The sequence below is a fragment of the Hyperolius riggenbachi genome, chromosome 3, assembly GCF_040937935.1.
Source record: "Hyperolius riggenbachi isolate aHypRig1 chromosome 3, aHypRig1.pri, whole genome shotgun sequence".
Taxonomy (NCBI): domain Eukaryota; kingdom Metazoa; phylum Chordata; class Amphibia; order Anura; family Hyperoliidae; genus Hyperolius; species Hyperolius riggenbachi.
The window spans coordinates 146717267-146789355 of record NC_090648.1 but is presented as its reverse complement, the minus strand read 5'-3'; the positions used below and the strand labels follow the sequence as shown (position 1 = coordinate 146789355).

The window sequence follows — 72089 nt, the reverse complement described above, 5'->3', positions numbered from 1 at the left end:
GTCCCTGGCTTTTTGGGGACTGAGATCATTGGGGATTTTTTAAGGCAGAAGGGTACTTTGCCCTCTGCCACTGACCATCCAATTCTATGGGGATGTTCACATCTCTGCGTTGTAACGGATCATGTAATTCTAACTCACTTCATGCAGGCTTTGACTTATTGTTCTTTGTCAAGTCTCCATTGCTATTCACACATATTATAATGCATGCAGTATGCAGCGGACCACTGTGAATCCAGTCTAATAATAGTTACCGGTACTTTCAGGATGGATTATGGTACCTGATCAGCTCAACATCACACAACTGTGGTTTTGTTTCCTCGTGATATTTAGCACTACTATAGCCCGAATTTCAGTAAATTGAATGTTTCTTCAAGAGACACAGAGAAGCCTTTAAAGGGAGCAGTAAACGCTGTACCTTAAAATGTACCCGAGGCGATATGTGACATGATGATATAAATATGTGTCTATAGAGTACAAAACATCTTAATAACCAGGCTGTTTTAATAGTTTTATTTTGCTGCTTGAAAGAGTTAATTTCTAGGCATGGAAATGACAGCATCTGTCATGTCTGTACCTTGTCAGGAATATAGTACACATCATTGATGAGCAAATTACAGCCATAAAAGTTTTCCTGGCAAAATACAACTTCTGAGGGCAGGGAGAGATAAAATACATGAACTATTGACCTTTTTCTAACTCAAGGACTCTTAATAAGTTGCCACTAATTAGAGACAGTAAAACATTCAACTTACTTTGGAAATGTTTAAATATAAAACCATAGAATACTTAAAAAAGTCAATGTTAGGAGTAGGAGGATAAATATAATTGTTTATCTCATTAGATTATTTTAACTCTGGGTCACTTTAACAGAGACATTAGTACCAAAGGTAAACTGTGCACTATATAGATTTACAGAAGTGATATATGGATAGTCTCCCACTTACAAACTTGTATTACAAAGGTCTCATACATACATTGTTATCCTCATGTACAGAATGTACTGTACTGTTTTTGTAATTATTTATGTTTGCTATTGCATGTTACAGTATTGTATGAACTGTCAATTTCCAATTCCGCGGTAATTCCGCATTCCGCCATTGCCAAATACCGATCCCGCTTTCCGCTACCAATTTCCGCATTCCAATGCGGAATTTCCGCCGGAAATCGTGGAAATTCCGCCCGACTTTAACATCGATTTTCTCAAAAACTATAAGGTCTTTTTGAAAACTTTTTTTTTCATCTTGTTCAGAAGATTCTATTTAATAAACCCTAAAAAATTGGTGTTTCTAGGCTGTACGGGGGCTTTGCTATTAACCGTTAAAGTCGGCAGATTTTTCCTGTAATGTAAATGCAGAAAATAGGCAGAAGCAGATTTTCTGTATTTTACATTACAGTAAAAATCCGCCAACTTTAGCGGTTAATAGCAAAGCCCCTTTAAGTCCTAGAAACACCAAATTTTCAGGGGTTATTAAACTGAATCTTGTGAACAAGATGCAAAAAAAGTTTTCAAAAAGACCTTATAGTTTTTGAGAAAATCAATGTTAAAGTCGGGCGGAATTTCCGTGATTTCCGGCGGAAATTTCCGCGATTTCCGGCGGAAATCCGCCTAACGCACTTGCATTACCGAGTTTCGCATTCCGATGCGGAAATGCAATTTCCGATCGGAATTTCGGAAATTGCATTTCCGTGGAATCCGAATGAGCATCCCTAGTTATGAGTTGTTTAAAGCATATTGAAAACAACCAAACACAATGTTTATACAACTATACTATAAATCCAGACTTGTCTGATAGTGATGGCAGAACCGCTCACCTGGCAAAAGGTTCCCGGCGGACATCAGCCGTTCACCAGCTTGCCTAACCGGTGAACATTATGTGCCGCTGGCACCTGCCCTATTCTTTCTCATAAGGTAATTTTTTTGACCCTTCATCCTGAAGTCAGGGGGGGGGGCAGAACAGCCAATTGACCTGACCACCACCTGGGCCACACCTGACCCTGCATAAAAGTTCAGCTCCTGTCGGCCATGTTACAGTCTGCCTTAGTCAGTATAGGAAGTTGACATGCTGCTGCCAATACAGGACAGGGGCGGTTAAGGTTTTTGTGGCTCCAAGTTTTTGTGCCCCCCTAAACTGCGGAAAAATGGTCATAGCCCCCCACTACCCACCGAAGGGACAGGCGCTCTCCAGTTCTTTCATACATCAGCTATGAATTGTTGCTGTGAATTATTGCTCTATACCAGTATATGGTCCTGAAACATGGTCACACTTGATAGTATTCTTTTTTCAATTTACACGATGACAAGGTGAGGCTAGTTTTCTATGGGAAAAAAAAGAGAGCACAAGAGAGAGAAAAAAAAAACCAAGAGAATACTATCAAGTTTGACCATGTTTTAGGACCATATACTGGTACAGAGCAATAATTCATAGCAAAACGTCAAAGCTGATGAATGAAAGAACTGGAGAACTATCTCCACTTTGTCATTAAATAAGTTGCGACACCAGCTTACTATCAAGTGTGACCATTTTTCTAGTCCATATACGAGTATTGTTCTACAATATTTTATGACAGCAATTCATGATGATGATTTTTTAAAAACAGAGAATTATGCCCACCCCTTTATCCTATAAGTTGACACCAGATTTCTATCAAGTGTAACCATGTTTCAGGACCATATACTGCTACAGAGAAATAATTCACAGCAGCAATTCATAGCTGATGTATGCAAGAACTGGAGAATCATCCCCACTCTGTCATCCTATTAGTTGTGACTAGAGTTGGGCCGAACGGTTCGCCGGCGAACGTGGTTCGCGCGAACGGTTCGCCCCATAATGCACCTGAGGGTCAACTTTGACCCTCTACATCACAGTCAGCAGGCCCAGTGTAGCCAATTAGGCTACACTAGCCCCTGGAGCCCCACCCCCCCTTATATAAGGCAGGCAGCGGCGGCCGTTATGGCCACTCGTGTGCCTGCATTAGTGAGAGTAGGGCGAGCTGCTGCAGTCTCTCATAGGGAAAGATTAGTTAGGCTTAACTTCTTCCTGGCTGCATACCTGTTCTGTTCAGTGAGCCCTCAGCCCACTGCATACCTGTACTGTGATCCTGCCACTGCATACCTGTTCATTGATCCTGCCACTGCATACCTGTTCAGTGATCCTGCCAGTGCATACCTGTTCATTGATCCTGCCAGTGCATACCTGTTCAGTGATCCTGCCAGTGCATACCTGTTCATTGATCCTGCCACTGCATACCTGTTCAGTGATCCTGCCAGTGCATACCTGTTCATTGATCCTGCCACTGCATACCTGTTCAGTGATCCTGCCAGTGCATACCTGTTCATTGATCCTGCCACTGCATACCTGTTCAGTGATCCTGCCAGTGCATACCTGTTCATTGATCCTGCCACTGCATACCTGTTCAGTGATCCTGCCAGTGCATACCTGTTCATTGATCCTGCCACTGCATACCTGTTCAGTGATCCTGCCAGTGCATACCTGTTCATTGATCCTGCCACTGCATACCTGTTCAGTGATCCTGCCAGTGCATACCTGTTCATTGATCCTGCCACTGCATACCTGTTCAGTGATCCTGCCAGTGCATACCTGTTCATTGATCCTGCCACTGCATACCTGTTCAGTGATCCTGCCAGTGCATACCTGTTCATTGATCCTGCCACTGCATACCTGTTCAGTGATCCTGCCAGTGCATACCTGTTCATTGATCCTGCCACTGCATACCTGTTCAGTGATCCTGCCAGTGCATACCTGTTCATTGATCCTGCCACTGCATACCTGTTCAGTGATCCTGCCAGTGCATACCTGTTCATTGATCCTGCCACTGCATACCTGTTCAGTGAACCCGCCACTGCATACCTGTTCTGTTCAGTGAACAGTTTGGTGTGTCAGTGTGAAGCAGTACCTTAATTACACTACCTGATTGATGTATACACATGCAAGATGTTTTAAAGCACTTTAGGCCTGTCATTTAGCATTCAATGTGATTTCTGCCCTTAAAACGCTGCTTTGCGTCAAATCCAGATTTTTCCCGGGGACTTTTGGCATCTATCCCACTCCGCCATGCCCCCCTCCAGGTGTTAGACCCCTTGAAACATCTTTTCCATCACTTTTGTGGCCAGCATAATTTTTTTTTTTTTTCAAAGTTCGCATCCCCATTGAAGTCTATTGCGGTTCGCGAACTTTAACGCGAACCGAACCTTCCGCGAAAGTTCGCGAACCCGGTTCGCGAACCTAAAATCGGAGGTTCGGCCCAACTCTAGTTGTGACACCAGATTACTATCAAGTGTGACCGTTTTTCAGGTCCATGTATGATTATTGCTTTACAATAATTCATAGCAGCAATTCATTGTGGTTTTATGAAAAAAAAATGGAGACAACCCTACCATTTCAACATACTGTATGATTTGACACCGGATAACTATCAAGTGTGAATATTTTTCAGGTCTTGGCTGCATGACTACAGTTTTTTCCTACTGTCTTAATGACTCCTCTCTCTCCCTCATTTATTCTTCACATTCGCTCCCTAACCAATTTCTGTCATCTCCAACTCAAAAACATATTTCGCATCCAACCTTTTTCTCACTCAGGACACTATTGGTCTAGACCATTGTAACATACTACTTTGTGGACTACCAACTAACAGACTGGCAACGCTCCAATCTGTACTGAACTCGGCTGCTCATCTCATTCATCTTTCTTCCTGCTCTTCCTCTGCTGCATCTCTCTGTCAAGCATTTCATTGGCTACCAATTAACCAGAGGGATCCAGTTCAAACTCTTAACTCTAATTTACAAAGCTCTCCACAATCTCTCTCCTACGTACATCTCCTCACTAGTTTCCAGATACCAACCCAACCTCAATCTTAGATCTGCACATGCCATTCTATTGTCCTCCTCTAGAATCACCTCCTCACATTTTCGTACACAAAATTTTGCATGTACGTCACCACTCTTCTGGAATTCTCTACCACAACAGATCTGTCACTCCCCAACCGTTGATATCTTTAAACGTGCCCTCAAAACTCATGTTTTCCGTCAAGCATACGCCAGTTCACCTTTTGACCTCTGGCCAAGTTGTACTTACTACCAGATAGCCTAAAACACACTGCTTCTAGGTAGGAATATTGTATACTACCCCACCTCTTATTCCTTCCCCATTCCTTTGGATCAGTGGTCCTCAAACTAAACCCCGCAGGCCAAATGCGGCCCCTTGAGGCTTTTTCACCGGCCCCCCACTAACAAAATGTATTACTTATAGATGCGGTCCACTGCATCTTTAAAGCTAATGTAACCCCGCCTAAAATAAAAAAAGTTAGATATTCACCTAAGGAGAGGGATGGCTCTGAGTCCTAATGAGCCTATCCTCTGCTCTCCCGGTGCCCGGTGGATCCTTCGTTCAATTCCGCCGCCGCGAGGACTTTGGAAGTCTTCGGGAGCACTCGGGCTCCCGAAGACCAGCAGCTCCATACTGCGCACACTCGAGTGCGTCATAGACACGCGCGAGTGCGACATAAAGGGCATGCGCAGTATGCAACGGCCCGTCTTCGGGAGCAAAAGTGCTCCTGAAGACTTCCGAAACCTCTCTTTGGCGGCGGAAGTGGCAGTATTTGACCCAAACGGTCGAATACTGCTACGGGGGATCGTGAGCGGGACTGGGCTCCGGGAGAGGAGAGGGAAGTCTCATTAGGACAGAGCCTTCCTTCTCCTTAGGTGAGTATCTGACTTTTTTAAATATTTTTAGGTCGGTTCCCATTAGCTTTAAATATTGGTGTCTCACATATTGAATGGCAGTACTGACACCACCCTTCCACATACTGTGGAAATACCAATCCAATTCCGCATCAGGTGACAACGCTGTCCAATTGGACAACAGGTTGCTCCCTGAGTATGCTTCATTGTCTGGCGAAAAAGAGTTTTTTTTACTATCTGCACATGCTGTATTGGGGCATAATATCTGCTTTGGTTAAATGGGAAAAGGGCTGCGTGTGTTAACAGGTAATAGTTTACACTACCTAGGTTCAATGTAATGTTTTCTACATCATATTAAGTATATTCCGGCCCCCCATTAGTTTGAAGTATGTTGACCCGGCCCTTGACCGAAAAAGTTTGGGGACCCTGCTTTAGATTGTTAACATGAAAGGGCAGGGCTCTCTCTCCTCAATGTGTCTTGGAATTTGTTACACATTTATTCATATTAATTCTGTCACTCTTATTATTACCAATTCTGTACTTTTTAATGATTCTGTATTTTGTACTGTTACAGAACAGCCGTGAGAAACGAGAACGCAATCGGTTTATTGCGCCGATTGCCATTTATTGTAGTCGGGCAAGCAATCAGAGACTGACATTCCTGGTTTTTAAAAAGGCAGTCCCCCCCCCCCCCCCCCTTTACCAGCTGGCAGGAAACCTGGCCCTGTGACTTGCTAATTAAGACAGAGGTGTAACACTAAGATGTTAATTAACAAACCAGGAGTCTTTTCAGAGCCAAGGAAGCTAATCCCAGCAGGGGGCTATTCAAAACCTGCTTTCACTCCAGACTATCCGGCACCGACCACGGGCCATCTGAATACATATGATGTATGGTTTCTTGTCGATTATATGGCAACCGTACATCGCACAGCTATGAAATTCATATAGTCTTATCGGTAAAATCTGGCCATCAGACTGATATGAAATTCATTGCGATAGCCCGTCCGGTTATTGAGGTATGACCCTTCTCAAGAACTGGGTCCGCTGCACTAGCCATGTCTGATGTCATATTAATCTGTATTTTCCGACAAGTATGAATCTGTTATCCCCCTAAATATGACTTGTATCATTTGTGAGTTACGGCAGTTTATAAGTTTAAAACCTAAAATCTCTCAGAGGAAATGAACTGTCATTAGTTGGTAATTCAGAGGGGGCCGGCACTGCCACACCCCCAAACCAGCTTCATCAAAATAATCTGCGAGGGGCTCTTCCCTCAGTCCTCCAAATTCCATCTATACGAGACTGGTCTGCTGCCAGCCAGAGGACACATGGTTGGCGGCCATCTTGCTGAACTTTGAATTTTGCTCTGAAACAAAGAACTTTGCGGAACTTGAAACCATTTTGCTTGGACTTTATGATTCTTCCCACAAAAGGACATCTTTCCATGAAACTAAGTATTTTTTTCCTTTTCTTTTCATACTGCGCTATTAATGTCTCAATAATTGTTGATTTTAATGATTGTCTGTATATATTAATTATTTATATTGCCCGTGAATAAAAGACTTTATCAAAGTCATTCACTGTTCCGCTACCCTATTATTCAGCATACACAAAAACTGAACTCAGACTTCTGAAGAGACGCTACTGTTGTTACTAGCCAGACAGAATAGAGTGTGTTTAACCGTTTTTATTTGCAGGTCGAGGAATAGCCAGTTAGTGAGTTCCTCTGTCTCAGGAAACAGAGGTGGTGGCAGTTATACCCTGAATTAGTGTGTAAAGTTGTAATTACCATACCTCACAGGCTCCCTTCTGGTCGGGCTGCTGCCCACATTTCTGTCTGTTTCTGCGCAAAGATCGCGACCAAAGCTTGGATGGTCTGTGTGCTGAAACCGATTGGAAGACAATTTGCGGTCTGACCATTAGGGCTCCTGTGACATGTACCAACTCTATTTTGTATATTGGTATAAACCATTGTGTGTATTATTTTGTACTCCATGTTTGTTTCTTACTTTGTACAGTGCTATGGAATATGTTGTCGCTTTATAAATCAATAATAATAATAATAATAATAATAATGTGCTTCCCAGCAACCATTTAAGTGAATTGAGCTGTGAACTTGCACTTAATTTATTAATAATAATAATCCTAAAATTTCTGTAGCGCTTTTCTCCTGTTGCACTCAAAGTGTTCAAGAGCTGCAGCTACTAAGGGTGCACTCAAGGGGCCACCCTGTAGTGTTAGGAAGTCTTGCCCAAGTACTTCTTACTGAATAGGTACTGACCCTAGCCAGGATTCAAACCCTGGTCTCCCATGTCAAAGGCAGAGCCCTTAAAGTGACTCTGAAGCGAGAATAAAACTTGCTTTTCCCCTTATATTCAGCAGGGGCATGTTTGCCGATATCCCGTGGCAGAACGGGGGTCCTTTACCCCCCAAATCCCCCCCTGCAAAATCCACGACCAACTTGGTTGTAGACTTTGCTGCTCATGGAGGCAGAGCTATGAGCTGTAGCTCTGCCCCATGCGCATCTATCAGCGGCGGATCTCCGCCTCTCCCCGCCCCTCTTAGGTTTTAAATTGTGACTCCAGATTACTATCAAGTGTGACCATTTTCCAGATCCATATACGAATATTGCTCTACAATAATTCATAGCAGAAATTCATTGCAGTTTTATGAAAAAATTGGAGACCTATCACCTTTTCATCCTATAAATTGACACCAGATTACTATCAAGATGACCATGTTTCTGGATCATATACTGCTACAAAGAAATAATTTACAGCAGCAATTCATAGCTGATGTATGAAAGAACAAGAGGAATACTCCCCACTCTGTCAGTGTATAAATTGTGGCACCAGATTACTGTCGCTACCTCTGCACCCCCTATTGCTGTCCCGGAAGGAAGTTTAAACAGTAGAGCGCCCTCTACTGTTTAAACTTCCCCAGCAGGAAGTTCAGTGAAGCCAGCCGGACTCGGAGCCCAGAGAAGAAGACAGTGGAGACCGGGGATACGCGCCGGCGGAGCAGGTAATGTATAGCTGGCGGGAGCTTCACAGATTGTGAACGGTTTCATACTGAAATCGATTCACAATCTGTTTGCAGTAAAGGCAGCCATACGATCCCTCTCTGATCAGATTCGATCAGATAGGGATCTATCTGTTGGTCGATCTGATGGCAAATCGACCAGTGTATGGCCACCTTTAGAATGGTACATTCCGATTGCATGTAAATTGTATAGTGTGTGGACACCTTTAGAGGTCTTATGGAGTCCATCCCTCAACAGATCAGAGCTTTTTTGATAGGTTTTTTGGCTTACCTCTCTTGAAATACACACCAGTGGTTAACAGTGGAAATATCAGTTTTATTACATAAGAAACTTAATGTGGCTAGAAAAAAATAATTAAGTGACAGGCAGCCTACAGGGCCAATCAAAGTGCAGGAATCTTGTACTATGAAGCTACTGGACCTGCCGGTCTCCGGGCGGGTTCAGTGGAGCGCAGCGTAATTTCACTGCGCATGCTCCATAGTGTGTGCAGGGCATTATAACCAGGGCCGGCGCTATCATAGAGGCAAAGGAGGCAGCTGCCCCAGGGCCCCAGAGCTTGTAGGGGCCCCCGGTGGCTATAAGAGGGAAAAAAAATTCAAATCGGCCTTATAGTTTTTGAGAAAATCGATTTTAAAGTTTCAAAGGAAAAAAAAATACACATTTAAAAACCTGCCGACTTTAATGGTTAATAGCAAATCCACCTTAAATGCTAGAAGCCCTAAATTTGCAGGATATGTTAAGGAGATCATTAGGAATAAGAGGAAAAAACATTTTTTCAAAAAGACTTTATAGTTTTTGAGAAAACCGATTTTAAAGTTTCGAAGGAAAAAAGTATACTTTTAAATGCGGTAAATGTCACTTTTACCTAACGGTAGAGTAATTTTACAAGCATCAAACGAAAGCGCAATAAATTTCCTGACGGGGTTTCCAGGGGGTCTATACGCAGCCAGGGATCGCTATACAGCCGCAATATGGCTGTATGAAGATCCCTGGCATTTTTTCCTATTGTCCCAATTTTTTTTTTTTTATATTTAGAGTGTGGGAATTAAAAAAAAAAAAAAAATTATGTGGGGTCCCCCCTCCTGAAACTTTTTAACCCCTTGTCCCCCATGCAGGCTGGGATAGCCAGAATGTGAAGCTCCGACCGTTTGGGACTTCACACTCTGACTATACCAGCTGCAAAAAAGGTCCCCTAATGCCGATTTTTGTTCCGGGGTATATGTTGGGGGGGGGGCCCCCCAGGTTTATTTTGCCCTAGGGCCCCATTGTTGCTTAAACCGGCCCTGATTATAACATTCTCTGCTCTCATTAGCAGCGCAGCTTAGTGAATCAAGCCCAATGTGGGGTTGTAAAGACCCAATTGTATTGCTGGCTGACCTCCTCCCCTCACTTTCTGAAGATGCCAAAAAATGTTTTGTACCGATACCAGAGTGAATATGAAGGAGTACCTAGCTGTGTTGATATGCGTATGTATGGGAGCACTTCGCAGTTAGGCCATTGATTTTAATGCTGTTTTTACACAGTCCTAGTATTTGACTGTTGAATCAATAAAACTGCCTTTTGATACGTGTACCCTAGAGTGGCGTCACTGCTTATGTGGTGTAATGCTCATTTGGATTTAGTGCGGCGGTCCTGTCAGATTGACAGTATCAGGTCATATACTATCATTGTAAAGTTAGGCATAATCTGCTTGTTGAATTCCAAAGGCATCCTTCCATATTAGGTAATGCAATAGAATATTCTAGGCCATTCCAGAATAGAAAATAATTTTCCAGAATATAATAGAATATTCTTGGCTATTCTAAAAAAAAAAAAAGCCTAGTCTACAATATAATAAAATGTTCCAGAGTCGAGCTTCCTTGGTAGGTGAAACCTTGTATGATCTGTTTCCACTATATGCAGATTTACAGTTTCCTCATATGCGAGTAGGGGAAATGCTGCCTATTTCTTCAATGGCTTGACTTCCAGATCGCACAGCAGTGCAAATCTGGACAGCATGCTGCAGCATGCCTCCGAATCCCTAAAGCCGTGCTTAGCGATTCAAGCTGTGTCTTTTCAGCAGAACGGGAGCCACGGCTGAATCGGAAACACCTTGGCTCTTAGTTGAAATAAGCCCTTACTGTTCTCATGTTACATGTACACTAACAGATATCCTGTACTATTCAGGTTAGTATTTAATATTGTCTGTGTATGATGAACCTTTTAGGGGTAGACCAGTAATTCTGGCACACACTTATGCCTAGTAATTTTGATGCCTCATAGAGAATCATTACATGGCGGCACAAGCTGTATAATTATGTTGCACAGACCAAATTAGCGGTTTCAGTTAGCAGCGCGTATAGTGGCTACAAACCTAGTAGCGGCAGCAGCATGCTTTTTTTTTAAAGCGGAATATAAACCTGCATTTCAACTTTGCTCTAAAACATTATTTACAGTATATTATATGCAACCAGCATTTTTTTTTTTTACTAGACCAGCATTGGAAGGGTTACACAGGGCTTTAAAGTTCCTTTAGATTTCTGCAGACGCATCCGAAGCTGAAATAGATACATTTTGTTTACATAATGTATCTAAGTGTTGAATATGACTCATCTCTCTCACTGAGAAGGAGCTTGGACGACAACAAAAGAGTGTGTAACTGTTTATCAATAGATACATGTAACTAAATAGAATGTATCTATCTGAACTTCTGCATATCTCTCCAGGACCTTTAAACCTCTGTGTTTAACCCTTCCAATGCTGGTCTAGTAAAAAAAAAATGCTTTTTGCATATAATATGCTGTAAATAATATTTTAGAGCAAAGTTGAAATGCAGGGTTATATTCCGCTTTAATCACCGATAAATGCCAATGTATATGGAGGCACCATTTTAAATGGTACCAAGGGACACTATATTCATTTTCAGCACCACTGAACACCAGTTCTCATAGGACACTGTTATAAGAGGAGTGGGGAGGGGCGATAGAGGATACATAATTTTTAGCACCACAGAACACCTATGTGTATGGGGGCTCTATTTTAAAGTGGGGGCAAGAAAACTGCATTAATTTAAAAGGGGGCCAAATTTATAAAAAGTAAACATATAAAAAAGAATACTAATTATAGGGGAGGCGTGGTTACCCAGAGAGCAAGATGGACGCATAAAGACAGAGCTCCGCTCCAGACTCCTCGTGTTGCCCAGATAACAGCTACCTTCCGCGATGTCGGGGAAAAACTCCAAGGCGCATCCCACCCAGACAACCCAAGGAGACAGCGGGAACCTCCAAAACAAACATATCCCGGCGATCTTTCGCTCTAAACCAGCCGACAAGACAGGCCCTGCACAAATCAATATGGCGCTGGCCTCCTCCCAGAACATGGCGGCGGACCAAAATGCGACACAGGCTGAAGATCCGGTAAGCACCTCTGCTATGTTTAACTACATGAAGCAATTACCCACCATGGAATATATGCAGTCATTCGCATTAGACATTAAGAACAGTCTTATGGGAGCGGTGCAGGGTCTCAAAGAGGACATACAGGGATTGCTATACGGGGCTGAGGAGGCTGAGAGGGCTGGGGACAGACGAGATGCCGCCATTGAAGAGCTCCAGCAGGCTGCTGTGCCTGTGACACATAATATACATCTTATAAACATGAATCGCCATTTAGAGGACATGGATAACAGAGGCAGACGCCATAATATCCGAGTCAAAGGAGTTTCAGAATCGGTGTCTAGTGAAGATATACAGTCAGCTCTTTCGACCATCTTTAACGGCCTCTTGGAAAGGCCTAAAGAAAGCACCATTCTGTTTGAACGAGCGCACCGCGCTCTGAAACCAAAGGGAAAGGAAGGAGATTTTCCCCGTGATATTAAATGCTGTTTAGTGGATTTCTCACTTAAAGAGGACATCATGTCCAGGGCCAGAACACAGGATACTATATATTTTAACACCTCCGAAGTCAAACTTTTCCAGGATTTATCGGTGATTACTCTGAAGAATAGATGGGCTTTGAAGCCCCTACAAACAGTTCTTAGAAATCACGATATCTCATACAAATGGAAATTCCCCTTTGGTATCTCTGCAACAAAAGGATCTTTATCAGCCACTCTTCGTGTTCCGGATGAACTGGAACGTTTCTGTGACACTCTGCACATTCCACTGGTTGACCTGCCTGAATGGTATAGTGCGTTTCGCCTTCCAGAAATCATGGGGCATATGTACTCAGAGGGGGCCATTTGTCCGGTGGGAGAACAGTTTCCCGTTACTACTTCTCGAAAGAGAGGCAGAAGCTTTCCCTCTCGAAAACGTGGAACAGACCGCAGAAGAATTTCTTCCGATCGCGACAGATCTTCTAGCAGGGAGGATATTAACTCTTCCCCAGGCCCTTTGGACACAACTGAAAATACGCCATGATAACTAGAGGTCTTTTGCTCTTATTCCCCTTTAGGAAATGCCTCATTCTAAATATGGGCCTATAGTGTTTTTTCATGCTGAATTGAGCTTATTTATTTCCCATTCCCTCTCCCCATTTTGCCAATAATATATAGTCTGCTGTACTGAAGGAAAATGTTTTCTCTCACATGTTCTCTTCGATCATCTTGCATATTACTAGTGACTAATAACCCTATGGAAGTCGTCTACTACTACTACATGTGTATGATGTATACGTATGCAATAATTGTGAGGTTGGGGTTTGCTGTCCCCTGACCTGCCATGCTTTTTCTCAATCCTTATACCTCCCCTGACTTCCCCCTTCTAAATTTCTGGGACTCGAGGAGTCAGGTTGCTTCTTCTGGTTTTTATCTATTTTTCAATTCACACCTATTAATCTGTTAACTATCTTGCTTTCTCTTGTTTGTTGGTTGACTAATTTCTTCCACCAGGGGCACAGGTGATTTATGTTTATTTAGGCTTTTGCCTACTTATTCATCACTTGCTCCACCTCAAACCCATGTTATTGGGGTGTCTACTATATTTGAGTAGACACCCAGGGGTACTAAAATTCAACGGCTCATTTGTCTGAGGCACTTGCTTTGTCCTTTAGGAGAGGGGACTGGTTTCCTGTCTCTCCTTGGAGGAAGTGGGTTGCTGTCGGCCAGAGCCTTGTTCTACATACGTTGCTCATAACAGACCTATCATTTGGTGTCTCTCACAGACCTTAGGGTGTCTTAGGGTGGTGACTTTGTACTTACTGGGGCTAACAAAAAAAATGCCCCCTAGCAGGGCCTCTCTCTCTCTCTCGTGCTTTGCTTAGTTTGGTTGAGTTTTCTGAGAATGGACTGGCTGCGTATTACCTCATACAATGCCAAAGGTCTGAACAATCCTAACAAAAGGCATTCTATTCTCAGAGAATTCCATAAGATGGGCTCCAATGTGGGTCTTATCCAGGAATCCCATTTTAGACGTGACTCAATTCCCACCTGGAAAAACAAATACTACTCTCATATGTATCATGCTACATCTGAGGTTAATAAATCAAAAGGAGTCTCAATAATTATACACAAAAGACTGGAGTTTGAACTGATAGACTTAATGCAAGATACGGAGGGAAGGTTTATCTTTGTTAAGGGGGAAATTTTGGGTGAACTGGTTACCATTGCCTCGCTTTATGCCCCAAATACCAAACAACTTCAATTTCTTTATGGAAACTTAAAGAATTTTGTGAAGGCTTTTTGGTGATAGGTGGAGATTTAAATGTACCCCTAGAACCATCCCTAGATACTTAAGATGGCAAATCTTCCCTTCCTTACCAGACTCTGAAGGAAATGAAACAGCTATTGGGCTCAATGCAATTGATAGACACATGGCGAATGTTAAATCCTTCAGGTAAAGATTTCTCATTTTATTCGCCCCTTCATTCAAAATACTCAAGAATAGATTTTATTTTTATTATGCAACGAGATCTCCACAGACTATCCAATACTGATATAGGTATTAGCTCTATTTCAGATCACGCGCCAGTCTCAGCCTCTCTTAGGGCAGGCACTAAATTAGATAAACAGGGGATGTGAAGACTAAATCCTTCTTTACTCTCAGATGAGGCTAAATGCCATGAGGTCAAAAAAGACTTACTCGAATATTTCAGATTAAATAACATTGATGAAGTGAAACCTATGCTTCTTTGGGAGGCCCATAAGGCTTATATTAGAGGTACCTTTGTCAGAATGGGAGCGCGGGCAAAGAGAGAGAGTGAGACCCTGATTGATAATCAAATCAAAATTATTCGAGCTCTGGAAATGGAACACAAGAGTTCCCCTTCCCTTGTTGATATTCAGAAACTAAAAGATGCCAGGACAGCATTATTGGCGTTGCTGAATCGCAAAGCCCAAAGGTCCTTCCTTTACAGGAAATAACTGTTTTATCAAGAAGGGAACAAACCTGGAAAAATGCTGGCTAAAGCCTTGAGACAAAGAAGGATGGAACTTCAGGTAGCTGCAATTCTCAAAAGCAATGATACATTGGTACACAAAACTAAAGAGATTGCTGAACAATTTAAATTGTTCTATCAAAAGTTATATAACCTGACACCTTCGCGGGGTATCGAAGCTAGAGCTCAGAAGATCCAGGCCTTCTTGCAGGAAAATGGTCTTTCCAGACTGAGTGATACTGATCTCCTAGAACTTGAAACTGAAATCACGGCGAGTGAGCTTTCTGATGCCTTAAAACAATCAAAATCTGGGAAAAGCCCGGGCCCAGATGGCCTTACACTTTATTACTACAAACTGTTTCAGTCCACCTTATCACTATACTTTCTGAAAGCTTTTAATGCAGTAATTCTTGACCAATCACATTCCAAAGAACTCCTGGAGGCACATATCACTGTGTTGTATAAGGAGGGGAAAGACAGATGTTCGTGTACTGGATACAGGCCCATTTCCCTCTTAAACAATGACTTAAAATTATTTGCAAAAATTATTGCAAACAGGCTGATTAAGTTTATTCCACAGCTTATCTCTACCGACCAGGTGGGGTTTGTCCCGGGCCGAGAAGCTCGGGACAATACCATCAAATCACTGGATATTCAACATTGGCTTTCTTGGCGGTCGGTGGAGGTTTTTTTTCTCTCCACTGACGCCAAGAAGGCCTTTGATCGAGTTGCCTGGGATTATCTCGATGCTACTCTGAGGGGAATGGGCCTGGGCCAGGCCATGATGAATTGGATTTCTCTACTGTATAGTAATCAAACGGCCCACGTTAAGGTCAATTGCACCCTTTCTGATAGCTTCCCTCCGCATAATGGTACCAGACAGGGGTGTCCCCTCTCTCCACTGATATTTATTCTATCCCTTGAACCCTTTCTCAACTTTGTAAAAAGGCTGGATTCAATCCAGGGGGTCACTATTGGTTCTAAGCAATGTAAAGTAGCTGCATTTGCAGATGATTTGATCTTTTATTTAACCCAACCCTTGATCTCTATACCAAACCTTTTGAGGGCTTTTGAGACCTTTGGGGAATTATCCAATCTTAAGATAAACTATGGCAAATCCACGGCTATGGCCATATCTCTCCCTGACATTAATACTTGCAAAGCTAATTTTCCTTTTCAATGAGCTGAGGAAAAGTTTACATACTTGGGCATACAGATTCCAAGGAATTTAAAGAATCTTTTCAATTATAATTTCTTACCCCTTATTTCAAATATACGACGAGATGTGAATCGGTGGAGAGAGGGGACACTCTCCTGGTTCGGCAGAGTGGCTAGCTTAAAAATGTATGTCCTCCCTAGGATTTTATATATCTTTCAAACAGTTCCCATCTTTCTCAAGAAGGCTTGGATCAATGAGCTTCAGAAGGTTTTCACAGAATTTATATGGAAAGATAAGCCCACTAGAATAAGAAATTCAAAACTTGTGTACCCAAAGGAAAGGGGTGGCCTGGGCCTTCCGGATCTACTCAGATACTACCAAGCAGCTCGCTTATCGAGAATCATAGATTGGCACTGCAATAGAAACAATAAAGACTGGGTCATTCTAGAGGAAGAAATCTATGGTCCATACCTGAAGTGGTCACCTTGGTCTCTCATGCCTAAAAGGGGAAATACTCACCTACATGAATTACACAGACACCCTCTAATTGGTCATTGTGTGAAGGGCTTTAAACAGTTATGTCTTGAAATGAATATATCCTCTGTTCCTGGTCCTTTAACGTCGTTGAGATTTTGTGAATCCTTCCCTCCGGGAGATGATGTCTCCTTTCTTAAAAATTACTCTAAATACCCAGACCTACTTTTGATGAATCTTATTACTAAGAATGATCCGCTGGTTACTAAACCTTTATCCGATCTTAATTCAGAGGTAGATTCACCAATTCCTTTCTGGTCTTATCTTCAAATTAGAAGCTTTATCTCGACTTTAAAGGACCTTACCTTTTCATCACGTCCAATTACCTTATTGGAACAAATATGCCTACAAAAAATTCCTCAAAGACATGTTCTGTCACGTATCTACAAGAACCTTCTAACTCTCTGTGAGAAAACGCGGAAAAGCCGCCGCATGTGCTCAGAACAGGGCGGCTGGTTCCGCATCTGACGCGGCGGTTTTCACGCGTAGGCCTACATCTACTAGTATGGCTGAACGCGGAGAAACCGCCGCATGCCCTGATAGCGGTGCGGCTGGTTCCGCGTCCAGCGCGGCTGGTGGTACACAACACATGTCTGGTGTGGCTGGGACTGATAGCCCACACAGGTTCAGAAGGACGCGCGTGCGCGCTGAGAGGCAGAACGTTTATGACAGCCGGAAGGGAGTCAGCTGACCAAGCCGGTCAGCTGACGTTTCTACCAGTTCCCATTGGTCCAGCACTTAGGGGAGGCGCTGGAGAGAGCTGTGCTATATATACCGGGTGCTGGTCATTCGCTGGTTGTCTGCCATTGCGATCACTACGTGGAAGCACTCAGACCTTTTGTCAGAATCTGTGTTACCATTTTGTTATACTTCAGACTAGTTCCAGGGTGTTGATGATCACGGACCTCACACCTAAGATTAGGGACTTGTGTTACCATTCTGTTATACTTCAGACTAGTTCCAGGGTGTTGATGATCACGGAGCTCACACCCAAGACTAGGCATTGTTTATTATCTGTTATGACTTACTGCTTTTCTGACCACTCTTCTGTTCACTGATTCGGTACTTCGCTATATCTGATACTCTGTTGCCAAACCCTGCTTGCCTTAGGATTACCGAATCAGCCTACTGTCTTTGTACCTTGTATGTCCGTGTGTTGCCGACCTGGCTTGCCCGACCTTGAGAACTATCTCCCCAGTTTAGGAGATAGTTCACAGATCTGTCAGTGACATCCTCCTATTGGTGTCGCTCACGCTCTGGTCCTTCCTTCTCCCAGCCTGACTCCACCCTGTGGGAGTTTCTCAGGCTGCTGGAAGGTACTCGCTCTCTTGTGCAGTATTCCTTACTGCCTTTTGTACCTGTCCTCCAGATATTCTCCTCAAAGTATTACTGTTGCACCAAACACTCATATCACTCAGGTGTCCAGAGGTTAGTAATATATCTGATTATCGGTGATACTGCAGATCATCAATAATCAGGTATATATCTGTATTTTTGGTGATACTGCAGATCACCAATAATCAGACCCTCTCTGCGTTACACCGATCGTTACACTCTCACTCATACCCCACACTACCTATTTAAGGCCCAGTGGGAACACACCCTTTGCAAGGAATTCTCCAGTCAAGATTGGTCTAGGGCCTAGGTTCTCAACGTGTGGTACGCGTACCCCAGGGGGTACTTCTGATGGTTCCAGGGGGTACTCAGGCTTCATATACTTAACCAACAATACTTAACAAATTTAGAGTTTTAGAAAATGATAAATCTTAAACAACCCTAAATTAGTATTTTAGCTAATTATAAACAATAGTAAATGCTTTGAAATTGTTTACAACCAATTATCATGTACTACGAGTAAATATACATTTATCAAGGGGTACTTGTGATAAGGTTTACTATGCTAGGGGGTACTTGGTGAGTACAGGGATTTAAAAGGGGTACATACCAATAGAATGTTGAGAAACTCTGGTCTAGGGTATGTGAATTAATACATAAAAGCTCCCTGAATGTGACCACACAGGAATGCAACTATAAAGTGTTTTCTTTCTGGTTCAGAACCCCTTCACTCATTCATAAATTTGATGCTAATATCCCTGATGAATGTTGGAGATGCGGGGAGAGCCCCGGAGATTTATTACATATATGGTGGAGATGTCCGAATCTCACAGATTTCTGGAAAAAAATACAATCTCTAATTAAACAGATCACAGATTGTGATGTTCCTTGGGAACCAGAAGTCTTCTTATTCCATAGAATGGCTCACACGGGCAAAAGATATGGGAAATCCCTTCCCTGTCATCTTTTGAATGCGGCCAGGGCCTATATTCCCTCTCTGTGGCGATTCCAGATATCTCCAACAGTCAAAATGTGGTTAGACCGTGTCCAAGCCATTGCAGATATAGAGGACCTCATTCACAACAAGGCAGAATCTTCTCACAAGTTTGTGTAACGATTGTGGAATTCTCTCCGTGATCAGCGCACAGGACGTGCGCTGACACTGCAGAAATCCTCCACAAGCGTATAATTTGAGGGAACCCAGCAAAAGGTGCAACGCACCTGTAGAGGGAAATTCCTGTCGGCAGGTGGAGCTGTGGAGTGCAGAGGAACAGCTCCTCTGCCCTGCCACAGACGCCAGACAGGAATTGTACGAAGGGAAGAAACGCAGGGCAAGATAGCCCTGAAAGAGAGAGATCAAAGCGACAGAGGGTATGTGTGTCCACCAATATAGTCGCCACCCTGCGACGATGAACACACAACCATGAAGACCAGGTGAGAAGACAATCGCCAGAGATGGCGATTGCTAACAGCGACACAAGGCCGAATAAGCACAGATGAGGAATGTATGTATGTCCACCAATCTAGCCGCCAACCTGTGACGGTGGACACACAACAAAGGAAACCAAGTGAGAACGCAATCGCAAGAGGAGCGATTGTGAAAGAGAATGAGCACAGGGACAGAATGTATGTATGTGCCCCAATCTAGTCGCCAACCCGCGACGGTGCACACACAACAGCAGAAATGAAGTAGGAACGCAATCGTGAGAGCGGCGATTGCCAGAGGTGACACAAGGCTTAAGCAAGACAGGGCATGAGAGTAGCAAAGGCACAGTAATCATACAATGAGAAGATAAGGAAAATAACAAACGCTAACTAAGCGAGAACACCGCACTCATTCGCAACAGCGAACACGTTTACTGCGCGGTCCTCGCGTGTTAAAGAGTAACTGTTAGCCCCCAAAGTGAAATTTAAATCTCTACAGCAATGTTTTATTTAGTATTAAAGTGATCCAAAAAGCCAATGCAGAACTTAAAAATCAATATAATTTTGTTACTATGTAGCCTTTTGCCCAAGCTAATGACGCAAAGCCGCATATCTGATACTGATGAGCATGCAGAGCATGCCTATGTCTGCCCGACCCCCCTCTCCCCCCCAGGACCAGGTGCCGATCTATTCGCACCACAAACAGCTGACCGCTCTGACAGGGAGAGAGAGCGGGAGCACTTCCAGCGCCGCCACGGCAGAGCAGCCGCCGCCGTGCATCTCTCTCACATGTCTCACATGTGACTCGGCGGCGGCTGCTCTGCGTGGCTGCGCTGGAAGTGCTGCCGCTCTCTCTCCCTGTCAGAGCGGTCAGCTGTTTGTGGTGCGAATAGATCGGCACCTGGTCCTGGGGGGGAGAGGGGGGAGAGGGGGGTCGAGCAGACATAGGCATGCTCTGCATGCTCATCAGTATCAGATATGCGGCTTTGCGTCATTAGCTTGGGCAAAAGGCTACATAGTAACAAAATTATATTGATTTTTAAGTTCTGCATTGGCTTTTTGGATCACTTTAATACTAAATAAAACATTGCTGTAGAGATTTAAATTTCACTTTGGGGGCTAACAGTTATTCTTTAAGCACAACAGAGACAAGCACGCCTAACTAACCACCGACAGACAAACATGAAACATAGGACGCGAGCGCTTGCTTAACGGTTACCTCACCGAGCCTCCAGCAAGCGTTCGTATCAGACAAGACAGATACACGAAAACAGGATTAAGTGAGAGATACGATCCACTGCTCTTTCCGCCAGAGCGAGTGCGATCCAAGTAAGGCAACAGAGCTTGCAGGATCCCCTGCTCTTTCCCCAGAGCAAGTGCGATCCAAGTATAGCAAGAGAGACAGAACAGGCAATACAAATAATACAATCCTGACTGCTCTAGCAAGGATGCCTAGCACAGTCCCAGGAATTACTCTAAGCTAATCTTCAAACAATAAGCATGGCTGACACTCCAGGAGTGTTTCACAGGACAAACCCTTATGACCAGCGACGTACTGTGGAATCACATGGTATATATAGAGCAAGCCTACAAAGGATGTGGCTAGGCAATTTGCATGACAAACATATGCAAATTCCTCAACAGCAGCAAGCTGCAAAACTGACAAAAGGTCTCTCTTCCAGAGACCTGCAGAATGCCGACCTGAACAGTGGTCAAAAAGCTGAGCGGATCATTACAGTACCCCCCTCCCCCCCCTTTAGGGTCGGATTCCAGACGAGCCTCTAACCTGATATTTGCAAAAGACTCTAACTGAAGACTCATGAAGGTCGGGACAGCCCGACAAGGCCCAATTCCAGAGTCAGCCCACCTGAAACCGACCTCATCGGAAGGAGAAGCCACCGAAACATGCCCATCAGTACCACAAGTCTCAGTGTAACACCCATCAGGACTGTGAATGCCAGAGAAGAAGCCATCGACACCCACCGAGTCATGCCCACCACCTTCCAGGGACCGTTCAAAAATACCAAACCTGCCACAATACCCATTCGAAGTGTCCCTTTCCACAAAGCACCCACTGCTGATCTCATCCAAGGTACCAGGAAATATTTCTCCCAGGATCTCCCAGAACACTTTGAAGCTCCGCAGAGACCCCAGGAGGGCAGAACGATCACCAGGCTCACACGGAGAACTATCAAGAACCCCTATGGAACCAATGACAATTCTGGATTCAGAATTACCAGGACAAGCATCAAGACCAGGGCCTTCAGGGACCACCTCTGGGCATGCAGGCAGGCAGGCAACATCAGAACAGGTTTCCACCGAGGAAGCATCTGAGCAGGCTGGCAACCGAGACACATTTGGGCTTTCTGGGTCACAGAACACATCGGGGTACACTAGCCCAAGGGGAACCTCAGGACACGTCGAGGAACTGCCAACCTCAGAGTCCGTCACGACAAGACCAAAACCAGAACCGGGCAGATAATCATCACGAGCAGTGGTCACAAGCACTGGACTTTCAAAAGAAGGCTTGGACTCAAACCTAGAAATCTCTGTGACTGTACTGGTATCTATCCTATGTTCATCATTGACTGCACAAGACTGAAACTCCTCCAGAGCTGCAACAGTAGTTAGCACAACAGCAATGCCCACTGAAGTGGGCAAAACCTCAGACGGATCTGGGGGGCAGGAGGTATCTCCTAGAAGTTCTGCACCCTTTAGGAGGGACTTGGAAACCTCCAAAACATCAACGAAGACCTCTGAAATGTCATCTTTCAAGTTTTCTATGAAGGGTTCTGAACTATCCATGTTACAGGGCTATACATTAAATACCTCCTGTAGGCAGGGCAGATGTCCCAGGAATGGTTCCACCATAAGCTGAGACTGGATTTCATCATCATGAGTGGGATGTAAAGGAATGTTTACTGGGACACACACTGACTCCCTAACTTCAATCTCACTGCACCCAGGATTCTGCGTAGCAGTCAAACTAGCTTGCAACTCCAAAACTGCAAAAAAACAGGGGAGTATAGTAGCAATACCTAAACGAGCCTCTAGGGACACTGCAGGAGATTCTAAACAAGGCCATATTAACTCATCCAGAGTACAGGGTGCAGAATAAGCATTTTCCTCAGAACAAGAAAAAGACTCAGAAATGTCAGTGCGAGTGGAGATCATGTTTTCATTCATGGTACAGGGCAGGTTCAGAGAAAGCTTTTCTGGGCAAAGCAAAGAAGCTTCAGCATCAGATTCGCAAAACCGAAGCACTGTCTCACTCTTAGATTCGGCTAACAATGTCAAATCCGAGGAGTCAGAACGCAAAACTTGCGAATCAAAAATCGCTTTTGGTTGTGAAACTGACGCTTTCATAGCGCAAACATCCGCGATCTGCAGAGCAAACTGTAAGCCGTTCAGGACAGAAACACTGGAGCAACTGTCACCAGGCAACGGGCCCTTACAGGTGTGAACAGGGTGAGACAAAGACTCATTTGCAGTAGAAATAGCGACAACATCAGGAAAAACTTTATTAGACATATTAATTTTACTTTTGATGCTGCATAATTTAGGAATTTTCCCCATAGCAGGATCACCGATGGAAGATCTTAAAGATCTGTCTCTAAATGACAAGGGGTCCCACACATCCTTGAGAAAACTGGCACATTCATGCTGATCACAATCTGCAGGAACATCCGAGAAACAGGCATTAGATCGCATAGATTCAAACTGCACACAGTCAGGAGAGAATCTTTCAGGATTCGCACAGGAATCAACCACAGTGGTACACCCATTCATTTCAGATCGCACAATGTCAAGACTCACATGCTTTACCCCAGAAAGGCAGGAACAATCATCCGACAACGATGTCTCTTTATTGTAATCAATTGATTGGTGTATGTGCAACTCATCCAAAATCGTCTGCCATACATAAATCACCAGATCCACATCACCCTCGTCACATTCGGCGGAATCAATCAAAAAGTACATAGAATCGAGACAATCATTCAAGACATCTTCGCTTTTTGCGATGTAAAAATCGCAAAAGGCTTTCCAATCAAAATCAAATTCTTCCATCAAGGCCCCAATTTTCCATGAGGCAAATGGAGGTTCAAACAAGCCAGTATCAAGATAATCTCCATATGGGTGGAGATCAGGAACAAGAACAGATTTTTTAACTGCTTTAATATAGTGTGCGATCCTACCTATAATAGGATCCACATAAGCTTTGGATTGGGGCAAAAAACCCGGAGACTGAGCAACATCAATAGGGAGTGTTTTATTCAGAAGCTTGCGATTTTTAGTTTTTCCCTTTTCAGCAACTTTGCATGTCTGCTGTCTAAATGCAAGAAGCGTATCCAGGCAGTTCTCTTGCACCTGCTTGGAAGCTGAAGTGAAGAGAAACATTAAACTGATTATCATACTGAATGGTTTTGCACATTTCAGACTTGACAGAAATAACCTCTTTATTTGTGGTTGCTATGGGCAACGAATCTTTTGGCTGACAAGCCGAATCAGCAGATTGGCCTGCAAACACCAACTCATTAACATATGGTAATGACAGAGAAATGTTGTATAACCTAATCTGATCAGCATTTTGCACAGCAGGAAAAAACTCATAGAAACAGCCTGGCAGGGAAATTCTAAGCTTACTGTAACGATCGGTGTAACAGAGAGGGTCTGATTACCGGTGAACTGCAGTATAACCGAGAATACAGAATATACCCGATTATTGGTGATCTGCAGTATCACCGATAATCAGATATATATTCTAACCTCTGGACACCTGAGGAATAAGAGTGTTTTGGTGTAACAGTAATACTTTGAGTATTGCACCTTAGGAGAAGGTCCAGAAGCAGTAAGGAGTACTGCACAGAAGTATGTTCCTTCCGTATGCCTAGACTCTCCCGGGGGAGGAGCTAGGCTGAGGATAGGAAGGACAGAACGTGAGTGACACCAGAGAGAGGGTGTCACTAACAGGTCTGGGAACTGCCTCTAACAGTAAGGCCAGTTCTCGAGGTCGGGCAATCCAGGTCGTTAACACACAGACAGATACGGTACAGATTCAGGAGACAGATACAGAATCCAATAAACAGGCAGGGTTTGGCAACGGAGTATCAGAATAGCGGGGTACAGAATCGAGCGGCAAATACAGAGTCCAGGAACGAGCAGAGTTTGGCAACAGGATATCAGAGATAGCAAGGTACAGAATCAGAGTTCAGCAGGATAGTCAGGCAGGCAGAAGGTCATAACAAATAATACAGTTCAATATTCCTAACGCTAAGGTGTGAGGTCCATGATCGTCAACACCTTTGGAAACTATGCTAGAGCACAGATACAGACAAGGCCTGAGTGCTACCACGTAGTGATCGCAACGACAGACAACCAGAGAATGACCAGCACCCAGTATATATACACCTGTGCTCTCCAGCACCTCCCTCAAGTGCTGGACCAATGAAAGTTGCTGTGATTGTCAGCTGACCGGCCTGGTCAGCTGACCTTTATCTGACTACCATAAAGGTTCTGCCTCTATGCGCGCACGCGTGTCATTCTGAACCTAGGTGGACTATCAGTCCCAGCCACACCAGTACTGCTTTGCAATGTCTCAGCTGACCCATGCGCGGGGTTGGTCGCCCCGCTATCTGCATCGGCGGCTGCCTCCCCACGCTGGGTCAAAGTGTCAGCAACAGAGCCATGCGTGCTAACCGCCGCGTCAGACGCGGCGGTTTTTCCGCGTTCCGCCATGCTCTCCATGGAAACAGCCGCCTCACGCTGAGTGGAGGCGGCTGATTTTCTGCGTTTCCTTACACTTACGAGAAAAGACATGAGCCAGAAACCTGCGAGGGTTATGTCTCAGATTCTTGTGTCTGGCATACTCATCAGTCCACACAAACAGATCCCCTTGGAAAAGACTGTAATCAATCTGACCACTCCAAGTGGAAATATTGGTAGCAAAGATGAGGAAACGCTCACACCACCGGTGCACTAGCCAAAGGAGCAGGAATCACGGGTCTCAGAACATGCAGGAAAAAGGCATTCCGCTATACCAAGGCTGGGTATAAAACTTTTCTTCAACTTTATTAGCACATCGGTAGAACATGTAAAGCCTGACGCGTATCGGAGCTCTAAGAGGCTCCTTAATCATAGCCAGCTTACACAAACATATCACAGGTTTAAGTAGTCAATAGCCCGCCCACTAGGGGCGTGGCCATCATTCTTAAAGAGACATACATAAATATTGCATATAAAATAGTAGCACATATCAGTACATAAAATGCAATGGGTTAAAAAACCAAAGATGACATGGTTAAGCATCAAGAATATATAAGCACAACATACACTGCATTCTCCAGTTTCGTGAAAGTTAGTATGACATGGTGCAAGCAGGGCCGGATTTAGAGCTGTGGAGCCTATAGGCACAGAAGATCTGGCGCCCTAAACTCCGCCCCCTCAGCACAGGCCACACCTTAAGCCACACCCCCTTTTGTTAAAAAATAAAACTATGCAAGACATTGAAATAGCGGCAGAGTGGAAATTTGGGCGCCCTCGGTGCCCGTTAAAAAGCATCCTAGCAGTCCAGTACCCAATATTTATTGGGTGATCTATTTACTCCTCAATGACACTATTTCAATGGGCCTATGGTGGTGCCCGAAAAATTACGTTATTTTCTTTTTCTGTGGCGATTGGTGGCGTGGGCGCGGTGAAGGTTAGGTGTCAGGTAGGGTGTTTGTGTGTGGGTGTGTGTGTGTGTGTGTGTGTGGGGGGGGAAGTTAGGCATCAGGTATGGTGTTTGTGCGGAATGGGTGGTTAGTATTATGTGTCAGTAAGGTGTCTGTGCAGTGTGCGATGGTTAGGCGTCTCGGGGAGGTTGTGTGACAGTAGGGGTAGGTGGAGCTATAGTAAAATATTGGTATTTAATACCAATATTTTACAATCCTTCTTTACACTTTAATAGTAAAATATTGGTAAATTTACCCATATTTTACTATCAGCTTGCCAGGGCACCCACATTTTTAGGTGCCCTTTGATTATGTGCACTACACACACTTTCAAACAGATCACACACACTCACTAACACATGTGATCACACACACAAACGCACAGAGATCACACACGCTCACTAGCACACAGAGATCACACGCTCAAACCTACAGAGCTCACACACGCTCACTAACATACAGAGCTCACACACACTCACTAACATACAGAGCTCACACACACACTAACATACAGAGCTCACAAACATACAGAGCTCACACACAAACATACAGAGCTCACACACACACAAACATACAGAGCTCACACACACACAAACATACAGAGCTCACACACACACACAAACATACAGAGCTCACACACACACAAACATACAGAGCTCACACACACACACAAACATACAGAGCTCACACACACACAAACATACAGAGCTCACACACACACAAACATACAGAGCTCACACACACACACAAACATACAGAGCTCACACACACACAAACATACAGAGATCACACGCACACAAACATACAGAGATCACACGCACACAAACACACAGAGATCACACGCACACAAACACACAGAGATCACACGCACACAAACACACAGAGATCACACGCACACACAAACACACAGAGATCACACGCACACACAAACACACAGAGATCACACACACACACACAAACACACAGAGATCCCACACACACACAAACACACACAGATCCCACACACACACACACACAGAGATCCCACACACACACAGATCCCACACACACACAGAGATCCCACACACACACACACAGAGATCCCACACACACACACAGAGATCCCACACACACACACACACACACACACACACACACACAGAGATCCCACACACACACAGAGATCACACACACACAGAGATCCCACACACACACACACACAGAGATCCCACACACACACAGAGATCCCACACACACACAGAGATCACACACACACAGAGATCCCACACACACACACACAGAGATCACACACACACAGAGATCCCACACACACACACACAGAGATCCCACACACACACACACACAGAGAGATCCCACACACACACAGAGATCACACATACACACACACACACACACACACACACACACACAGATCACTCTCACACACACAGATCATCACAGTCGCTGAAAACATACTCCCCCATACCATTTCTCATGCACACACAAAACGAAACCTTCACTCCCCCATTAAATCATCTAGCTAACAGGAGGAAAAGTACCATTCAAATGCAGCAGCCAGGTGACACTCTTTGTCAGGCTGGAGCCAAGCAGCAGGAATTAATCTGAGGAGAAGGCTATGCATCTGCACCTCCCTGCCTGACCCCTTCCCTCTCCTATCACAGATCATAGGGGAAAGATCAGATCAGCGTGGCCCTCAAGTCCCAACAACAGCATACACACAGGGGGTGGAGCTGCAGCCTATACAGTACAAGGCTATCTGACAGGGCTGCTTCGTCTGCCCCCCTCCCTGCCTGTCTCAGTGTCACTCGAATTACACATGCGGGCTGACTGGCTGGCTGTTGTGAACAGAAGAGGGGGGCAGAGCGGAGATTTTTGCTTACCTCCGTTCGAGTGGTCACTAACTGTAACACAGGCAGGCTGATTTCACAGGAGGTAAGGGAAGCCAGCTCAGCCCTGGCCACCCACAGTTTCTCCAAGTCCCAGCCGAGCAGATAGCGGCAGGAGAGGCTGACAAGCACACTGCCCGCTCCCCATGAGTGCCTATGCACGCAGCTGCTGCTCACTAGCAAGTTGCAGCGCTGCGTGCAGGCATGAATACGGCGGGGGGCGGGAAGAAAGGGACAGACTGTAAGTGAGTGACTAGCCGCCCTCAGCCTGGCTGTCACTGTAGTTGCAGCCGCCGGAACGTGACGTAAGTGGGCGGGGCGAGCGGCGCTGTCATGGGGAACACATTTTTAGGTTTTTAACTAAGAAGGGGACTATTTCAAACCCGCCCTTGCACAATCAGGCGCCTATAGGCACGTGCCTAATGTGCCTTATGGTAAATCCGGCCCTGGGTGCAAGTATCAGACCACATGGACATGAATGACATAGGGGAGGTTATACTCTCACATCATATGTTAGACTAATATCCATTTTTGAATTCAGTCCTAAAGGCAAACGTGTGCCCAACTTCCATATCCAAAAGGCCTCCCGTTTTAGCAACAGCCTATGTAAATCGCCCCCTCTAGGTGAAAGGGCCACTCTTTCTATACCTTGGAAGGTGAAGCTTGTCATGACACCCTGGTGTTCCTTTAAAAAATGTTTTGATACACTGGAAACCTGTGTGATGTACGTTTCATTCCTAAGACACCTCCCAGGTCCATTGTAGTGTTCAGAGATACGCTGTCTCAGAGGACGGGTGGTGCACCCCACGTACTGTAGGCCACAGGCAGTACAGGTAATAAGATAAACAACGTTACTGGTATTACAGTTAATATATTGTTTCATATCAAACCTTTCATTTTTGGAGATAGAAAAGATCTCCCGCGTCTGATTGTGGACACAACAGTACCTGCAGGTGCTATAACCACACTTAAATGAGCCCTTGCAGGACAACCAGGTGGGTCTGGGTCTGGACGAGGTGGAGAAAAAGCTCGGGGAGAGGCGAGTCCCCAATGTAGGGGCGCGACGTGCTGAAAAGGCGCATCCTTCATTCAGGATTGTGCGGAGCTTAGGGTCTGAATGGAGGACAGGCAAATATTTTTTAATAATATTAACAACCTTATTGTACTCCAGACTGTATGGAGTTGTGAAGGTGACATTTCTTTTTTGCCTAGTCCTGCGTCCAGCACCCGCGCCCAGCAAATCCCGACGATTCCTCTGCAGCGCTTGCTGCCTTGCCCTATTGATCAGCTGGCTATCGTATCCCCGCTCCCGGAGCCTCTCTCCCACCAGATCCAGCTCATGCCCAAGCAAATTGGGGTCAGAACAATTACGAGCCACCCTTACCATCTCTCCATAAGGAACAGCTCTGAGAGTGTGGCCAGGGTGGCAACTGGAGGCCAGCAAGAGTGAGTTACCTGCACATGCTTTCCTGAAGGTCTTGGTGACAACCCTACCCAGTGTCCGAGACCCACATAACGTAAGATCAAGGTAATCAATATTAGTGGAGTCATGACACATAGTGAACATCAGGTTAAAGGTGTTGTCGTTGCAGTATGACAGGAAATCAGGCAGAACGTCCGGGGGACCTCCCCATATTAGCAGCAGATCATCTATATATCTCCCATACCAAAAAATGAACTCAGAAAAGGTGTTCCGTTCCCCAAAGATGCGGAGCTCCTCCCACCACCCCATAAACAAATTTGCCAGGAATGGGGAGAATTTGGCTCCCATAAAAGCTCCGCACCTCTGGAGATAAAAAACCCCATCAAACATAAAATAATTGTGGGTTAACAGATGATCCACCGCCAACATGAGGAGGTCCCTGACTTCGGTGGTAAAGGAACCGTATTTACGAAAGTGATAATCCAAAGCCCTAAGGGCTAGAGCATGGGGGATCTAGGAATACAAAGCAGTCACATCCATCGTGACCCATGTGTATTGTTCTGACCACTGTATAGGTTCCAGGCTATTCAACAAATGGGTGGTATCCCGAATGTAACCCGGCAGCCGCTGAACCAGCGGCTGAAGGCAACCGTCCACCCACTGGCCCAGACGCTCCCCCAAGGAGCCGATACCCGCAACAATGGGTCGGCCCCGTGGGGGAACGTCCGGTTTGTGCACCTTGGGGAGATGATGGAAAATCGGGATCACTGGTGTTTCCACCATAAGATAATCCCTCTCTTTTTCCGTGAATACTCCCAAGGAGAGCCCCAGGTTCAACAATTTCTTGAGTTCAGCCTTGAACCGACCCGTGGGGTCCCCTTTGAGAACCTGGTAAGTTTCACTATCCCCCAGTTCACGTAGAGCTTCGGCTCTATACTTATCAGAATCCAGGACCACCACTGCCCCCCCTTTGTCTGCATTGCGGATGACAATAGAGTCATCATTCTGGAGGGATAGAAGTGCTTCCCGTTTGGATTTAGTAAGGTCCGACCTAGCTCTAGATGTCCTTTGTAATCGGACCAATTCACCCTCAACTAGATCTTGAAAAGTGTCAACCACCGCTGATCTGGCCTGTATGGGATAGAAAAAAGGATTGGAGACGGGCACGGGGCCCAAGGTCGCCCCGGCGACTGGGCCGCCACTCACACTGGACACTTGTTCCAGAGCGAGGGCGGTCGAGGCCTCCCGGAATGGGGGGACCTCCCCAGGCGCCGGGGCAGCAGGTGGGGGCCCCGTGACCGTCCCCAAGCCCTCCTCTCCGACCTCCGCTTCGCCTAGTTCCAAGAAATGTTTCTTAACCATGAGATTCCTAATAAATTTATTGATGTCTAGCATAGTGCCAAAGACATCAAAATGACAGGATGGTGAGAAAGAAAGACCTCTGGAAAGCAGGGAAAGCTGGGTATCAGACAGTTGTACACTGGAAATATTTATGACATTGGAGTGATCATTATGGCGTTTTAGTTTCTTATGTTTTCGCCCCGCCCTCCTCCTGCACCCCCTCTTTTTCTGTACCTGTGTTTCCCACGTTTCTTCTTGGGATTTTGGTAGTAAGAGGTTGGTGTGATGGTTTGTGTCTGCCCGTGCTTGTCCCCCCCCCCTTTTTTGGGGTGCCAGCAAAGACCAACTGAACCAACTCCTCTTTCCCATCTGATGCATCAGAAAATGAACCTGAGCTATCCGCAGAACTAAAGCTGACTTTTTTGGCATGTTTAGGTTTACGCAATATTGGCCGGGGTGATCTGTGCATGGTCTTCCACCTACCCCACTCATAAACAACGTTGTTATTATAGTCCCCTAAGTCCCTGAGAAACTTGACTCGTTTGGTATTAGTGACCAAACTCTCCAATTTATTGATGTTCTCTTTCATTTTATTGTTTCGCTCATCAAAAAGTTCGAATGACGAAAACCTCTCAAGATACTTTTTAGCTTCCGTGATCCGAACCCTGATGTCTGCAAGCTTTCTCTCTTCATAGGTTATGATCAGTTTCATAAGTCGAATGGAACAGTCGGACAAGACTTGATTCCATTCTAGTATGAACTGGTCAGAGTAAAGAGTGGTGGGCACTTTTTTAATGCGCAAACCCCTCGGAATCATGCCATCTGAGACATAATGCTTTAAAGTTGTGGTATCCCACCACAAGCGCACCTCTTTCTACAACAGACATTCTAAACTGGTTAATGAGGATTGCATGTTAAGGGTGGGATCTGAACCTTGGAAGCCAGATTGTGTGGCAAAGACAGAAATGTACCTGTTCATCCTATCTGGGTTAGACAGTAATTCACCTATAATGTCCATGGTATACTCTGCATTCAAGTGCTCCAAATCCTGTGCATCATGATCAACAGGTGCAGTAAATTGAGCATTAGTACCATTTGATACAGATGAGTCCTGTCCATTGTTTCCACAGATATCCCCCAAATCCCTGGAGACATCAACATCATTAGACTCAACATCACTGCTAACAGTTTGTGATTGTATTAGTGCAATGTTCTTTCCTTTGGGAGAAATATTAGTTGCAGCAATGTCTTTTGTCTCATGTTCAATGATGGCAGAAAAACCCTTAATCAAATCTTTTACATGCACCGAAACGGGCAAGTTCTTTGGTATCGCCCCCGATTTCACCCAGTCATGTATGTTACTCTGTGGGTGTTGATGCAGGGAAGCGTTATCACTTACTTTTGAGGATGGAGGTGGTAACCCATGACTCTGGGCAAGTCTCAATTCGTCCACCAATGCAGAAATTGCAGCTCCATGGGAAGAGGTGGTGCTCAGTTTGGACGTCTGTGGGTCCCCCAGGGAGAAGCGCCGCATCGGGCCTGCTGGTTGTATGGCAAAGGATGCTAATCCAGACTGTGCTGGCGTCGGCGACTGCATCTCCATCGAACGCCGTGACGTCATGCCACTTCCGTTTAGCTCCTGTTGGAGGACGGAAGTAAGGTTGGCGTTCCTCGTGGTGTCTGACGGCGGCCATTTTATTGTGGACCGACTCATAGTTGCTGCGGTCTCTAGCGGCGGCCATTTTGCTGTAGCCTGATCAGAGACATCACTCTGCGGAGGATTAACTGGACGAACAGGCATCTCTGGCAGTGGAACGGTGCGGCTTCGCAAAGCTCTCGGTTCCATCCCCCACCACCTCACTTCGCAAGCAGGAACAGACCACAAGGCGGAGAGCTCAGAGAGGTCAGTTGGAGATCAAGGAGGGGGCAGCCAGCGGCAGCTGGTCACAAAACGTCCATAGGTCTGTATACCTTGATGCAAAAAATGATCACTGATAGGTGCTGTTAGTAATGTAGTTGGTAAAGTAGTCCAAATACCCGGCAATACCTGGAAATATTGGTGGCCTGAAATTCAGGATTTGCCAAGAATCTGGAACATTCTGATATGAACTCATCTCTGGTTTCAGAGTCCAGTATCTTAAACCTCTTAAAGATACAGGACCCATATTCGACCAAATCGTACAAATTGGAAATTCCCTCTACACTGGGAATTTCGGTTTGGCTGGTCATACTGTAACGATTGTGGAATTCTCTCTGTGATCAGCGCACAGGACGTGCGCTGACACTGCGGAAATCCTCCACAAGCGTATAATTTGAGGGAACCCAGCAAAAGGTGCAACGCACCTGTAGAGGGAAATTCCTGTCGGCAGGTGGAGCTGTGGAGTGCAGAGGAACAGCTCCTCTGCCCTGCCACAGACGCCAGACAGGAATTGTACGAAGGGAAGAAACGCAGGGAAAGATAGTCCTGAAAGAGAGAGATCAAAGCGACAGAGGGTATGTGTGTCCACCAATCTAGTCGCCACCCTGCGACGATGAACACACAACCATGAAGACCAGGTGAGAAGACAATCGCCAGAGATGGCGATTGCTAACAGCGACACAAGACCGAATAAGCACAGATGAGGAATGTATGTATGTCTCCCAATCTAGCCGCCAACCTGCGACGGTGGACACACAACAGTGTTCTCCCCAGGATCAATTAGGTGGGCGCGCCGCCCGGGTGAGGTAAGCCGCCCGCCCGGCTGCGTCACACGCTGGGCACTCTCCTTTGTACAAGTGCTTTCCAACAGGCTCGTGCAGGTATTGGCTCAGCTCGGCGGTAGGCGGGACCATCTCACTGCAGCGTGCTCTTCCAGGAACGATGCGCATACAAGCAGTCAGTCACAGAGAAGGGACTCTGGTGTCTGTGTAGCTATAAAGGCAGGGCAACTACGGCCGTTTGGCTTTGTAATTCGGAGCCTCCTTTCCTCCTCACAGCTGCGTCATTAGGTCAGTTGTCTCTCTCCCTCCCTCCCCTCTGAATGTGTATCCCTAATTACTTGCCCGTCTCTGTGAAATATACGGCACTTGTGTTTAGAAGACTAGAGAGGAGTGGGGAGTGCAGGCAATCACTCGCCTTCTCCCCCGGCTGTCACAAGACGTACGGGGCAGCTGCGGACTAGTTGCATAGAGAGGGGATGTTTTGGCTGCCTGGAGAATGGAACTCACTGACATCAGCACTTAGAGAATAAACCTGATCAGAACAGATACAGGCAAAACGCATGTAGCTGGCAGCCCAGCTGTGACCTCAGTCAGTTTGCACACAAAAAAAAAATCTGTCCTGACGTTTATTCTCCCCTCCTCCCCCCCCCCCCCCTTTTTCTAAGGATACAATAATAAACCTGTGAAATCACAAGGGCCAGCATGTCCTTTCAGACCATGCTGCACTTTGCATTTTCACACACACAAAAAACACAGTTCTTATCTGTGTGAATTTGTAGCTTCTCAGAGTAATCTGTAGAACATGGACATGGGACACGATTCCTGATCGAATAAATGCATTCAGCCGGAAACAATCGATGGGGTCCACAAACAACAAGGAAAACTTTATCAATCAGATGATTGGTAGAGGAATTAACCCCAAAACCATTGACTGAATAATTGTGTTCGATCGGTACCATTAACGATGCCCAATACATATAGCTGTATAGCTCTGGACATGTGTTATCTATATGATGTCTGTTTCACCTGCACTGTCAGATGGATTTCTGTAGCTGCAAATATAACAAAAAGCACGGTTCACTTTAAAGTGTACCAGAGCTGAAAATAGTAAAAAGATTTAAGCCCAATCTACACTATAAGATTCTTTGTGCGATTCGATTACGATTCTATTTACGATCCGATTAAATTCGACATGTCCGATCGGGATTCAAATCGAATCCCGATCGGACATGTCGGATTTAATTGGATCATAAATAGAATCGTAATCGAATTGTACAAAGAATCGTATTGGGTAGATGGGGCTTTATACATACATGGGGCTTCCTCCCCAAAATATTTTTACTGTTTTCAGCTGAGTCCCTTTAATACAGATGGTGTATTTCTTAAAGCACGCCTGAAATGAGAGCCATATGGAGGCTCAGTGTTCTCCCCAGGCTCTTTTGGCCACATTCTCCACCCATCTAATTTTGGTGAGCACCCGGCTGACATCACCTTGTTTCCTCCTCCTATGCTGTGAGCAGAGTTGCGTCAGCCCTGCATTCCCCCGGTTGTGCCCCACCCGGCTACTTTTTCATGCCACCCGGCTGGAAAAAATTTCTGGGGAGAACACTGCACAACAAAGGAAACCAAGTGAGAACGCAATCGCAAGAGGAGCGATTGCGAAAGAGAATGAGCACAGGGACAGAATGTATGTATGTGCCCCAATCTAGTCGCCAACCCGCGACGGTGCACACACAACAGCAGAAACGAAGTAGGAACGCAATCGTGAGAGCGGCGATTGCCAGAGGTGACACAAGGCTTAAGCAAGACAGGGCATGAGAGTAGCAAAGGCACAGTAATCATACAATGAGAAGATAAGGAAAATAACAAACGCTTACTAAACGTGAACACCGCACTCATTCGCAACAGCGAACACGTTTACTGTGCGGTCCCCGCGTGTTAAGCACAACAGAGACAAGCACGCCTAACTAACCACCGACAGACAAACATGAAACATAGGACGCGAGCGCATGCTTAACGGTTACCTCACCGAGCCTCCAGCAAGCGTTCGTATCAGACAAGACAGATACACGAAAACAGGAATAAGTGAGAGATACGATCCACTGCTCTTTCTGCCAGAGCGAGTGCGATCCAAGTAAGGCAACAGAGCTTGCAGGATCCCCTGCTCTTTCCGCCAGAGCAAGTGCGATCCAAGTATAGCAAGAGAGACAGAACAGGCAATACAAATAATACAATCCTGACTGCTCTAGAAAGGGTGCCTAGCGCAGTCCCAGGAATTACTCTAAGCTAATCTTCAAACAATAAGCATGGCTGACACTCCAGGAGTGTTTCACAGGACAAACCCTTATGACCAGCGACGTACTGTGGAATCACATGGTATATATAGAGCAAGTCTACAAAGGATGTGGCTAGGCAATTTGCATGACAAACGTATGCAAATTCCTCAGCAGCAGCAAGCTGCAAAACTGACAAAAGGTCTCTCTTCCAGAGACCTGCAGAATGCCGACCTGAACAGTGGTCAAAAAGCTGCCTGCCTGCGCAGGCAGCTGAGCGGATCATTACAATTTGTAGTAAATTGGGCGCCGTGGTTTGAGTTCAAGGACTCCAGTGAATACAAGTCTCTTATTCAATAATGATTTGCTTCCTTGTTCCACGGACATGCATTTTTGTCATTTTCCTTGACCTAAGGTATGCCAATATGTCCACATGAGTAGGATCCTGTTGATCCAGTCTCAGAATTACCTAGCCCACCCTAAGTCACCACCCTAGACACCTAAACACCCAGTCTGGATTTATCCATTTTTAGGGTCTTTATAGACACCTATAATATGGTATTGTACACCCTCCTATTGGTAACAATGTTATTTTATCATTTTTAGCAGAGATTCATCTTGACCTAGTAGCAGAGTTTCTGATTACTTACCCTGTCCTCTTGAACTTTTTCCTATACCTGACTTACACAACACCGTAAGAGCAAAGAATGTAAAGTCATGGAGATGCTGTTATTCAATTACTGCTACTACTTTTTTCATATGGATGTTGCAATTTCACAGTGATATATGTGTACTGTTGCCAATTTTGGTGTACCTTTTATACCTATGAAGGTCTGATACTGATTTAAAGTTTCTATGTACTTTTGTATGTATTTAATCTTTTTTGAAATAAAAATTGTTACAAAAAAAAAAGAATACTAATTATCATAATCGGGGAGGCATAAGGGTACATTTGTTATAATGAGCACACTTTTTAGATAATGATTGCTACGTTTCTCATTTAACAGCTCATGGTTGCTGTATCTGTCAACTAGGGGCTTATATTTTAAATCCCAGCCGGGGCACTATCAGCTCTGAGTTTGTATGTTCTCCCTGTGTCTGTGTGGGGTTCCTCCAGGCACTCCTGTTTCCTCCCATATCCCCAAACATACTGATGTTAATTGCCTTCCTCCTAAAATTGGCCCTAGACCATGTTGAACATATGAATAGGGTAGGGATTAGATTGTGAGCCTCTCTGAAGGACAATTAGTGACAAGACTATGTGTACTCTTAAACGTGTTGCAGAAGATGTCAGCACTATACAAATACTAAATAATAATGATCACTGCATTTGTCATCCGTGACTCGAGGCTGTTGCATTTGTCATCTGGGTGTTCCTGGTCACAAGCATTTGTCACCTAGAGCTCATGGACAGTGCACTTGTCATCTAGGAGCTCATAATCACTGTAATCTGGGGACTTACTATGCCTGTATTTGTCACATGAGGTCTCATGATGCTAAACTTGTCACTTAAGGGAAATTGGTCACTGCAATATATGTATATTCAGTATAGTGTATGTGTATAGAAAAATGGTGGAATACAGTGGCGTAGGTACGTATGGGCCCTGGTGCGAGTTTCACATGCCCCCCCCCCCAGCACTCTATACATAACAATTGATAGGCTGCACCTAAACCTGCCATGGACAACAGTGTCAAAGATGCAAGAAGGGGATGGGGAATAGTTTAATTCAAAGCGTTTCAAGAGAGTGATCATTGCAAACACAGGACCAATGAAGAGCTAATACTGTGGTTGAGGAAGGCCATAAGGGGTCCCTCTGGCCAAAGGGCCCCAGTGTGGTCGAGACCTCTGCAATCCCTATTGCTACTCCACTGGTGTAATATTAGGTATAGAAGCAATTTTATGAAGGGGTTCCCAAGATCTGATTTTTTTCCCAAAACTTTCTCCCAGCTGAAAATGGATTAGAAAACCTGGAGTGCAGTTCATTGGAAAATGCAGGCACTCATTACAAGTAAAAAAATATATATGTATTATACCGTCGGAAGAGTTTGGCAGTTGCTTGTTTACGTTTTGTTTGCTTCACTACCATGATTTAACCCTTTTTGAAAAGCTGGAAGTCCTAGCTTTCCATTACACCCGTCCTGTGTCAGTGTAATGCTCCATTGCCAAGTTAAAGGGTTTTGAAGGAAGGGTGTCCCCTGCATCCTGGCTGCACAAAGCGTGATTGCAAAAGCACTGGACAAACCCGACATTGATAATCAGCAGCAACCTGGGAGGTCATCTTTTGTCGCAAGGGGTCTCATTACAGAAGATGAAGGAGCAGACAAGCTATACACCCTCCTGACCTCTGTCTGTGTGTTAATGGCTGAGCCTGGAGACTCTATTAAGAGGAAGGAGCAGCCCAGCTATACAAACTCTTCACCTCTCAAAATGCAGGGGACACCTCTCCTCAGGGCCGCCATCAGAATTATCTGGGCCCCATACTTGGCAAACCTACAGGGCCCCTCTCACGCCTAATAACAATCTGATAGGTAGATTATGTGGGGGCAGAGCCACGGTATGTGGGGTAGAGTCAAAGCAACTTGCCTGTCGCCCATAACTCCCTCCCCCCCTGCATTGTTGCGTGTTCACCAATCACGCAGCAGGGAAGAGGGAGATGACCACACAACTCCTGTTATGCAATGGTAGAATAATTGCCAGCAGAGGCTTGAGTGGCACTGCCAATGTTTGGGCCCCAGACTATTCCTGGGCCCCATACTACTGTCCCTCTTGTACTCCCCTGATGGCTGCCCTGCCTTTCCTTCAAAACCCTTTCATAGCACCCAACTGTCTCTTTTGGAGGGACAGTCCCTCTTTGGGAGCCATGTCCCTCTCTCCTCCTCATCTGTCCCTCTTTCAGGACTTTGTCACTCTTGCTATATATATATATATATATATATATATATATATATATATATATATATATATAGCTACTAAAAAATGTGTTTGATTGACTCTAAACTTTATTCCCATCCTTTAAATTTATATATTACTATTTTTTAAATGTTAATATGAAGTAATATAAAGGACCAGTGTGGTTTGAATTCTACAACATATTTTTCTTATGAAATCTTTATGGTATGCGCGACTAGGGGAGTGACAGGGGCGTGGTCAGGGGTGCGGCTTAAGTGTCTCTCTTTCTCATCTCAAAAAGTTGGGAGGTATGCCCTTACACTTGGCAACAGAGCATTACACTGACACCGACTTGGTGTAATGGAAAGCCAGGAGTTTCCGTTTTTCAAAAAGGGTTAGATCTTGGCAGTAGAACAAACAGAACTTAAACAACAAACTGCCAAACTCTTCAGACTGTATAATACCTAAGTACAAAAAAAAATTATGGCCTAGACATATTTTCATTAAGGACATGGCCCTAGGAGGACCTGATTAGTTTCATGTAAATTGCACCAGAACTTTCTGAAGCCGTTGCTCCAGCTGATACACATGCTCAGTCTGTTCTGGCTACGTGTGGCTCGCAAAGTGCCCATGGGTGACACACGTGCTTCTCACGTGGTATTGTCAAAATGGCGGCATGGCACAGCACCGTACTTTATTTATCTCCGTGTGTATTCCCCCGGCCTTGCTCGGTCAACAGGAAGTAACGTGACTACAAGCCGATTGGAGGACTCTCGTTCTCTTCGAATTGAATTAGCCTGAAGCGTCCCTGCAGTGACAGGGTGTAGCAACATGGCGCTGACAGGGCGAATGTAATCCTGGGAGTAGTATCGCATTTCCGGTGAGGGGCCCTTCTAGTTGTCACTGCGCTGCGCGCGCACCTGGACGCGGTGAGTCAGACGGAGCGGCAGCGGGAAGAAAAATGGCGGAGACCGACAGCTGGGGTGAGAAAATGCCGGATAGCTGCTGCCTGTGATATGTGTAGTTTTTCCCGGTCACTGCCCTCTGCATGTGTGCCCCGCCTGCTGGGACACGAGGCCCCCTCACACGAGCCTGGCTGAGCTCAGCGGCACCCCCGTCCGTCTCCTCCCCTCGTGCTGCCCGGTATCGGCCTCTCTGGCTAATGACCCTTCAGCTGCCGGTGTCCTGACGCCGGGCCATGTGCTCGTGCAGTCCCAGCTGCTGTGTCTGAGTCTGGCTGCTCTCTACCCGAATTATGACTTCTCATCTCCCCCATCTTACTTTGTCTTCATGACATGTGGCTCACTTTTCTTACCACCATATGCCTCTAGTCTAACTGCTTATTTTTTTTGTAGATAATAAAGTTGAAAATCCATATGCTGTCTTCTGCCTGTATGTCATGTGATGTGGGTGATAAACCACCAGAGTTAGAGAAATGTATGGTTTTCTCTCTTTTAAATAAGATATTTCAGTTTATGGGGTAGGATTCTTTTTCTCCCAATTTATTTTTGTTTTATGTTCTTAAAACAAAACTTTATGGTGAATTGGCCACAGTAAAGGCATGTTCACAGCATAGTCTTCTGTACATGCCAGCTGCTTTTGCTCAGCTTGGTCACAGTCTGGCTGTTCACTTATGTTGGGATATGCACACATCCTAATATAAGTAAATGGGAGTAGATCTGCTCTTTAGTCAGCTGATGGGTGCTGTCTTTGCAGCAGGGTGCTGTGCAGTGACTACTGCTGTACCACACCCTGCAATGTGTGTAGGTTTTTTTTTTGGTACAATGAACATTAAGAACATGATTGACGTATGTATACCCAGAAATAAAATTAAAAAAAAAGTGGAGTGTGTCCATTTATCCTGCAAGCTTTTGTACTTTCTCAGTTTTATCCCTCACCTCTTCTTATCAGTATAGAACTTTAAAGTACATAATATACATCAGGTGACTTGGCTGGCGATTGACCATCCGATTATTATAATCAGATGAAAATTTGTGCTGCCAGGAGCATGCCCGATAGACAATGCTAGGCCTGAATGATTTTAAAAATTGAATTGAGCGATTTCTGTCTGAAATTGCGATTTCAATTTGATTCACGATTTCCTTCAAATCAAGCTTTGTTTCCCCTCTGTCCCCGGTCTCTCTTTGTGCCCACTTTGCCTCTTTATGCCTCCTCTGGGTCTCTCTCATTCCCCCTGTGTCTCTGTGCCTCCTCTGTCCCCCAAGCTGCATCAGTTCTGGACATAGCTTCAAGCACGAGTCCAGCGATGGCCGTCTATCCACTTCGCCTCCTGCAGGCTCTAATGCATGGAATACTTCCTGTGTGTCATGTGACATACAGGAACCCGGAGTTTTGCCAAACACAAGAGGCAGCAGACGGTGATAGAGAACGGACAGCATTGGACTCATGCGGAAGGTATGTCCAAGGTATGTCCAACGCTGCGGGCCGCACGCGCCGGGACTTTGGGGATGTTTAAAGCTACTTCTTCAAACTTCCCCATGTGAAAATGACGTGATTGCGATAATTGCCATTTTGACGATTCCGAAATTGTGATCTTGGTTATCACGATTTCGGTTTAAATTCAATTTATCTTTCAGGCCTAGACAATGCAGGCAGTTTCGGGCTGCAGTTGTTCGCTTGTATTGATTGGACATGCTGCAAGATGTAGGGCCAACCTGCTTGATCAGGTATGCTGCGGTAACAGTGTCCAATATCCGGATGATTGACGGAATCCCTGGTGCTGTCCACTAGTGTAAAATGTGCCCCATACAGTATACTTTAACTGTCAGTGTCTGTCCTCCGTCCATACACACGTCCCATGTGGTTGCTGGCATATATGCGCTGCGTGTGCATTTAGCTATAACCTTGTTGCTATAGGTTTTATTTAAATAAACATAACGTCCCACAATCCTGTTGACATTGCACAGATTGGCACAGTTCAGCAAAGACACGCAGACCAGGTTAAAAAAAATATAGGGGTCTACATTATTATTTGGGGCAATATATATATATATATATATATATATATATATATATATATATTTATATTTCACAACCCCTATAAGGGGGCTCAGTATCCATGTGAAGCAGCAGTTGCAAAACTGTCATTTGGCTCTTTTATTCAGCATCCTGGCTTTACTCACGGGCTACAATTGTCGCCGCAACAGGTCGCCCGTGAGTATGCGCCGTCGCATGGGCGCGCACCCCGAACTGTCGCCCGTCGCTGATGTCGCCAGGCGATTGGCGCGGTCAATCGCCTGGCGACAGTCGCCGCCGCAACTCCGTGAGTACGCGGACTAGCGACAGCAACCTCCATTGAGTTATACGGAGCTTCCGGCGGGGGGGGGGGGGGGGGGGGAGGAACGTCGGCGACAGCTTCCATCGCGCCGCTGGTCCCTCTTCCGCGTGTGTACGCGGAGCGACCTGGCGAGGAGCTGTCGCCGGCCTGTCGCCCACATGCTCACGTGTGCTGGCGACAGGCACAAAAAGTTGCCCGTGAGTATGGGCCATTAGGGAAAGAGTAGATCCTCCCCTCTCAAATTTTGGCTCCTTTCACACTATGCCCGTTGCTTTGTTGTACAGCGGACAATAGATAAACAACAAAATGCAATTAGTTTTCAATTGGCAGCATTGATTGTACAGTGCTCAACCCCTGCGTCAATCTGAAAAAAGGACATTTCCTGCTCAATGTTTGATTTCTAGATTTAACATAATTCGTTAGATTCAATGTCTAGGAATCTATTGGATATTTTTAAAATATCCTGTAGTGAGTTTTTGCTTCAGTTGGAATGCGATGCCAGATGATGGGCGTTCCTACACACTGCTAACAAAGATAAGCAAGTTCTATGTGACAGATTCTGTTTCTCTTCAAAGTGACTGTTTCCTTTGGGTTTGTCAGTGAAGTGGTCTGTTTCTCTAGCTCTCTGAATAATTTGCAGGCATCAGGACAAAAGCAGTGTAAATTGCTTGTGCTCTTATTTAACCACTTCACCCCAAGGTGGTTTTTACCCTAACTGACAAGAGCAATTTTCTCCTTTTAGTGCTCATCCCGTTCATTTTTCAATAGCTTAATCACTACTAATCACAATGAAATGATCTATATCTTTTTTTTTTTTTTCCAATCAACAATTGGGCTTTTTTGGGGGGGTTGATATTTGTTTTCAGTAATTACTCTATTTTCTATGCATTTTAAAGGGAAATACAAGGAAAAAATGCACTATTTCTCCAATTTCATCCCCTATAGTTGGAATATAAACACTGCTACTGTACATAACACCCACACATTTTACCTGCCTATTTGTCCTGGTTATCACAAGATTTTAATTATGTCCCTAGTGCAAAGTATGGTGACAATACGTCATTTGGAAATAAAGGTGTATTTTTTTTTTCACTGTTTTCATGTGCACGGGGATGCACATGCACCCGCGGGAGCGCACGCGTGCACGGCGGCAGCAGCATTGTCAGACTTATAAAAACGTCCTGGGGCCATTAAGAGGCTCTAGCAGGACATTTTTATAAGTCAGCATGTCATTAAGTGGTTAAAAAAGTAATGTAGGAGGCTAGGGGGGAAAAGTTGAACTTACCTGGGCTTCTAATGGTCCCCTGCAGACTTCCTGTTCCTTGCGCAACCAGTCACCGATGCTCCGGCGGCGGCACCTGCCGCCGGTTCACTTCCGGAATTTGCGACTTTAAAGTCGCAACCCCCCTGCGCGGCTTTGTCCGTGCTCCCGCTGACGTGACTGGGAGCATGCATGTTTATGTTGCAAGGTGACTGTCCCAGGAGCCCTGAAGCTGGCGCATCGACATAGCAGCTCGTGTAGTTGTACTGTAGTGGATCCATGCAAATGAACCCACTTTTGTAGCATGCAGCGGGCAAGTGTTTTAATGGCACAGATGCATCTTTTACCATGAACATCTTTTTGTTTTATATAAGTAAATAGAGAAGAAAGCGCTGTGCACCAGAGCGATATGCTTGCAACATTTAATTAATCAGGCACAAAGTTACAGGGGGTAACTGATGGCCTGCCAGTCATTTCGTGGGATAAGCGGCCTGCTTCCTCAGAGACCTGGGTCTCTGAGGAAGCGGGCTGCTTTTCCCACAAAACTGCTCTTAGGGCATCAGTTACCCCCTGTAACTTTGCTGTCTGTATGACTGATTACATTTTGCAAGCATATTGCTCTGGTGCACAGCGCTTTCTTCTCTATTTACTTACTGGAATCAGCAAGCTGGAGGCACGTTTGCGGCTGAGCAATCCAGGTCACGCTGCTCACAGGCAACTTTGAGTGCCAGTCCACCCTTTCTCCTTTTTGGATTATATGCAACTCCATTTGTTTTATCCAGTTTTTACACCAACTGGCCAGATAGTTTTGGGAGATACTGTCTCCTGGGGTGGTATAAATCTCAAGAGCCGGCTAATGTCTTAACTTTTGAATTTTTCCTGTTTTCAAACTGGCTTCTTCCTTTTCTGGGTCCTGATTCTTCACTGAATTGTCAATAACTTGTTTTCGCAGAGGCGGAGGACTTTGAGCCAGAAGAACCCCTTAGAAAGGCTGGTGCCGTAACGGCAACTGACCGCTGGGAAGGAGAAGATGAAGAGGAGGAAGTAAAGGTAAGCATATAAATGTAACAATTGCTTTGCAGAATTTTGGTTTTCTTAAGTTTGCTTTGTGGGTGTCAGTTATGTTTCATGTAAATGCTGTTTTTAGTGAGTTTCTCTATAATGTGACCTATAAATCACTTTTTTTTTGAGACTTTTTGGGAAACAGGACTTTTTATTTTGAAAACTTTTAATATCGCCCTTTTTGAAGGCCCAAAACATGTGGAGGTTTTGCTTTACCTGACTCCTATTTATATTATGGTGCATTCACACTCTTAAGGAGCTGTTTGGCTCTCAGGAGGTGAGCTAATGGTCTAATCTGAGTATCACACTTAAAAGACTTACGAGGCCAAGAATTGAGAATTTTTTATTTAAGTTAGCTACCTGCGTCAGCTTGTAAGGCACGGAGGACACCGTCCGCACCCTCCGTGCCGTTCCACGTGTCCCCGCCGCTCAATAGCCCCCCGAACGGTCCCCGACCGCGCGGCCCAGGTCGGGCTCTCCAGCCTGTACAAAGATGGCGGCCGGAGCTGGCCGCGGCTGTGCAGTACACATAGCCGCAAGTGCGACTGCGCAGCTCTAAGGCCAACCCCCCGATCCACGTAACAGGCTGTTTCCTGTAGCGTGGATCGTGGGTTGGTCTTAGAGCTGCGCAGCCGCACTCGCGGGTATGCGGACTGCGCAGCCGCGGCCAGTTCCGGCCGCCATCTTTGTACAGGCTGGAGAGCCCCGGCCGCACGGTCAGGGACCGTTCGGGGGGCTATTAGAGCGGCGGGGACCCGGCGGAACGGCACAGAGGGCGCGGACGGCGTCCTCCGTGCCTTACAAGCTGACGCAGGTAGCTAACTTTTTTTATTTTTTTTCTCTATTCTTGGCCTCGTAAGTCCTTTAAATACATTTATTACAACACCTTCAGGCCCAGTTGAATGTTCCCTGATACGCTTTCTATAGGTATCTACAATTGAGACATGCCTTGAATACACAGTTTTAGGGCATTGACTGTGCATTTCAGAATTTCTACTGATTGGGATATTTAGAACCCAGGGCCCTTTGGGCCTTGATTTCTACACTATATTCTTATGCTGTGAATGTTGACATGACCTACGACAAGTGATTGGAAGGGCTTCCAGAATTGTAATGGGCCCCAGCCCTTAGGCCTTTGCTAATGGCCACATGTACTGAACTGTAGAGGATTGGATTAAGGTCATCTTTTGAGTCCAATTTGTATCTTTGTCCAACGCCTGATCGTGTTATGGTGAGAAGGAAACCTTGACAAACCTACAACGCTGGGGGTCTGGCACAACTAAAATATGAAGGAGAGTCCGTAATGATCTGTGGGTTATCAGCTGGACAGCACTCCACGCAACTCTACCAGGCTCACTAAATCAAAAACCTGTGGAATGACATCAAGATGAATGGTTATAATACTCAAGCAAAACAGCGGTTTGATTATTTTATTTTTGAGCTTACCCAACAATGTGAAAAACTGGTGGCGAGCATACCAAAATCCTTGAAAACTGCAAATCATGGTTGATCCACTAAATACCGAATGCCCCCCCCCCCCTTGCTGAGCGCACATTGGAACATGCAGGTGGACAGGGATGGGCTAGCGACTATTTCGTAATTAAAATGAGCTTTAATTGCCGCGGCTGGGTGATGAGGGGTTATTTACCCACAATTCTGCCGTCCTGCCTGCATGCGTCCTATTGGCTTGAAGAAGAAAGTGTGCGTAGTGAAGCTTTTTGCAAGCTATTTGGAGCGCAGGCAGGACGGTGGAATTTGTGGGTAAATAACCCCTTATCACACAGCTGCAGCAAATAAGGCTCATTTTAATTACGAATTCTAGTCGTGAGCCCATCCCTGCTGGTGGATGCAGAGTGCATGGTAGAACATGCTGCGGCATTGTATATATTCTCCCCAGAATTTTTTTTCCAGACGGGTGGTATGAAAAGTACCTGGGTGGCATGAAAAAATTGCCGGGTGGGACGAGATGAGAGAATGCAGGGCCAGTGCTTCTGTGCGCAACTCTGCTTACAGCATAGGATTTTTTCTTTTTTTTTTTCTTAGGATAACTGGGATGATGAGGAAGATCAGGAAAACAAGGCAGCAGAGGCCCAGAAAACTGGTAAGGCATTAGTAGACGTAGGCGCTTTGAGACACTTCTCATACCATCCAAAAAGTTTGAGACACTACATGTACCGGCATGCTTTCCAGCGGCCAGGGAGGGACTCAGCATTGCAGCCACCTTCAAACCTTCTCGGCATTGACAGTAGGAAGATGAATGACCACTGGCGCACGCAGGGGGGGCGTTACCGATGCCCCGAATCCCCCCCCCCTGCTGCTCTCCCCCTATAGCAGCACCAGCCACCGAAGTGTAATGCAGGGAGGGAGGCCGACATCACTCCTCCATCAGTGCCTCCTCCCAAGTCCCCTTGCAGAGAACGCGCAGCTTCATCATTCTACTTCACCCCCCCCCCCCCCCCCCAGAGTGGCACCCACCCATGTTGGGTGGCGATCGATCGACAGATAGATATATTAGATCTGACTATATACCCTGGCTATATATACAGGGGAGGGATCTGACTATATTGGCTATATATACAGGGGGGGGATCTGACTATATACACTGGCTATATATACGGGGGGGGATCTGACTATATACACTGGCTATATATACGGGGGGATCTGGCTATATATACAGGGGGGGGATATGGCTATATATACAGGGTGGGGTCTGGCTATATATACAGGGGGGGGGGGGGATCTGGCTATATATACGGGGGATCTGATCATATACAAGGGGGAATCTGGATATATGTACTGAACGGGGAGTCATCTGGCTATATATGATAAATGGGGATCATGTGGTTGCCTATCCTAACTTGGTAATTTTGTTATCCATAAGAAAGGGGGGTTATCTGGCTATTTAATCACTGCCACATTATATATATATATATATATATATATATATATATATATATATATATATATATATATATATATATATATATATATATATATATATATATATATATATATATATATGCGAAACATTACTGCATCGTGTGTATTTTGTAGGGAAACACTGCCCATTGTGTGTATTTTGTGGGCAAACGCATGCGCGGTAGTGCGTGGCTTGCCAAAAGAGACCTTTCAGGATTCCCCCCCCCCCCCCCCCCCCCCCTGAAAATAACAATAACAATAATATTTATATAGCGCTTTTCTCCCTGGGGACTCAAAGCGCTGTGACCCTGCATTATGCAGTCTCAAAGGCTAGGGAAAAGAGGTGAGTTTTTAGCCTTTTTTTTAAAAAATCCTGGTTTTGCCCCTGATGACCTTTTTATAGATGGGCTACAGGGCAGCCTGCCCCCCCCCCCCCCCCCCCCCCACACACACACACACAAAGCACACATCATTATCGAACCTCCCTAAGGGGTAGGTTAGTTTTTAAATATTTTACTATAGGAGGTGCTCAGTTCACTATGACTGCCGTCCACAGCAGTCGAATGCCAAGTTTCTTTTAGAGGACTATGGTCACCCCTCACAGAGGCCTTTGTGGTTCTGGTCTGGGTCTCAGTATTAGAGCAAAACTGTAATCAAGAGGGAGGTAAAAGTTACTTTCCTCAGTAGTTGGAGCTTCCTGGATCCTCCTACACTCCACCATTCCAGTACCAGGACGACCTTCATCTTCTGGCTGCGGTCCCTGCTGTGAATGAGTGCATCCGTGCTAGGGATGGGTAAGTAAGGTTCGCGCATGCCAAGTAGAACAAAGCTCCCTCCATCCTCGAGCATGGCTGGGAGCGTAGACACAAAACACCTTTCTGACAAGCTTTTGTCAAATAGGTTTACAGGGACTGGAAACTGGAACAGTGGGCTGTAAAGGAGTGTGAGATGCTGTATTGTTGGGGTGAGAGACAGCAGAGAATATGCATTGTCAAACTTTCTTGCAAGTAGTATCTACAAAATCCTCATGGGCCTTCCTTGGGCACAGAGCTGGTGAATCTCTTTATGAGCTGTGAGCAGAAGGATTACAGGAAGTAGGAATAGAGTGGGTGAGGAAGTAAGGAATAGGGGATGGCCATATTTCCCCCATTGTTCAGTTAGATTGGTGGATGGATGTAGCAGCATTTTAGCAAATAAGGAGGGGATGGCAATATTTCTTCATTGTTCAAAAAGGTTAGTGGATGAATGTAGTGGCATTTTAGGAAGTAAGGAGGAGGGGATGGCCATATTTCTCCTTTGTTCAGTAAGAGGTTAGTGGATGGATGTAGCAGCACTTTAGGAAGAGGAGAATGGGGTTTGTGCCCGCTACAGGGAAGCATGAAAATACAATCTTCTCAGTTTTAACCTAATTGCCTAATGCCGAAAGGCCTCAAGTCCTGGGGCAGGGTTTAACAAGGGATCATGCGCGCTCATCCCAGCTGAGTGATAGAGTGGAGCTCCGTGATCACCCTGCCGAGATGCAATCGCGGCTTGCAGGCTGTTAAATGTAAAAAAAAGTTTAAAAAAATTTACCTTTTGTACAGCAGCGCTGTACAGGGGACAATTAACTGTCTCTCCGAGCTTTCCCTCTCATAGGCTGATGCCCATGAGAGGAGGGGAAAACATCTGATCGCCCCCTGGGGGGGGGGGGCTCTGTTGGTGGGCAGAAAAGGGGGAGGGGGCGGAGTCATTTGTGTGCTCAGTGTTATGGCTCTGCAGCGAGCTTTTAAAGCTGCAGAGCACTGAATTGTAAAAAATAACCTGTTCACTAGGGGGTGTAAGCCTGTTGTCCTTATGTGGTTAAATCCCTGTTGCCTCTTATCGTTTCCTAGTAGAACCCAAAGTTTCGGAAAAGAAGAAATTGAATGAAAAAATTAAAGAAAAAGAAAAGAACCAACTAAAGAAGCGAGAGGAGATTAAGAAAAGGGTAAGCTATACAATATACCCACGGGTGGGGAAACTTTATTTTACTGATTGGATCTGGAGGTGTTTATATGCGTCCTTTTTTGTTTCCAGTTAGAAGAGCCTGAACCTGTAGAACTGTCACCAGAGGAGCAGCTTGCAGAGAAACTACGACTAAAGAAGTTACAGGAAGACTCTGACCTGGAGTTGGCTAAGGAAGCTTTTGGTAAAGCATTGAATCAGAAATATCAAAGCACTTCTCTGATTAGTAGAGATGATCAATGAGATTCTACTAATATCAGTATGCATGCAAATTTATTGCAATCCATCTGCAACTTGGGATTGGGACAGTGAAAATCCACGGGAAATGCATTTGATTGACCCTCTTCCATCCTGCATACTATTTGCATTAAGGCCTCTTTCACAGTGCAACGTTAAAGTCGCACGTTAAAACAACATTTAACGCAGAATAACTCACTGCAATGAAACATCAATTCCCCATTCACATCAGTGCACACGTTGCGTTGGTGACTAAGGCTGCACGTTAAGTGAAAGTACTGCATGCAGTGCGTTATACACGTTAACTGCGTTGAACTGTTTGCACATGCTCAGTAATGACTTGGAAACATACTTTTCATTGCCTGTATGCTCTACTGCAGGCTTCCTCAACCAGGGTTCCTTGAGTACTCTGCAGGGGTTCCTTGGCATTTTTCCCCATCGTGGTGGAAGTATAATAGAGCACATAATAATAGGTGGTACTGAAACAAGAAGCACTAAATTGGTGGCTCAGGAGACAGTATAAGGAGTGGCAATGTAATGGGGGAGTGAAATAAACAGCCACACATACTTTTAAAGACCATGCCTCCTGCAAAATAAATGTAGGGGTTCCTCAAGATCAAAAAATTGTTTGCAGGGGTTCCTTGAGATCCAAAAGTTATTTACAGGGTTCCTCCAGGGTAAAAAGGTTGAGAAAGGCTGCTCTACTGTATGCGACGATAACGGGGCATTAAGTTGCGTTGCGACTTTTTTGGGGCGTTGCAATTTGCGTTGCGACTTTAATGTCGCATCAAACTGCAAGGTCCTACTGTGAAAGAGGCCTAAAGTGGACCTGAACTCTTGCACAGGACAGAAGGAAAACCTAGAGAGTTTGTATGTATTTAGAGAGTTTAGCCTGCCTAATTCTCCCTCATCTGTGACTAATTTGCACACACAGGATGTTAATCCTATGTTTGCCTCCATGAAAGCAAGAAGTAGACAGTGCAGGTTTATTGCAGGATTTGTATCCACTGTAACAAGTTTTGTTTTTTTAAAGGTTATTATGATGTTGCTTATCTTATAGAGCAGAGAGGAAGTTTTGAAATCAGGTCTGCTTAAAATTTGCATGCAAGTTAGAATTATTGGCATGTATTTAGCCATCTCTACTAACAGCCTGTGCTCCCCCCACCCCAGTATACTGAAATATCGGACAGCAGAAGCATCGCTTCTCTCTCCTCCTTCAGGCATCTCCAGTGATGAGCGACTGCCTCTCTCTCCTTCACTGCTCACTCTAGTGCCTGCTCCTCCTGCGTAGCGTAATTACATTGGACTTGTAGAGAGTGAGATGCCGATCACTGGAGCTAACAGTGAGGGAGAGGCAGGAGGTCCTAAATCGCTGGAGGTGCCAGGAGGCGTTAAGAGAATTGCTGCTGCCGCTGCCCAATGCTATGCAATATATCTGGGGAGCACAGAACGGGGGCCACTAACGCCACCAGGGAAGCTATATTGGGGGCCACTAACACTACCAAGGAAGTTATATTGGGGGAGGAGGCACTGACACCACCAGGGAAGTTATATTGGGGAGGTGGCCTCCGACACCACCAGGGAAGTTATATGGGGGAGGTGCAGGGTGCGAACACCACCAGGGAAGCTATATGAGGGTAGGGGGCCCACTAACACCACTAGGGAAGCTATATTAGGAAGGGGGGCGCTAACACCATAAGGATAGCTATATTGGAGAGGAATGGGGCCACTAACACCACCAGGGAACCTATATTGGAGGAGGGGGGGTAATACTGGAGGGCATGTCTTTTGGCTATAGGTGCCTGGGTTTGGGGGGGGGGGGGGGGGGGTACCTAATACTGGGAGCACATCTGACTAAATGCTTTGGAATGGGGCCACCTAATGGGGCACATCTAGCTATACTGGGGAGGGGGCTACCTAATACTGGGGGCATATCTGGCGATCTATATTGATGAGAGGGCTGCCTACTGCTGGAGGAATTAGGACTATACTGGGCAGGGGGGCTACCTAATACTGGGGCATATCTGACATGTGGCATGTTAGCACGGCAGCGGCCATACTCAGATGTGACTTAGTACTGTGGCCGCCTCTCCAGCACTCGCGCTAAACGATATCAAGCCTCCTGTTGCGTTTAATAGAGAGAAAAAAAAATAGAAAAAAACATTGATAAGTCCATCCAACTAAATGCAAATAAAGAAAAAAGACACGCCATTGGGTTGAACTTGTTTATCAATCAAAAAACATACACCATGTCTTTGAGGGGTTCCCCTTCTTCATAGACTATCAAAATATAACAGCATTAAATACCTTCACCAAGTGCACCATAACCTGAAGACACCACACATTTGGGTGATCCAATACATCAACTCCTTGCATGCAAGCATAGGGAATTACATATGAGTGTGGTACACACTCATATGTAGACCCCGCTGGCATAACTGCACCTGGAAACATCATCGTACTTTATCCATATACATTTCAATTTTGCATTATTAAATAATTTACGGAAGCTTGCACTACTTCGCATTGAACACGTTTCATTGTAACATTTAATCACCCCAGACCTTTACAATGTAATTCAGATACAACTTGGTTGATAAAGAGCAAGGTGGCTAGCGTGGTGGACGAGGCATTTGTTATGGGTACGATAGTCAAAGGGTTGAAGGAGTACAGTAGAACCTTGGTTTTCAAGCATAATTCGTTCTGGAAACATGCTTGTAATCCAAAGCACTCATATCAAAGCAAATTTATCCATAAGAATAAATGGAAACCCAGGTAATGGTAAAGGTTATTCTACAATCCAAAAACCGTTACAGTAAAATAGTGCAAGAATGCAATTGTAAACAAGTTTTTATAAGTAACAGAACCATTGCTATCTGTTTGCTCACCCCAACCTTTATAGGACTTCCGAGGCAGGGGGGCATAAAGATTTTACTCACCTAGGGCTTCTTCCAGCCCCTAGAAGCTGTATCAGTCCTTTGCCACAGCCCCGGTCCTCCACGTTGTCCCGCTGGGCACCCCTGAAGATCATGACCCCGCTGGCAAGTCGGCTCTTAGACGAATGTCAGCGAATACACGATTGGGACAACATGGAGGACCCAGGCTGCTGCACAGAAGTGCCTACCTGCCGGCGGGGGTTGTGATCTTCATGGGCAGTCAGTGGGACAACGGGGAGGATCAGGGCTGCAGCGAGGGACTGAGACAGCTGCTGGGGGCTGGAAGAACCTCCAGGTGAGTAAAATCTGTGTAAGCCCCCCTCACCTCAGAAGTCCTTTAACAAGGAACTTACCCAATGACCGTTGCTTTCACCTACTTTTGAGTATTTCATGGAAATGTGACTTTGTACAGTCTCTACACTCAGATGAAGTACAATCCTGCAGCTCCAAAGGCAGAACTAATTAATTTACATAAAATGTTGCTTGTATTGCAAAGCGCTCTTAAACCAACTTACACTCAATCCAAGGTTTTACTGTACTCGAAAGTGGATCATCTAAAGATAACACTTTTGTATTTGCTCCCCAAAATCCACAAAAACTTGAATAATCTACCAGACCATCCCATAGTGTCTGGATATAGTAGAGTAACAAAATAAGATTTACAGGACTTCGTTAGAAAAATCCTTCCATGCCTTAAAGAGAATTGGTAAACTTAGAAACATCCCCTGGGGGTACTTATATCTGGATCCTAACGAGGCTTCCCCCGTCCTTCTCCATCCCGCAGTGGCAGTGCTAGAAGGCTGTGAATATTTGCCTTGTCTTGCTACAGCGGCGCTCCGCTCAGGTGGAAATATCTGAGCCTGATTGGGTGCGCTGTACTGCGCAGGCGCGAGCTGCCTGCGTAGTAGAGTGGACCTGATTGGATTTGGCTATTCCCGCCTCAGCCCATCGGCAAGCCGCTATTGTGCCTGCTCTTCAGCTGGGGAAGGTAAATACTGCTGCCACCGTGGGAAGGATGGGAAATGCTTTGTTAAAATTCAGAAGCTTCCCCTCCTGAAGTAAGTCCGCCCATCATCCGTGAAAACTCCCCCCGCCGAATGTTTTTTTCCCTGTCTCTAAAGATATAACAGATTTATAGCAGAGACTGGCTGCTTATGCCGGGCAGATCTAAGATTCATGACACTTCCATCCCGTATCAGGAATGGATGCGATGCATTGAGTTTTTGTTGGAAACGAACATGCTTGCAGGGGTCAAGAATGAGCCTATACATACTGCATTATTTTGGGTTAATGGATGACATTTTATAATTCTTTGTCCAGGGAGTTATTACAGATGGTTGGTGATGGCTGCCAGTTCCACACATCCAACAATCATTCCCTTTGGAGAGCTTGTTGAACTCCATGCAGTATTTGAATGTGTGGATTTTGAAAAGGGTTGGTGCCTTGGTCGCAGACCTGTATACAATACCCACCAAGGAGTAAAGGCTAGACTGCTTTCATGATAAAAATGGTTATCAGGGCTGTTCCAAAGTGTTGGATTTTAACCACCTGGGTGTTACGGACGAGCTCAGCTCGTCCAGTAACGCCGCGGTGGATTGCTCGGGCCCTGGTGGGCCGATTTGGATAATTTTTTTTTTTTTAAACATGCAGCTAGCACTTTGCTAGCTGCGTGTCTTACCTGCGCAGTACAGCCCGGAGGACGTCTGATGACGTCAGCGCGCCCCCGTGAGGCGCATTTTGAAACGCAGAAGAGCCCGACCTGGCAGCCGGCCTGGCCAGGTCGGGTCGGCCACCGGAGGGGACCGGGAGCCTGCGGAGCGGCGCCGAGGGCACGTCCTGGCTGCCCACGGCTGGAGGAAGCCCCAGGTAAGTGAATGGGCATTTTTATTTTTTTAAGAGCCACCCTGAACCTTCCCTTTAATGGGAAGAAATAAGGTTCATACCCATGCTTGTGTAATTGCTGTAACGTGTTTATGAAGGTGATCCCTTAACGCATCCCTATGTTCAGAAAAAGTATTCTATACAATCGGCCTTTTTTTTTTTTTTTTTTTTTTTTTTTTTTTTTTTTTTTGTAACACTTGCATTGTGTGTGCATTGAAGTGTTCATGTGGCCTCCTCTATATAGGCAAATCTATTAGGAATGGGAGACTGAGGAACAGAACTACAGGAACATGTGTACTCAGTGATGGCCTATGATCCCAGCACATAGATACATGAGACATCAGTTACCAGACATTTTCTAGAGGCAGGGTATTCTGTTTCACAGCTAAAGCCTGGTACACACCATGAAATTTCCCGTCAAATGGGTCGAATAGATAATTTCTGACGGGTCCGATCTGATATCCAAATGTTTATCTGATTGATTTGCATAGAAGTGATCAGAAAAACGATCAGAAATCGGATCTGTTGGAAATCTTCTTTCGACCCATCTATCTCATGGGACATGGCATGGTATGTACCTGGCAATAGGCTGATGGTGGTGGGTGACATTACTCCACTGACTAAAGCTGGAGACAAAGAAAGGTGAATAGACTATATGAATTGTATTAGGCCTAGAGGACTGATTGGGGAGGCTTTAATGTTGTTTGTAATTTGTGTCTTTCAGATATCGATGCTTGTGATAACGTTGGTGGTAATGTACTGTTTATAATGACCATCCATTAGGATGAAATGTGTTGTATGCTAAAGTTGCACAAATTGCATGTTTTTATGCAGCCCATACTCTATGGAGCTCACTTCCACAATCAGTGCGAGAGGCCCTTTTTATGGATAGCTAAAAACTCACCCCTTCTCCCGAACCTTTTATACTGCAGAATGTGGGGTCTGACCGCTTGGAGTCCCCAGGGAGAATAGTACGATAAAAATATTTTTGAATGATGCAAAATTACAATGTGTATGGATAAAGAACAATGATGTTTCCAGGTGGTTATGGGTAGATCCCTGTATTTGACCATTTCTAGTTGCAACTGGTTAAGGTATTTAAATAGACTTTGTACTGTCAAAAAAAGCACTCTTGGGTACTTAACAATGAGGCTTCCCCCTCCCTTGTAGCTGCAGGGAATGCAGCGCTGGCTCCCCCATATCCTCCCCTGACAAGCTTGACAAGAGAGGATTTATTTACCTCTCTGGGATCCAGCGCAGTAGCGGCTCTTCGTTCGGGTTAAGGCGTAAATTGCCGAGCCCGATCGTGCCTGCGCAGTAAAGTGAATCGATCGGGTTCGGCTATTTCCGCCTTAACCTGAATGAAGAGCGGCTAGTGCGCCTGAGCTGGATTGCGGTAGGTAAATATTTACCTCGCTGTGATTCGGGGGGGGGGGGGAACAAAAGGGATGGAGGACAGGGGAAGCCTCATTAGGATCCAGAGGCTTCCCACTACCGAGAGGAGTATCCCAGAGGGGGTTTTCAATATAGATCCTCTTTAATGGTGCTGTATTCTGATATGGATTCTACACCTGAAGAAGGGTACACCGCAAAACATGCTGTGTATGTCCTTTGATAAAAATGCAAGTGCAAGCCACTGGGGCGCTTCCTCATTTAGGGCTGGTTTGCACTGCAAGAGCAATTTTAGCACTAGTGATTTATTTGCATAGTGGATTGGAATGGTGATCCAAGAGATGGGTTATCAGTACATGAAAGGACAACCAGGAGGTCATTACAAAAGTATTGTCCATCCAATTAACCACCTTGGCGGTAATGACGAGCTCAGCTCGTCCATTACCGCCGCGGTGGATTTCTCAGGCCCTACTGGGCCGATTTTCGTAATTTATTTATTTTTTAACCGCTAGCTGCGTGCTATATACGATCGTCGCCGCCACTACCCAAAGAGTAACACGCTAGGCTAGCTACATGATTTAACAAAAAAAACCAGCTGCGCCGCCACCCTGGCGCAATCAATAGAATGCCAGGATGGTTAAAGGGCAGCCTCCTACGCTGGTCCCAAGTTGATCTGTTTTGTCCCAAGTTAATCTGTCGGAAAAATCCACTTTTAAAGTGTTGGGGAAAAATGTAGTCCATTTAGTCTAAATCAGTTTGTTACAAGGACTAATGACCTCTTATTTCATCTTGTTTTTATGTGAGTGTAGAATGCAGACTGGTAACTGAGTGGAGTCTCAGTGTTTGCCAGTTGGGATTTGTCCAGGTGATAAAAATGAGTAACAGTGGCTCCGGCTCTGTCTAGTGAGAGTTTGTGGACAGCCTGTACTCTAGAGTACTGTTCCAATAGTTGTAAAGAAGTGCAGCCTGAGCTTACGTTTCCGTAGACCCTAAACAAGCATGCTTCAGGCAAAAATCTCACAATGCCTATATGTTTGTTTCAGGTGTGTGATTCAGACACTACTGTTGCCAGAGCTTAGCAGAATGCCAGGCAACTGGTATTAACAGGAAGTAAATATGGCAGCCTCCATATACCTCTCACTCCAGGTTCCCTTTTAACCACCTCAATATTTGGTGTACAATTTATGAACTCTAAATTTTGAGAGTAGTTTGTGCAGTATGTAACCTTATTAGCTGAAAGCTCTTGCTGGCATGTCTTTGGAATTCTTTGTTTATTATGCCAAATGCTGTAAAAACGTCAGTGTTGATCATAGACATATTCACCAAGACTAGTAAATGCTAATGTTCCTCATTCTGCTGAATGGGTAGAAAGTACTGAGTTACACTTGCCTTCAGTGCATTTTTTTTGAGTAGATTGGAGTTCAGCTGGCCATATACTATTCAAATATCAGTCAATTTTATTTTACTTTTTTCGATTGATATTACGATCTAAGCTACATTCGATATCATGGTTATTTTATGACTGAAAAACAAACTTGTAAATCTTAGCTTTTAATATTGACCGAAAACAAAATCCATATTTGAAAAGTATTTGGCCAGCTTAGGTGACTGAATACGTCGTTGGAGGTGTTTGGCAGGAATTTAATGAACTGATTGTTATACGGGATTTGTTGCCTTTTTCACCTGTTGTACCCACCAGAGAAAAGAGGCAGCCCATGTCATAAGTTATTCTGATCTGCAATGACGATTCTTTCTCGGTCTAAACGGTGGATATCAACTCCAGTGATGTTCGTTTTTTTTTTTTTTTTTTCTTTATAAAGGTGTGAGCAATGTTACAGGATTAGATGCCATGAATCCGTCCTCACGAGATGACTTTACAGAATTTGGGAAGCTATTGAAGGAAAAGATAACACAGTATGAAAAATCCGTGTATTACCCGACCTTTCTAGAAACACTATTGAGAGAAGTCTGTATATCATGTAAGTAATTTGCTAAGCACCACACTGTGAGCTTATCTTATGAAGCTTAAAGGAGTTATCAGGGAAAAAACTAAAAATAAGCTTTACTCACCTGGTGCTTTCTTCAGCCCCTTGCAGCCGACTGTCCCATGCTGTCACCTCCGCTCTCATCGCTCGGTATTCAGGCCGACCTCACTGCGGCTGCGCGAAGCGCCGCTGTTAATCATGGCCGCGGCGAACTGCGCAGGAGCAGAACTACAGTAAGGCCGACCCCGCGGTTGGCCTGAATACCGAGCGGGGGGAGCGGAGGTGACAGCGGGGGACAGTCGGCTGCAAGGGGCTGGAGAAAGCTCCAGGTGAAGCTTATTTTTAGTTTTTTTTCCCTACTACTCTAAAGCAGGAATTCAACTTTACATAGTATTCACAAAAAACGTGTTTTCCTACCTTTTATTTCCCATACAGTTATTATATTTGTTCTTGTGCACAAGTATAATCGTCCGTTTACAAATTCCCAAAGTACAGTTTATCTGCTCTGAAAGATGCACTTTGTAATGTTTTGCATAGCGGCTGTATTTATATATTATAATGTACCCACTGAGAATTAATCTTCTGTGTACACTTTGTGTTTAGCTAAAGCACTGGCAACAATGTTTACCAATAATGGCAGAGCTAAGCTTCCCACTGAAGAAGAAAGCGCTATTTAATGTCCAGTACACACTGTGCAATTTTCCATGAGATAGGGTTGAATCAATTATTTTGGACCGTTCCAATCTGATTTCTGATCGTTTTTCGGTACAATTTTGTATAGAAGCAATTGGAAAATTGTTCAGAAAAACAATTGGAAATCAGATGGTGTACCAGGGATAATGCTGGGTACACACGATTACATTCTGTCTGTCTGATTGACTGCTAATCTTGCAGGCAAGTTGTATTGTGTGTACATGCCCAAACTGCTTACGATCTATAAATAATCGTCCCAATTCCTATCAATCAGATGGGAAATTGAATCAGGTGTACCCAGCATAACTGTTTGAATGCTGTTCCGCTTTTTTTTTTTTTTCCTAGCAGTAGTATTTACACTGTAAAGAATCTTTCAGAGGAAAGAGATGCTGAGTTTCATACTACGTTAATAACTGCATGTGTAGATATATTACTTAAAATGTAACTGGACGGCTTGTGTCTTACAGTGGAAGTAGACGACTTGAAGAAAATATCAAATTCTCTGACAGTTTTATGCAGCGAGAAGCAGAAACAAGAAAAGGTGAGGCTTGCTGGTAGTAGTTGGACATTATCGTCACAACAAAACAATAATTCCAGGAATAGGATTTCAACAAACTCTTTCAAAGGCAGGGCTGTGGAGTCTGAGTCGAGGAGTCGGGACAATTTTGGGCACCCGGAGTTGGAGTCGGAGTCGTGGTTTCATAAACTGAGGAGTTGGAGTTGGGTGATTTGTGTACAAAATCCACAGCCCTGTTAAATATTAGACTAAGGAGTCGAGGAGTCTGAGTCGGGACCATTTTGGTTACCCGGAGTCGCAGTTGTCGTTTCATAAACTGAGGAGTTGGCGTTGGAAGATTTTTGTACCAGCTCCACAGCCCTGTTCAAAGGATATTGTTTCTGTCCCAAATAATTGACTGTTTTAGGTGAATATCTAATATACAGGGCCCCTTCCGCTGAAGGCCTTGCCTTCAAAGATGTGCTGCGGTAGCTCCAGTTTGGCCTATTGCTACTCTATTAGCTGGATCAGTACATCCCGCTTGTCCTCCCCTCCTATCTTCATAGACCACCAGAATGGGCTGATCAATAAAACACTAGTCATAGCAACGTTCTCCCCAGAAATTTTTCCCAGCCGGGTGGCATGAAAAAGTACCTGGGTGGGGCGCAACGGGGAAGTGCAGGGTCGGGGCAAGGCTGCCTACAGCATAGGAGGATGAGGAGGGGAGCTGACAGCAGCCGGGTGCTCACCAAAATCGTCTTAACCGTGTAATGAGCTTAAAGTGGATTAGAAATGAACTTCTATTCATTGCATAATTGTGTTCCTTACATAGTTTATAGGGCATTCCTCAAGCCAAATACTTTTTTTTTTGTTTTAATACTTAATTCCCTATAAACTAAACAAGCCTCGCCCACAGCTTCTCCAAAACGACAAGGCACTCAGACCCATGTAGCAAGGGCTTATGGGAGCTCCGTATGGGGAGGAGGTTACTAGCCAGAGATTTCTGGGGGGGGGGGGGGGGTGAATTTTTCATAGGCTGCTGAGGGTTGGAGATGCAGTTGCAGATTACCCCCGTGTAATGACAAACAGAACATGGCTGCCCTCATTGTGTCACAGAAAAAAATCCTCAAAACTGTTGAAGCTGTTTGCAGCCAGATTTGTTGTGTAAATTATCTAAACTTTAGATAAGATATATAGACAAGTTACTTGTTATAGTTAGTTATTCATCTCGGATCTGCTTTAACGTGAAATATACTAATCTTGTAAGGAAAACCGGTATTCATATGTTTTTACTATGAGGGAAATGAATAGCTAGGTAGCATCCTCACACTTGTGTGAATGCGGAGATTTGGCTCTCTATTAGGTCCAATTTCTGAATTTGATCTAAATTGATAATAATGTTGAATTAAGAGCCACAATCGGGTTGGAATGTTCAACTCTGCATGTATCTATTTGGTTTGTTTTTGAGAGCTTTTAATCACTTCCCGTTTGACCAATTTTAAGTATGCACATGTATAGTTTTTCATTATAGAATTTTTCTCCAATAAAATATCTGTAGAGTTGACCGTATATCTATTTGTTGCACCTGGTACTGCGATTGAATTATTTTTGATCGACCAGTTAATATTTTTTATTGAACAAGTTGATGCAATGAAAAATTTATAGAATCTAAATGCATTTCTGTTCGGCAAATTCTACTCCAGATGCGCTCATAGTTTTTGTCTTGTTGTCTGTCAAAGTGAGAGGGTTGCAGTGTCTTGTGTAAAGCAGTTTTATCACTGCTTTATAGTGAAGGCCTTTAAAGCAACTCTGAAGTGATATTTTTCCCAGGACGTCACTCGGACAGCACCCCTGAATGAGACTTGTCTCATTCAGGGGTGCTGTCCTCCTGACTACTGGAAAAGACATTACTGCAAGTAATTTTGGTCTTTTTTAAATAATACCTAGGTGGGTAGCTGTTACAACAGAGATCATATTCATCTCGTTACCGCGCTCTCTGCTACTTTGTCAGTCATCCATCCTTGGGAGATAGGAGGTGCAGTAAGAAGGGATTGGAGATGGGCGGCGATGAGACAAGACCCAGAACATTTATATCAGGATTGTCTCCTGACAGACTCAAAAGCGCCAGAGCTGTAGCTACTAGGGTGCACTCAATTGCAACAGACGTGTTAGGGAGTCTTTCCCAAGGTCTCCTTGCTGACTAGCTACTGGCTTACTGAACAGGCAGACCTGAGATTCGAACCCAGGTCTCCTGTCAGGCAGAGCCCTTAACCGGTACGCTATCCAGAGACTATAGGCAGAGCTATGGATATTGGCTTCGCCTCTTCCTGTTTAATCAGCATTTAACTGATCGGGGAGCATTGCAGGGTTTATGGGGGGGGATGACACCACAGACCAGCATGTGACAGCACAAGCTGAGCTTTAGAAAAAGTAACAACAAAAATGCTTTAAGTACAAAAGATTGCTTCTCCCATGTGGACAAGTCATATTATGTGGGTTAACCTTGCAGCCTGGCATACAGTTAGGTGTCACCATGCACACCATATATGGTAAAATCAGATGGGAAAATATTTATTGGCCATGTCATCCAATCCAGGATCCCGCAGTTTTAGGCACCATCTCTGCGGAGAACAATTGAAGAAAAACGGAAAAGTTAGGTGCTAGCTGTAATTTATTTGGAGCTCTGGCCTCTGTGACTTGTCCAGCCCTGTTATAAAATTAAAACAGAAATAACTGTCTGTCTTTTTTTCCTTTAGCAAAATAAAGCCAAAAAGAAGAAGAAAGGTGTGGTTCCCGGAGGAGGCCTCAAGGCTAACATGAAGGACGATCTGTTGGATTATGGAGGCATAGATGAGGGATATGGACGAGAGTTTGAGGACTTCATGTGACACTTGCTTCATGCTTACAGCTCTGACTTAGAGCAACCTCTCCCTAATTCAAGATTCTGCCAAATGCTACAGTTAAAGAATTCAGCCCCTCACTCAGCCTGAAAGATTGGGGCAGGTGTATCTGGATACTACAGGGTTAATAAGGCCCACCTCACACCCTGCATACTAGCTCATGCACTGTGTCTCCTGGCCTGTGATCTTTCTTGCTCTGCTTGTGGCATGCATGTGTAGATCTGCCATGTTGCAAACAGAGTGGCCTTTGCTTCTGACCCTCTGCTGTGCCCACCTATGAGGGAGCAGCGTTCTTTTCTCCAGCCCCTGCTCATAGGACACTGCTTTCTTTTCTGGCCTCTTTAGGTTTTACTTGCCAGTTACTGAGCCTTACTATGAGCTCTGGCTTGTGCTGAGACTTCCTTCCCACAGTACAGAGCTTCTTCATGTGTTTAACATAAAAGACTTAAATCCAGACGGGATTAACTTTGACTGTGCAACCATGAACACCCAGGAGAAAAGCAGCAGCTGCCACAGATGCCTCAGACTATGGGTTCGTTTTTCAATCTTTGGACAGAGACTTGAACTGCCGACATTAATTCTGAGTATCATGTGTGCTGCCCATGCCGAGAGATCACGTGTTTTTGTTTTTTCCTTTTGGGTGGCTTGATATTTATTTAGGAGTCGAGTGTTGGCGTGGTTCCAAGGTTGGTTAGATGCTTTCTAACTCTTGCTGAGAGGTGCACAGTCTGACCCTTTCTTTCAAACTTCAATTCTGCTCACTTAATGGATGATGCTTTGCAAGCAGGTCCTTCCATGGGAGAATTGTTATATTAACAATGAGACTGCAATGTTTGTTTTATAAGACAACTAATTTAATAAACTCATCCTTGTGAAGAGGTGGCTGCTGTGCTTTCTCTGGTGCGGTTTTACTGGCTGCTTTGTTTTTAGCAGAGGAAATCCTAAGTACATTTTATGCATAGATTTTAAGAGGAAAAAAAACTGTTGCTGATTTACCCATCTGGCATATTTTTCTATTGGCCTGAGAGGGGGTATGTTCCAAGCACTACTTCATCATTCTAACTGACTTCAGTGCTCTCATTTCTGCAAAACTTTAAATTGTGAATGTTCCTTACCAGCCCCAAAATAAATATTTTTATTCGATGCAGTTGCTTAATTTTAAAACTTGTTAAACAGAAGTCACATGACAAGTCTACATTCATGTAGACTGCACTTACAACTTACTCTGATTGTGGCCATAGTCTTCATGAAAATACAAACTTTAAATTATATCTCCCTCACTCAATAACTTTGTCTAGTGGGTATAACCTTGTGTATTGCAGATTGGATGCTTAGAAAGTTTAGCCCCCAGGCTATACTCTCCCCACCAAGTAGCAGTGCCATCTTGGTTTCTCTAACCTGGGACACAGTGTTCCTTCCTTGTCCAAGACTAGCTAGGGAAAGAAGGTGCAAAGCTTTAAAGTGGGTTTAAACCTTCCATACTAATAATATCAAAGAAGTGCACTTAATGATATGTATCAACATTTCCTTTTCAGCAAATAAAGCATCTGGTCAGTGTTTTATTCACCTGGTCGATCCTCTAGCTGCTTATGTTCCAAAGCCAATGAGGAGAAAGTCTCCTTTGCCGTGCATTCTGAGTCCCCACTTTTTTTTTTTCTTCCCCAAAGTTTAGAGGTGCTAAGGTCTTGCGGGACTTCCTTTGTCAACTCTAGAAAATGCTGATTTAGTAAGTCTAGTGAGACTTCCGCACCTCTCTGGACTTCGGGGGAGAAAAAGGGGGACCTAGAATACACTGTGAAGTGGACTTCCTCCTACTTCGGAACATATGCAGGTAGAGGATTGACTAATGTTGACCAGATGCTTTTATGTACTGAAAAAAATTGCTACAATATATTTTTAAGTGCACTACTTTGATTTTATTATTTGTATGGGAGGTTTAAACCCACATCAAGGACCACCAGATAAGGTTTGGTGAAAAGTAAGTCAATTCTGTTGGAAGGAGGAGTTTGATTAATGCCACCTTCTGAAAAAGACTGAAGAGGAGTGAATGAATAAAGGTATTCATCTGCAAGGGGCCACTAGACTAAGATGGTGAAAGCCAAGACCTCATAAAATGTACTGTTTTAGACCTGACTACAAAAGAAAATGAACAGTCTGGTTGGTGGAATAAAAGGTACACCAGCATTACCTGCCTCCAGATTCTTTGCCCCAGTGCTGAACCTTAGCTTCCTGCTGAGGTGAAATGCCATATCTACTGTACATCTGGAGCAGGCTTTCTCAACCAGGGTTCCCTGGAACCCCAGGGTTCCTTGAGGACTCTGCAGGAGTTCCTTGGCATTTTCCCCCATCGTGGGGGAAGTATAATAGAGCACACTATAATAAGTGGTACTGTAACAAGAAGCACTAAATTGGGATGTCAGGAGACAGTATAATGAGTGGCAGTGTAATAGGAGATAGTGAAATTAGCAGCCTAACCCATTTAAAGACCATGCCTCCTGAAAAATAAATGTAGGGGTTTCTCGAGAACAAAAAAACTTTTTGCAGGGGTTCTTTGAGATCCAATAGTTATTTACAGGGTTCCTCCAAGGTAAAAAGGTTGAGAAAGGCTGATCTGGAGTGACCCATAGCTGACCACAGAATGTAAACTTATGTCTGCAAGTCTTGGATTGGAAAGTAACTGTGGCTATCCAAAGGAAGAAATGACCAGGTCTGCACTTGGATTTATACATTTATAGTTTATTGTGGTATCATAGCCACTGAATAGTTTCAGCTGGTCAGTGGCTTTTGTCAAGTGCGAACATATGAATCACGTGAACAGATATATTCAGGACACTCCCCAAAATCTTCATTAAAGGTGTTATCAACCAAACCAAAGCGCCCTTCCCCCAAGCTCCAAAGCTTTACTTACCTGGCGCTTCCTCCAGACCTTTGGAGTCCCTGCCGATGCAGAGGCCGACCTTCTACTGCACCTGTGCCACTATCATTCAGGTCCATGTTTTTGTAGTGTACTGCACAGGCACAGTAGTTATGCACCTGCACAGCACACTGCGGACAACGTGGACTCGATTGTCAGCTGCACTCACACAGGGGTGGTAGGAAGACCTCTGCACTGGCGGGGACCCCGTGTTGGTGGCTGCGACCGTAGATGCTGCGAGGAACATGTTGGCTGCAAGGGGTTGGAGGAAGCCCAGGGTAATTGGAGGGGAGTGTTTTTTGGTTGACTCTTAAAGTGGATCCAAATTAAAAATACAAGATTTCAAGAAATCTTATTTTCTAAATTATAATAATAAATAGCAGCCTTTTTTCAGCTGCATGATGACAAATATAAAATATTTTACATTTATTGGAGGAACCCCTCCCTTCCTTTCATATTCCTGGGACAGAATCCAGCAGACTGGTGGAGTAGGAGTAGGAGGTGTCCGGCACAGGAGGAATTGCTAATGGCTGCCACCTGTATAACCCTAGTTATGAAAAGAGAAGGGTGAAAAGCATGCACTGAAATGCTCATAGGCTTTGTATGTGTCAGAGTGATGCAACTAAATATTTTGAATTAAAAAAGTTTGGTTTGGGTCCGCTTTAAGTCTTAGGAACTGAAGTACTCAACTTGTCCATCCAACAACTTTCTGTTCTTGGGAGGGCAATAGGACCATCCATTTCATCTACAGAAGTAACTTTTTCCAACACACCATCTTAACCTTCCTGGGCGTATGATTCTTTCCTGTTTTTAGGGTCTAAAAGTAGCACGATTTTTCCATGTGCATTTAGACTCCAAAAGCAGGAGAGAGAAAAAATCACACCACAGTGTCTGCAGCACCCCCCTGCACATTACCACCCTGGTTTCCAGCGCTGCAATTCTTTCTGTCCACTGGGTGGCATGCTACCTCTTTAGTGAGATGGCTGACTATGTGGCAAACTGGAATCTCACCCGAAGGATCGAGAACCTTAGAGGACTGGAAGAAGATGGGCTGCATACAGAGGCTGGATCTGCCTATACAGCCCAGCCTCTGTTGCTATCCCAAACCCCACTAAGGTCCCCCTGCACTCTGCAATCCCTCATAAATCACAGCCATGCTGTGAGGCTGTGTTTACATCTGTAGTGTCAGTCTCAGCTGCTCCCCCCGCCTCCTGCATAGCTCCGGTCCCTGCCCCCATCCCTTCCCTCCAATCAGCAGGGAGGGAAGGGATGCAGGCGGGGACTGGAGTTCTTCAGGAGGCGGGGAGAGTAGCAGACTGACACTATAGAGATAAACACAGCCAGCTCTGACAAGCTGTTTGTCAGCAGCGTGGCTGTGATTTGAGGGATTGCAGAGTGCAGGGGGACCTTAGGGGGGTTTGGGATAGCAACAGAGGCTGGACTGTATAGGCAGATCCAGCCTCTGTATGCAGATAATAATCTTCAAACCCACCTCGGGTTCTCTTTAAGCTCTTGACATTCCTATACACAAACTTTGGGGGTGAGTGAAAAAAATCTTAGTGCTTACTGGTGCTGGATCTGGCAGGCCACACACGAGTAGAAGAAAGGTGATCCACAGGTCCATGTATGTAACTATTGATAAACTTGCAAGGTCACACATATACATCTACAAAACAACTGATGCGTATCACAGTCTGCCCTTAGTCATAGTTGTAAAGAAACTGAGCACACTTGGAAATCTAAATTCAGGTTGTTAAGACAGATTTACTCTTATGCTGGGTACACACGGGTGCGTTCCCTCGCTCGATTCCCGGCCGCTCTATTATTTCCGACATGTCCAATTCGCGGTTTGATGGATCGTTAGGTCGATTTGGCATACTTTACATTAGAATCGACCTAACAATCATCGAAACGCGATCGGAAATGCTCGGAAATGAACGGGGCATCGAGTACGGGGCATCCTGTTTTTACATGACAATACAGGTGTGTATCCAGCCTCCGTGTTAACCTCTTGAGGAGTGCAGTGCTAAACCCCCCTAGTGACCAGGCCATTTTTAGTAAAATGTGCCACTGCAGCTTTAAGGCTAAGCTGCAGGGCAACACAGCACACAAGTGATTTCCCCCCCTTCTCACCACCAACAGAGCTCTCTGTTGGTGGGGTCTGATCGCCCCCAGATTGTTTTTTTTTTTCTTTTTAACAAATATTTTTGTTCCTGTTTTTATTTAAAAAAAAAAAAAAAAAAAGTGTTCCTTTAAATATATTCCCTTCCCCCCCACAGCCAGCCAATTATGGGGATCGCTCTCCAGTGTCCCAGGGAGACAGCGCTGCAGCCGATCGCATCGCTGTACACGTAAATAGACAGCGATCACGCCGTCTAACAGTCTCCCGAGCGGCAATAGCCGCTCGGAGACTGAAGGCGGGGCGGAGCTCCACCCCCCCCCCCCCCCCCCAGTAGGAGATGCGCGTGCAGCTTGTGCGTGATCTCCTGCATTAGCTGGCCCCAGGACTTTACGCCAATCGGCCTTAGGCGGTCCTGGGGCTGCTGCCGCGGCCACGCCCATTGGCGTGATGCGGTCGGCAAGAGGTTAGTCGCAGAATGCCCTAAAATCATGACCTGATTAGTAATGCTGACATACTGCACTGTTGATTTTTGCCCACTTTAATGGATACAGTATTCAACATTATCTTAAGTACCCCTTGATAAATATATATTTAATCTTAGTACATAATTGGTTCTAAACCATTTCCAAGCATTTACTATTGCTTTTAATTAGCTAAAACACTAATTTGGTGTTTAAATAAGATTTATCATTTTCTAAAGCTCTAAATTTATTATTTATGTATTTATTTGTTGTATTTATAAAGCGCCAACATATTACGCAGCACTGGACATTTTGTTTAGGTTACAGACAATATTTAGGGGTGACATACAGCAATATGACAATACCTGAATACAAGAAAAACCAGATCACGCAGCACAGTATGAGTACAAGGTAATGCTTAGTCACTGGATGGGAGCATGGAGATTATGCAAGTTAGGTTCACTCAAAATGCCCACCATGGGTGCACAGTAATGAAGGTGCATGATCAGGTAGGACACAAAAGGAGGAGGACCCTGCCCAAAGGCTTACAATCTAGAGGGAGAGGTAGGGACTCGAAAGGTAGGGGACCAGAGTTCAGCTACGGGTTTAGAGCACTTGTGAGGGGTGGTAGGCCAGAGTGAAAAGTGAGTTTTGAGGGCCTTCTTGAAGATGTTGGAGGGGGCTGCCCTAATGGGTGGAGGTAGGGAGTTCCATAGTGTTGGAGCAGCTCTTGAGAAGTCCTGGAGGTGTGCATGGGACTGCATGATGTGGGGGGTGGTCAGGCGAAGTTCAATCGAGGAGCGGCTAGGTGTGTACCTCTGAGTAAAGCCGGGCATACACGGCTCATTTTTGTGCCGGAATCGAGTCAGCGCGTCCCCGGGGCCGCCCGGATCGATTCCCGCTCGTCCCCGCGGGCGCTTCTCATCTTTTTTTTTTTTGCCATTGTCCGCCCGTGGGCATCGAGCGGGGAAATCGATCTGCGTGGTGAGAGGACCTGTCGGAAATTATCAATCGAGCCATCAGCGGCTCGAATGATAAAAAAAAACGAGCAGTGTATGCCTGGCATAAGATCGGAAATGTATGTTGGACAGATTTGTAAGTCAGGCACAGCATCTTGAATCTCATTCTGGACTGGATAGGAAGCCAGTGGAGGGATTCACAGAGGGGAGCCACTGCGGTGGAGCGATGGGAGGAGTGGATAATTCTGGCTGCCGTATATCAAGCCTGAGTACCCCCTGGAGTATGCGAACCACACGTTAAGAACCTATGTGCAAATTCATACAAATTTTCACAACTGCGATAGAAGTGCAGTGTGTTACCAAAGTAAACTGTCGGTAATGAGAAAAGTTTTGTTACAGTCTTGTTCTCTGTGCAGAGAAAGCATTAAGAGGCATCCCCAACTTCCCTTTAGATGTACATCTTTTGCTATACTGCCTCTGTTTGCCCTGAATCTATTAGTCTTTCTTAACCATTTATTTAATTGCCACAGCTTAGAAGAACTTCAAGGAACTTTACACATGCCAGGCCTTCTGATGTGAAATACACATCTTAAAAGCAGGAGCATAAGAGTTTAAACGCACAGCCTAAGGTATTCACAGGAAGCCTTGTTTGTTCCGTTCTCACTGCTGCTGCCTGGGAAGATCATTGCTTCTCCATTGACTTTGCGCTTATCACCTCTTCAAAGCAGTCGGTATTCTTCATGCCATTACCGCCTGCTCTAATCTTTATGAATTGCCATTTACTGACGTGTTGGAGGTGTTTACCGCACAAGTCAGTAATTTACTGCGCTGCTCTGGAATTTCAGCTTTTCCTGCGGTAACTGCTTTTATGATTTGACATTTTGCTAAGTGCTCGGTAAAGTCAGCTGTTTTCTGCATTAACGCATGTGGTAATGCTTTATGAATGGAGGCCAATGTGCTTTTACAGACTGTGCTGAATGCTTCCATTGCTCCAATCTAAAGCCCGGTACACACCTTCAATTTTGACTGGCCTATGATTGGCCATTTCCACCACCTTCATGTAGTATGCGGGCCAACAGATTTTGAATACTATTATTATTATTGATTTATAAAGCACCAATACATTCTATGGCATTGTACAGGGTTGGAACAAACCATGAGGTACATAGCAATACAGACAGTGGTATATACAAAATACAGACACGGGTACACTATACAAAATTGGTCGACAGCAATTACAGTTACAATTGTAACATGATGAACAAAATATATAGATTAAGCTTAGTTATTTGGGACTGTATGTTAGATTCAAAACATCTAACTTTTGCTGTACATATACAAGTATGAGAGCTTACCTATACAATCTGTTCATAGTACATCTTCTCACTAGTTTCCACATACCAGCCCAACCGCAATTTCAGATCTGCACGTGACCTCCTTCTGTTCTCTTCTAGCATCACCTCTTCACATATACAAGATTTCTCATGTGCCTCACCCCTCCTTTAGAATTTCCTTCCATGTGGTCCGTGGGCTCCCTCGCCACCATTCCTGACTACTCTGTTGTCCCATAGTAGCCTCGTGCAGTGAGGGCCAGTTGAGGTGTTCTGCACATGTGCAGCACCGTGGCATGCACGCCCCTGCACCTGGCTGGGCTGTGCACGTGCGGAAGAACCCAACTGAAGAAGATACCAGAGGCTACCACGGGACAATGGAGTGGCCAGGGAGGACAGCGAGGCAGCCCACAGACCACATGGGGCTGGAGGAAGCCACAGGTAAGAATTAATTCAGCAGTATATACCGTCTCAGGTTTCCTTTAACCACTTAAGGACCGCCCCCAGCCGATGGGCGGCGGCAAAGTCCGGGCCTAAACGACCGCAATACGCCCATCGGCGGGGGCGGCTGCGGGCGTGGTTATGCGGCGATCGCGTCATTCGTGACAATGTAATAATGTCTAATATATACAAAGCCTATTATGCTGGCTGCCTCCTGCCCTGGTGGTCCCAGTGTCCAAGGGACCACCAGGGCAGGCTGCAGCCACCCTAGTCTGCACCAAGCACACTGATCCTGCTCCCCCCCTTCCCTCTGATCGCCCACAGCACCCCTCAGACCCCCCCTGCCCACCCCCCAGACCCCTGTTTGCACCCAATCACCCCCCTAATCACCCATCAATCACTCCCTGTCACTTTCTGTCAATGCTATTTTTTTTTAACCCTAAACTGCCCCCTGCTCCCTCCTGATCACCCCTCCACCCCTCAGATTCTCCCCAGATCCCCCCCCCCCCCCCCCACCTGTGTACTGTATGCATCTATCCCCCCTGATCACCTGCCGATCACCTGTCAATCACCCATCAATCACCCCCTGTCACTGCCACCCATCAATCAGCCCCTAACCTTGCGGGCAATCTGATTACCCACCCACACCAATATATCGCCCGCAGATCCGACATCAGATCACCTCCCAAGTGCAGTGTTTACATCTGTTCTCTACTCTAAACACCCACTAATTACCCATCAATCACCCATCAATCACCCCCTATCACCACCTGTCACTGTTACCCAACAGATCAGACCCTAATCTGCCCCTTGCGGGCACCCAATCACCCGCCTACACGCTCAGATTGCCCTCCGACCCCCCCTTATCAATTCGCCAGTGCAATATTTACATCTGTTCTTCCCTGTAATAACCCACTGATCACCTGTCAATCACCTATCAATCACCCCCTGTCACTGCCACCCATCAATCACCCCGTCACAGCCACCCATCAATCAGCCCCTAACCTGCCCCTTGCGGGCAATCTGATCACCCACCCACACCATCAGATTGCCCCAGACCTACCCTCAGATCACCTCCAAAGTGCATTGTTTACATCTGTTCTGCCATCTAATCACCCACTGATCACCCATCAATCAGCCCCTGTCACTGATACCCATCAGATTAGACCCTAATCTGCCCCTAGGGCACCCAATCACCCGCCCACACCCTCAGAACGCCCTTAGACCCCAGCCCTGATCACCTCGCCAGTGCATTGCTTGCATCTATTTCCCCCCTCTAATCACACATTGAGACACCCATCAATCACCTCCTGTCACCGCCTGTCACCCCCTAGCACACCTACCCATCAGATCAGGCCCTAATTTGCCCCATGTGGGCTCTTGATCACTCGGCCAAACCCTCAGACCCCCTTCCGATCACCTCCCCAGTGCATTGATTGTATCTATTTTCCCCTCTAACCACCCCCTGAGACACCCATCAATCACCTCCTGTCACCCCCCTAGCACTCCTATCCATCAGATCAGGCCCAATACAACCTGTCATCTAAGAGGCCACCCTGCTTATGACCGGTTCCACAAAATTTGCCCCCTCATAGACCACCTGTCATCAAAATTTGCAGATGCTTATACCCCTGAACAGTCATTTTGAGACATTTGGTTTCCCGACTACTCACGGTTTTGGGCACGTAAAATGCCAGGGCAGTACAGGAACCCCACAAGTGACCCCATTTTAGAAAAAAGACACCCCAAGGTATTCTGTTAGGTGTATGACGAGTTCATAGAAGATTTTATTTTTTGTCAACATCGGAAATTGATTTTTATTGTTATTTTCACAGTGTCATTTTTCACTAACTTGTGACAAAAAATAAAATCTTTTATGAACTCACCATACACCTAACGGAATACCTTGGGGTGTCTTCTTTCTAACATGGGGTCACTTGTGGGGTTCCTATACTGCCCTGGCAGTATAGGAACCCCACAAGGAGTATGGTGAGTTCATAGACAATTTTTTTCACAAGTTAGCGGAAAATGACACTTTGTGAAAAAA

The 72089-nt window shown here is 45.2% G+C and overlaps 1 protein-coding gene across 4 annotated transcripts; it reads left to right on the top strand.

Annotated features, from left to right (window-relative positions):
- Positions 1-39444: 39444 nt before the first annotated feature.
- EIF3J (eukaryotic translation initiation factor 3 subunit J) lies at positions 39445-62690 on the top strand. 4 transcript variants are annotated; one of them, XM_068275081.1, is made up of 9 exons: positions 39447-39754; positions 44283-44380; positions 46436-46493; positions 49186-49277; positions 49367-49478; positions 55073-55099; positions 57561-57719; positions 58886-58959; positions 61671-62690. In XM_068275081.1, exons 1-9 carry the CDS (start codon positions 39733-39735, stop codon positions 61800-61802), a joined length of 774 nt encoding a protein of 257 aa, XP_068131182.1. In that variant the 5' UTR covers positions 39447-39732; the 3' UTR covers positions 61803-62690. The 4 variants fall into 4 exon arrangements, with proteins under 4 accessions (XP_068131184.1, XP_068131182.1, XP_068131183.1 ...); XM_068275080.1 differs by having other exon boundaries at positions 39449-39754; positions 49183-49277; XM_068275083.1 differs by lacking the exon at positions 55073-55099 and having other exon boundaries at positions 39445-39754.
- The last annotated feature ends 9399 nt before the right edge of the window (positions 62691-72089 follow it).

Bases quoted from the DNA above. Each gene is read 5' to 3' on its own strand.
- EIF3J (XM_068275080.1), top strand. From the start codon at position 39,733: ATGGCGGAGACCGACAGCTGGG. The intron at 44,381-46,435 runs GTAAGCATATAA...TTTTTTTCTTAG, and splicing joins ATGAAGAGGAGGAAGTAAAG to GATAACTGGGATGATGAGGA. The intron at 55,100-57,560 runs GTAATGTACTGT...TTCTTTATAAAG, and splicing joins TGCTTGTGATAACGTTGGTG to GTGTGAGCAATGTTACAGGA.